Source organism: Aotus nancymaae, unplaced genomic scaffold (genome assembly GCF_030222135.1).
Source record: "Aotus nancymaae isolate 86718 unplaced genomic scaffold, 86718_ANA_hifiasm-v0.15.2.pri h1tg000040l, whole genome shotgun sequence".
Taxonomy (NCBI): Eukaryota; Metazoa; Chordata; class Mammalia; order Primates; family Aotidae; genus Aotus; species Aotus nancymaae.
In genome coordinates this window covers 44,945,914-45,007,656 of record NW_026988454.1, presented here as the reverse complement: position 1 = coordinate 45,007,656, position 61,743 = coordinate 44,945,914, and the positions used below count along the sequence as shown (strand labels likewise).

At 36.9% G+C, this 61,743-nt stretch overlaps 1 protein-coding gene across 1 annotated transcript; it reads right to left on the bottom strand.

The window, feature by feature from the left end:
• Positions 1-1,434: 1,434 nt before the first annotated feature.
• Positions 1,435-28,209, bottom strand: SERINC1 (serine incorporator 1). The gene is made up of 10 exons (XM_012450059.3): positions 28,085-28,209; positions 16,418-16,579; positions 14,399-14,568; positions 12,103-12,182; positions 11,372-11,509; positions 9,494-9,663; positions 9,262-9,352; positions 4,976-5,120; positions 4,636-4,866; positions 1,435-3,268 (listed from the first exon to the last, which is right to left on the bottom strand). Exons 1-10 carry the CDS (start codon positions 28,121-28,123, stop codon positions 3,133-3,135), a joined length of 1,362 nt encoding a protein of 453 aa, XP_012305482.1. The 5' UTR covers positions 28,124-28,209; the 3' UTR covers positions 1,435-3,132.
• Between the last annotated feature and the right edge of the window lie 33,534 nt (positions 28,210-61,743).

The window sequence follows — 61,743 nt, the reverse complement described above, 5'->3', positions numbered from 1 at the left end:
ATTGTCAAGATGTCAGTTCTTCTCAACCTGAGCTATAGATTCAATATAATCCCAACCCAAATCCCAGCAATATGTTGTGGACATTTGATAAACTGACTTTAAAGTTTATATGTAGAGGCAAACAACCTAGAATAGCAAACACAATATTGAAGGAGAAAACCAACACTGAAGGAGAAATGATGCTACTCATCCTCCAGATTTAATATAAAGCTTTAATAATCAAGATAGTGTGGTACTGGCAAAAGAATAGACAAATAATAAAACAGAACAGAGTTCAGAAACAGAGTCATATTTAGTCAACTGATGTCTAGCAAAAGGACAAGGCAATATAATATGATGGGGTAAAAATACTTTTTCAACAAATGATGCTGGAACTGGACATCCACATGTGAAAAAATGAATCTAGACACAGACTTTACATCCTTCGACAAAAATTAACTCAAATGGGTCACAGAACTAAATGTAAAATTAAACAACTCCTAGAAGAAAACACAGAAGAAAATTTAGATGGTCTGGTGCTTTACAGTGGCATTTCAGATACAACACCAACACAATCCATAATCCACAAAGATCTCTCGCTCCCCTCCCATCTCTGACCCCAAACCACCATTCATCTGTTCTCCATTTCTATAATTTTATCATTACACAAATGCTATAGAAATGGAATTATATCATATGTGATCTCTGGGGATTGGATTTTTTTTTAAACCAGCATTCAAGTTGTTGCATGTACTAATATTTCATTCCTTTTTAAAGTAGTATTCTATGATATAGGTTTACCACAGTGTGCTTATTCATTCATCCATTGAAGGACATCTGGGTTTCTAGTTTTGTCTGTTACAAATAGAGGTGCTATGAACATTTATATACAGGTTTTTATGTGAACCTAAGATTTTATCTGGGATAAATGCTCAAGACTTTTATGGGCATTGTGCTGCTTATAATGTTGTAAGAAAGACCATTTCACAAGAATTATGGAATAAAATATCCTAAAGCTTAGTAACTAACATGAGTTGGAGTATTTTATCAGTAAAAGTAGGTATGAACCTAAAAAACATTCTGTTTTTTAGTAAGGGAAGTTTTTATACTAAAGTATCAGCGAAAGAAGACAGCATCAAAACTGACAACTAGAAAAAACAGCTGGAAGACAGTAGATGTAGAACAGCCACTCAATGTATTAATATTCTTCAAAGTAAACTGGTCCATGTACTGAAGGCTCTGAGGGAAAGAATGCCACTTTACCTTTGAGATCCTACTTCTGGGGTCACTTATAGACAACCAAAGGGTAATAACTACCTTCTAAACAATTATCAGGACAGAAAACAGGCAGTCACTTTCTAGTGCCAGGTTCTTCTTTATATAGGAAAAAAGGAGCTCTAAATGTTATTATGGCCACCTAAAGTAAAGTTGCTCAATAACCAGTACGCTACACACTTCCTCTGAATTCATTTATTTAGAGGTAAAACACAGCCATTCAAAATTGTGGAATACAATACACACAGAATAAGGTTGGGGAATTAAGCTAAATTGTTATATTCCATTCACATTAATAAATACTTTTAAAGAAGGAAATGTAGATTTTAAAAGCTTCATTAGACACTAGTGACACATACAAATAACTAAACTGTCATACTGCTTGATTTTCAGGTTGAAAGGTTACAATAATCTATATATTTCAATTACATAGCAGTAAATACAAAAGCATTTTAAACATCTTTTGAACTGTGTAGTATACGATAATCAGAAGTTTATTCTAAAACATTCCATCATTCTTCTGACCTGTCTATGGGTCATGCTGGACACCAGCAATCCACATCACTTAAATTATTCACCAGTAAAATCAATTAAGCATGTATTTTGGATAGAAATTATTTTTAAATGTCAGAGAGAATACTATTATTGGCGGACTTGAAATTTCCCAGCTTTGCCACTAATTAGCTATTTGAGCTATTTAAGCCTGGACTTCAGTGTCTTCAGTTTTTAAAATGAGAGAACTGGACTAGATTTTGTGTAAGTACCTACTAAAGCCTGGTATTTTGCAGTTACTTACTACTCTGTTAAAAATTTTACCACCTTTGATTTTCAATACTTTTTTTTGAGACAGGGTCTCACTCTGTTGCCCAGGCCGGAATGCAATGGCGTGACTTTGGCTCACTGCAACCTCTGGCCTCCTGGGCTCAAGCAATACCCCACCTCAGCCTCCTCAGTAGCTGGGACCACAGGCACATGCTACCAACCCCAGCTTGTTTTTTGGTATTTTTTGTAGAAACGGGGTTTCGCCATGTTGCCCAGGCTGGTGTTGAATTCCTAGGCTCAAGTAATCCACCTACCTCAGCCACCCAAAGTGCTGGGATTACAGGGGTGAGCTACCTTGCTGGCCTAGAACTGACTTTTGAACACTTTCTTATAACCCATGATTATCCTTCTCAAAACCTTGTCTAAATCCTTCAGAGTCCCAAACATCTCCACTTAACCCATACTTTTGCATGAGTTTAAAACAACCAAAACAGTTTACTTTGTTGGCAAAGGCCATCTCTACCCAACAAAGATTATTTACTCATTATTCAATTTAGTACCCACACCTCCATCCATAACCTACAGTTGTCTACTGAACACTCCCTACCTGTATATGTTCCATAGCAAGGGGAAAACCTGACAAGATTTTTTAGACAACTGGCATTTGAGTGACTCATTTATACAATTTTAAAATAAGCCATGTTCTTTGCAGTCTCCTGCCAGGCAACACATCAAATATTTCAAAAGGCAGCCAAACATTTGTTTTAATGCTTCCTAAAACAGCTTAAGATCTAACATAATTTTAAAATAGTCAAGCAATTTTGTTTTTACTCTTCATTTCACTGGTACAGAGCAGAGAATAAGCTCAATAATGTTCACTTTTACTAACTCATCACCATATCCATAACACTTTCCCTTTCCAATGCATTCTACTTCACATATCAATGTACTTGACAAGAAAATAACAAATACAATGACAAGCAGTAAAATCTAATTCATGCCAGAACACTGGAGAAGTTACATGGGAAGCACAAACATAAACAACTTTACAAAAGTTGGGAATACTGTTTCAAACAAGCAGTAATCAAAGTGAGACTTTCATGCTAGAAGACCCACTCAGTCAAAATCACGATTTGTAAGAACAAGTGGTGCCACAAGTGTCCAAACATACAGCACGATGCCAATCCAACTGGAAGAGATTTTCACCCAGACAGCTGTCCACTGACTTTTCATCTCACGAGAAGGTTCATACCTAAAATTTCAGGGAAAATTATTAAAAAGGGGCAAGGGAGTTGAATTATTAGCCAACACGTGAAGAAACTTCATTAATTCAGAAGTGTTCTTTGAATACAGTTATTTGAGATAATACTGTTGCTGCATCTAATCTGTTCCCTTTCTTTCCATACTGCTGATGTGAAGGTAAAAACGTGTAATTTCCTTTAATGGAGTAAAGTACATAGGTCTCTGAAATAGTTATTTTGCATTATCTCAGAGGCACTTTATACATCTCTGCCATGTTTTTAGAGAAACTGAATGTGACCTCTGGATGAGATGTCACTATTTCATAAGACTGTTCAAGGTGTATATGGAACTCCTCACCTGATTTCCCACCACCCCTGCCTTCTCAGAATTAAGAGATTGGTATGACTCAGAGACATTACCTTAGAAAAAGAAAGAAGAGACTGGGAAGGAACTATATCTCAATATCAGCTGATTTTTCAGTTAATAAAATATGCCAAAATCCTTCTGGTATAAAGCTTTAACATCTACTATTATCTGACAGCCAAGGATCTGAATTAAGAACCAGCTGGATTCTTATAGCTTAATACATTACAGTGTAGGAATTAAATGTATATATTTAATTTTCAATAATAAAAATCAGTAAAGGCTGAACTCAAAGAAATACAACAAAGAATAAATTTCTTCCTCCATGTTTTGCTGATACTGAAAGCCTGCTTACAAATTGTTTATGAGTATTATGCATTAAAATGTTATTAAAAACAGAACTTGCCAAACCACATAGTTCAATTTGAATCCTTGACCAAATCTTTCAGTAATCATTTGGACAAAACCAAACTTTCAAAAATGAAATACTATAAATTGCTATCCTCCTCTTAATAGAAAAAGATTTATGGATTAAGTTTGAAGTGATAAAAAAAATTATAAATTGTAGCTTGTAAGAATTCTAAGAATCTATCTGCATTAATGAATTCACACCTAAATTAAAAAATTTTCAGAGCTTTTAATGACAGTTCAAACAAAACAGAAAAAAAGGATGTATCGTTTACTTCACTATGTTGGGAACAAGTTTACAGGATAAAAAAAATAAATATGTTAGATCCACTATCAACACACATTTCTGTAAAAAAATGTATTAGTTTCATGAAAACTTTTATTTTAATCTCTCCAAGATTTGGAACTATTTCAATGATTGTGTTATTGTTAATGCAAGGAAGTAAAGATTGCATTTCTCATGCTGATCTCACTATTCATTTAGCTGTACATTTTGAAACATATCAGAGGATAAAAAGTATTTCATATCACATCACGGTTTCACAAGAGAATCATAAAAACGCCATCAGAATTCACACATCCAGAGTTTTCATGAACTATAAATACCTGTACCAGTTGGTAAGGGTCATCATGATATAAAGTGAAGCCAGGAAAAGCATGAAGTGAAAGAAGGAGTAACTGTAAGTGACACCATCCCTTTCATTATCTATAGCTCGATGAACATCATCACCATCCTCCAGTGATCCATCACTTCTAGCTCCACCATCTTCTATTAATGTAGATTCATCACTTGTTAGAGTCAGTTTATTAACCTGACTATTGTTTGAAGTACGGATGCTTCAAGAAAGAGAGTTTAGGAGGAGAGAAGGAAAAGAACATTTTTAAAAGAAATGATTCGTAAATAAACAGACTTCTTGTTTAAAAAAAAATCCATAGTTTTTCCTACCTGGAATAAAATACACACAACAAAAAGAGGATGAGTCCTATAATTCCTTGGGCATGCCACCACTGGACTGACTGCCCTTCCTTTGGAACAGTGCTCGTTGTATTGTAGCCAATTATGCTTAGTAGACTTGGGTTGCAATTCGTTTCTGCAGCATAAAGCCAAATTAAAATGTTAGAATATATTGAAAAACGTTTTTGAGAGCAAAAAAAAGGTTATTTTTAACTCTCTATACTCCTGCAAATTCAAAATAATTTGCTGGAAAAGGCATCAGTATAACAAAAGTAATTGAAGGCAACTTGTACTTATTAATAATAATACCGCTGAAGTTGTTCTGATTTTATAGAAGCACCTGAAAAAGTTAAATTATTTAATTTTCAACAACGTGATAGCTGAGCAATAAACTACCTCTACATTAATCACAGGAAAGAGGTGAAATATAGATGACCTTTCTAAGGTTAGCATAATTCTAGCAGATTCAGAAAGAAAATTCAGAGATTCTAAAGCATAATGCACTGGCTTTTCTCTCATATGGTGAGATTATGATACTGATTTATGAAGCTTATCAATTTGATAAAGCACATTGTTAAAAAAGCAAGATAGCTTACACAAAAACCAGTTATAAGGACTCCAGCAAATGCCTTGTGGGAATTACCAAATAAAATATAATGACCTACTGCTTATTCAGTTTTATTCTTTTATAATAAAGAAAGCAGGGTTGGTAAAATATTCATTAAAGTGTCCAAAATACATCTTTTTCTCCCACAAAGCCAGATCTGTCAAACTTATAAAGCCTAATTGGATGAAATAAATCAATTAAAATAATTTTTATTTATTTATTTACTTTTTTTGAGACAGAGTCTCACTCTGTCACCAGGCGCCAGGCTGGAGTGCAGTGGTGTGACCTCAGCTCACTGCAACCTCCGCCTCCTGGGTTCAAGCAATTCTCCTGCCTCAGCCTCCCGAGTAAACAAACCATCTTTCACCAAGTTATAAAGTACCTATGATAAAATATCTACACTTTGTAAACTCAATGAGAGTCATATAACATCTGATAACTTTTTTAGGAAAAGAGATCATTTTCTTCCTTTAAATAATAATTTTTATATGTCTATTCTAATTTGTCTCCTTTCAACATGTGTTGGTTTCTATTCCCATGGTATGCAATGTAACTAGCCTATAATAAGATGCATTACAAAGTTCAATTATCAAATCAACTGTAAGGTAGTCACAGACTAAAAGAGTAATTTAATAATGTGAAAAAATTACACTGTTGACAATTGAAGCAACAGGAATTTGAAGACCTTTTATTTATTTCTACATATAACTATCTTATGCTCTATGCAAATTAGATACCTTTCTTATAATTTCACCCCATTTCTTATACAGACATACCTTGTTTTATTGTGCATTTAAGTACTTCACAGATATTGTTCTTTCTACAAATTGAAGGTTTGTGGCAACTCTGCATAAAACAATCTATTAGTTCCGTTTTTTCTAACAGTATGTGCTCACTTTGTATCTGTTTCACATTTTGGTAATTCTCATGATATTTCACAATTTTTCATTATTATTAATTACATCTGTTATGGTGATCTCTCATCAGTGACCCATTATGTTACTACTGTAATTCTTTGGGGCACCACAAATCGCATCCATATAAGATGGTGAAATAATCGACAAACATTGTGTGTGTTCTGGCTGCTCTTCACCATCCATTTTCTTGTCTCTATCCCTCTCCTTGGGCCCATTTCATGATACAACCATACTGAAATTAGGCCAGTTAATAACCCTGCATTGGGCTGTAACTGTTCAAGTCAAAGACTCTCCCCTCTCTCACTTTAAATCAAAAGCTAGAAATGATTAAGCTAAGTAAGGAAACTATGTCAAAAACTAAAACAGGTCAAAAGCTAGGCCTTCTGTGCCAGCAGATCGGTTGTGAATGCAAAGAAAAGGAAAAGTTCTTAAAGGATATTAAAATTGCTACTCCAGTGAACATGAACACACAAATGATAGGTAAGAAAGCAAAGCAGTTTTATTGCTGATGTGGAGGAGAAAGTTTTAGTGACCTGTATAGAAGATCAAACCAACCACAGCATTCCCTTAAGCCAAAGCTTAATCCAGAGCAAGGCCCTATCTCTTGCTTCAAGTCTACTGAGGCTGAGAGAGATAAAAGAAGCTGCAGAAAGAAGTCTGAAACTAGATGGGGTTGGTTCTGGAGGTTTAAGGAAAGAAACTGTTTCCATAACATAAAAGTATAAGGTGAACCAGTAAGTGCCGATGTAGAAGCTGCAGAACATTATCCTGAAGATCTAACCAACAAAAATGAAAGTAGTTACACCGGCTGGGCATTTTGGTTCACGCCTGTAATCTCAGCATTTTGGGAGGCCAAGGCGGGTGGATCACCTGAAGTCAGAAGTTTGAGACCATCCTGACTAACATGGTGAAACCCCGTCTCTACTAAAAATACAAAATCAACTGGGCATGGTGGCACAGGCCTGTAATCCCAGCTACTGAGGAGGCCGAGGCAGGAGAATCGCTTGAACTCAGGAGGCGGAAGTTGCAGTGAGTGGGGATTGTGCCAATGTACTCCAGCCTAGGCAACAAGAGCGAAACTCTATCTCAAAAAAAAAAAAAAAAAAAAGACTACCTACACCAAACAACAGATTTTCAATAAAGACAAAATAGACTTCTATTGGAAGAAGATATCATCTAGGACTTTCATAGCTATAGAGAAGACAGTCAATGCATAGCTTCAAAGCTTAAAAGGACAGGCTGACTATCTTGTTAGGGGTTAATGCAGACAGTGATTTTAAGAGAAAGCCAATGTTCATTTACCATCCAAAAATCCTAGGGCCCTTAAAGAATTAGGCTAAGTCTATTCAGCCTCTCTGTGAATAGAAAATAGCTTAGATGACAGCACATCTGTTCAAAGTATGGGTTATGGAATATTTTAAGCCCACTGCTGGGACTTACTGCCAAAAGAAAGATCCTTTCAAAATATTACTACTCACTGACAATGCACCTGGGTCACCCAAAAGCTCTGATAGAGATGTATAGGGAGATTAATATTTTCATGTCTGCTAACGTATTTATTTTGCAGCCCATGGAAAAAGAAGTAATTTCAACATTTAAATCTTATTATTTCAGAAATATATTTTGTAAGGCTATAGGCTATAGCTGCCATAGAGAGTAATTCCTCTGATGGATCTGGGTGGGCAAAGTAAACTGAAAACCTTCAGGAAAGGATTCATCATTCTAGATGCTATTAAGCACATTCATGATTCATAGGAAATGTCAAAATATCAACATTAGCAGGAGTTTGAAAGAAGTTGATTCTAACCCTCATGGATGACTTTGAGGAGTTAAGACTTTAGTGGAGGAAGTAGCTACCGATATGGTGGAAAGAGCAAGAAAACTAGAATTAGTAGTGGAACCTGAAGATGTGACTGAATTGCTACACTTTCATTATCAAACCTGAATGATGAGGAGTTGCTTCTTATAGATGTGCAAAGTAGTTTCTTGAGATGGAATCTACTCCTGATGAAGATGCTATGAATATTATTGAAATGACAATAAAGGAGTTAGAATATTACACAAACTTATTAAAGCAGCAGCAGGGTTGAAGAGGATTGACTTCAATTTGGAAGAAAATTCTATTCTAGGTAAAATGCTATCAAACAGCATCATATGCTACAAAGAAATATTTTGTGAAAGGAAGAGTCAATCGATGTGGCAAACTTCACTGTTATCTTCGTTTAAGGATATTAAAACAGTCACCCCAACCTGCAGCAACCAATACTCTGTTCAGTCAGCAGCCATCAACACGGAGGCAAGATCCCCTACCAGCAAACAGATTACAACTTGCTAAAGCCTCAGATTACTGTTAGCATTTTTTGAAAATAAAGTACTTTCAAATTAAGGGATGTACATTGTTTTTCTAGACATAATGCTGTGGCACACTTACTACAGTATGAGATAAGCAAAAGTTTTATATGCATTGGGAAACCAAAAAATTCCTATGACTTGCTTTACTGTGATGCTTGTTTTACTGTGGTGTTCTGAAACTGAACTCACAATTTCTCTTAGCTATATGTGTAAACTTATAATTTTGTTATTGATGAAAGAAACTAAGTGAAAAAATAGTAATACATCAAAGATGAACTTTTCATACTTTATTCCTCTAGGAGCCTAATTTTTATGTAGCTTAATCTCACAAAAAGATAATTTCTGGAAAAACAACACCTGCAGAACCTTTAGAAACATACAATACAAACAACAAAACACACCTGGTTCATTGGTCATGGCCGACCATGTCAAATACATTGTGTAAACTGTAATTACTGAAGACTGTAACAAACCAGATCTTGGTTGTGATTCCTACAAAAAATAAAATGAATAAATAAATAAATATATATATATATATAAAGCAACACAGGTAAATATTCTGATATCATTCTAGATTTTTTAAAACTTAAAAAGGTATAAGCTTCATAAAACCTAATGCTATGAAGGGCATACTTGGATTTTTGGCAGTATAGACATCACAGAAGCACCAATGCAGAGGAGCATGTTGACACTGATGAATGCCTTGTTTTCTGAACAACTGGCTGGATGAGTATAGTAGACAAAGAACAGGACGATAGCGACTAAAGACAGCAGATAATTCAGAGCTGTAGCTGATAACAAGGCTGTGAAAGAAATATAATTGGATAATTAGCTTTTTATCAGAAATATTAGGAACTAAAAGTGGGACCTGTTTTATAAACAATCTCATTTTATCAAAAAATATATTTTAAGCAACTAACATTGTCAGCATTATACTGGCTATAAAAGCAGGAAAGAAAATTAATTCTGACCTTTATTGCTGAAGAATTCTAGTTTTTACACATAGCTCACTATTATACATTTGCAAGGACAGCAAGTTAATAAGAAACGAATATGATTTAATACTAATATCTATATTAGAGTTTACAAACTATGTTTACATGTTAGCCATTATTTTCAAAATAAAGAAAAATAACTATAAGTCTATAAGAGAAATATTACTTAAGCCTTTTAAAGAACCATTATCACTCAGTCGTAAACAAGAGTATTAAGAAAATTATTTTCATTGTTAATGTTAAGCCCTCAAAACAATGATGCTTTTCCTCATCAACTAAAATCTTAAAAGATACATATTATGCAAGGGTAAGTAATTATTATTTAATAAGTCAACCTATGCTTTTTCTATGTAAATTTCAACATACACAAGTTGTTTAGCCTTTATGCTAATATGTGCTTAATATACAAGTATTTATGTAGATTTGCCTTGCTGACAGGGAATCCATCCAACAAATATATATTGAATGCCTACGTTCCAGGCCCTGGGGATACAGCAGGGAACAAAAGAGACAGAAACCCTTGCATTAGACTTTGCATTTTGAGAACAAGGTATTCTACGTAAGTGAAATTTCCAAAATGACTAAAGCTCATTTCTTTGAACACCAATTTTTTTTAACTTGAACCACTGAGATCTAACACCACAAATTAGTTATGTGAAAGGAATGTTAGGCCAACAGACACACTGGATTTGCCTTGCACTCCAATTTAAATTTTTTTTAGCTGAAACGCAGGTCATTTAGCATAAAAATCCAGATTTATGACTTCTTTTGAAAAAAATTAGAAAAATCAAGCAATACTGAGTTGACATTCCCAGAAAGCAACTAATAAATGGAGCTGAGCGCTAGCAATGCACTTTAGATGAGGCATTCATACTCTCCAATTCATTGTAGTCCCTACTATTTGCACAAAGCTTATCCACTTAAACTTAGTCTTCCCGTTCCCTCATTTTTGTTTGGCCCTGTAAGCATCTGAATTGTGATCTCTGTTTCAAAGTATAACCCTATAGGATTCAACCTTGTCATTATAAATAATCATTAATTACATTACTATAGGAATTCCTTTGTTATTGATGCACATAAAAGCATCCTTTATACTTGCATAAAATGTGTCCCTGAGTTGCTTTACTTGCTGTTTATGAAACGTATTACCATGTTTATCTATTACTAGCAGTCCTCTTCCTTTTAATATTTTACTTTTAACCCACTGCAGATTAGAAAATTAGGCTATGAAGTGCACATGCTTCCAGTAATATGCTTTGGAACATTTATTTTAGCTATTCAGGTTCTTTTGGATACTTTCCTGGTTCTTTGGGTTATGTTCCCACTTAATCTGCTAAAAGATCTAGTCACCAAGTTGCTGATACAATGTGATATATTGACACTCACAAAGTTTAAATTAAAAACCACTACATAGGAAATCAGACCATAAAAATCCTAAGTGATTTCCCTAGTCTACCTATCTATTCTCGACTTCAAAGTGCAACTCTACTGAAGTTGTTCTGCGATGAAAGCTTACCTGCATACCAACATCTCGAGTTCCCTTCTTCCATTTTTTCAACCCATGATTCATTCCACGAATGTGCAAAATCAATAAGTAAGACTAGTTGTATGAGGATGAAACAAAAGGCACCTGCCATGCCTACATAAAACCACACTGAAAAGGGAAAAAAAGCATATGTAAGTGATTGGTTAGTTTGATTTTTATCGTTTCCTTTTACAATCACAGTAAACAAAAAGGAAAATAAAATTTTATATGAACATCTTGATTTTGCCAACTGGGGAAACACACACACACACACACACACACACACCCCCCTACCCACCCCAAAAGACAAACAACTAGAGTTATAGTTCCAGGTAATTATTTCAGATTCCTTTATAAAATATCTAAAACAGGCCAGGCGTGGTGGCTCACACCTGTAATCCCAGTACTTTGGGAGGCTGAGGCGGATCATGAGGTCAAGAGATGGAGACCATCCTGGCAAATATGGTGAAACCCCATCTCTACAAAAAAACAGAAAAATTAGCTGGGTGTGGGGACGCACACCTGTAGTCCCAGCTCTTCGGGAAGCTGAGGCCAGAGAATCACTTGAACCTGGGAGGCAGAGGTTGCAGTAAGCCAGGATCGTGCCACTGCACTCCAGTCTGGGCAACAGAGCAAGACTCTTGTCTCAAAAAAAATAAAAAAATAAAATAAAATAAAATAAATAAATAAATATCAACATCAACTTAAAAAAGATTTCTTACCAGTTGTAAAAGTTCCTTCTGGAATGAAGAATGCCCCAATAATAATTGCAATTGCTGCAGCAAATTTAAAGAACCAAAATCTAAAACAGAAAGAAATATAATTTTTTACTAATGAACATTCATCAAATATTTTCATATATGAAATCATTTAACTGCATCTTAACAAATAGCTACACATCACGTGAATGTTCTACTTCTTTCCAAGGATATTATGATCTGGAGTGTAGTCATATTTATAACTACAAAATGAGGTCATCATCCTATTTAGATAACTTAGTTTGGAGAGAGAGTGAAATTAACCATTACTATGAATCCAAGCTTATATAATCTTTCCAACCAGAAAGAACAAAGCAAAGCAAAGTATGATAACAAAGGCAAGTCAAAATATGAAAGGAATGGATTGGTTAAAGCCCAGATAGTACTAGGTTAAGCATCATAGCAAATGGCTGGAAAAAAACGGGAAATGATCAGATACTTCAGGGACTACTGGACACTGGCTCTGAGCTGACGTTAAATGCAGGGGACCCAAAACATCACTGTGGTCCTCCAGTTAAAGTAGGGGCTCATGGAGGTCATTGGGTCACTCCACCAGGAAAAAAACCATGACTGGCTGAGGTGCTTGCTCAAGGCAAAGAAAACACAGAATGGGTAGCAGAAGAAGGCAGTCATCAATACCAGCTACAAACATGTGATCAGCTGCAGAAACAAGGACTGTAATTGTCCTATTTCCTCCTTTTGTCAAAAATATGTTCATGCCTGTATGTAGTATACACTTGTACTCAGAAAATATCTTCATTTCCTTTCTCCTTTATCATAGGACATAAGATTTATTGACTTGATATCAGCATTTAAATACTGTTAACTTTATGTAATAGTATTTGGGTTGGGGACTGGTGTGTTTCTCGTTGTACTAAAGTTAGTTGTATGACATTATTATTGTCTTTATATGCAGATTATGTATGATCTCAGGAGATGTGTATGGGTTCAAGTTGACAAGGGATAGACTTGGGATAGTTAATACTGAGTGTCAACTTGATTGAAGGAGGTAAAGTACTGATGCTGGGTGTGCCTATGAGGATATTTGCCAAAAGAGATTAACATTTCAGTCACTGGGCTAGGAAAGGTAGACCCACCCTTAATCTGGCACCATCTAATGAGCTGCCAGCAGGGCTCAAATATAAAGCAAGCAAAAAAAAAAAAAAAAAAGTGAAAAGACTAGACTTGGCCTAGCCTCCCAGCCTACATCTTTCTCCCATGCTGAATGCTTCCTGCCCTTGAACATCGGACTCCAAGTTCTTCAGTTTTGGGACTCAGACTGGCTCTCCTTGCTCCTCAGCTTGCAGATGGCCTACTGTGGGACCTTGTGATCATATGAGTTAATATTTAATAAACTCCCATATATATACACACATACACACACACACACACATATATATATCTCCTAATAATTCTGTCCCTCTAGAGAACCCTAATACACTTGATTACCAGAAAAGACAACTATTACATAAACTGCTTTTAAGACAGTTTTGAGAAAGATGTATTTCTCACTAATTCATTATGAAAAAATGAGAATATTAGTTTCATTTCACAGGCTTATTTTACATAAGTGGGATACTGTATCTAAGTATAAGGTGAACTGCAAAAACAAACAGTTCTTATAAACACATGATAAATGCCTCCATCTAAAACTCTAATTTAATAATCAATGACTAAAGGAACAAAATAAAAGAAAATCAATCTGTCACATTATATTATCTCATTAATATTTATATTCTACTTGTTTATTCCTTTTGCCTTTGGTAGCACATGTTACTAGATAAGCAATAGGAGATATTAAAAAAGTCAAATAAGGGTACCAGAAGTAGTGCTCTATATGAAGGAAGATTGATAAAAGAAACCCTGTTGTCCAATACAACCCTGTTGTCCAATACAACCAACCTAGAAAATTACTCTCTGGGTCTAGGCAACTGAGAGTTCTACGTAAGTGGACTGGTCCACCAAAAGGAGAAGGAGAAATAGCTATTCCCTTAGTAGTCACAAATATAATAGAGCCTCTTCTTTTTAGGATGAAAATATAAAACACTGAGGATCAGAGGTTATTAAGGCCATTATTTAATATCCAAAGTCTGACATTCTCCAGTAGAAACAAGGTTTTCTTACCCTGTCATTCATGAATAGACAAAGTAATTCTGCAGATTGTGTAAGTTTATTTTACTGAAGGTTTCCTTAGATAAACTGGAAATCACCAAGAAGTGGCTACCGAGGCTTTTATATTGAAGTTTATTTGAAAACTTACCCATTATGCACTGCAGCTCTAGGATCACTGCTACTCTTCACTTTGATCATTAGTAAAGAGAGAAGAAGATAGAACATAGCCAAACCAAAGCACAAACGATATACAGCTTTATAGCCAACCAAAATATTACAAGGGACAACACCTTTCTCATTCTCACAAAATCCAGGAATCTAGAAAAACAAAAGAGTTTATAATCCATAATTTTTTCATTAAGTAAAACTAAAAATTCTATGTAATTGAATAGTTTAAGTAAAGGTTTAGAAAACTGGAATTTGCTTTACAATTTATGATGAATATGTACTCAAGATGAGTCTGACACATATTAACTGGATATAGTGGGGGAAAAAAGAGTTAAATCCCCATGTGATCAAATAATAAACTACAATACCAACTCTATGCTGGATGTGTATTTTGAGTTATAGATTTATTCTACATTTTTAAAACTTGCATTCTACTTGAATAGCATGATATACTTGTTTTAGTCGTGTAAATGCTATTTCTGAGACAACTGTTCAGAACTATTAATACATCTATTATTCATATACAAAAATAAATTATTTCCTCCTACTCCTTCCAGTCCCAGCACTCTAAAAAAACTGCTTTTTCAGGACAGTAGTCATGCACTGGTTTTCAAATACAAAGGCTATTGCTTAATCACATTCCTTAATCCCACTTTTATACAGACACTAACCCTGTCATTCTTAAAATTTTCTTCCTAGAACCTGTATATTTTCTTTGTTCTTTTCTAGTATCCCTTCCTCCCAGTGTTCTAGGATCAGAACCAGGTTTTCCTTTCTCCACCAGCTCCCTTAATTAACAGATTTTGGCAAAGTTCTAGGTCTGCTCACTCTGAATGATCTTCAGCCATACGCTGTCACGGTTTCAACATTCTATTTTTATCCTCGAGGCAGTTTCTAGCTCTGGTTTCTCTTTTAAATTCATTCATGTTTTCTACTTACTGCTCTACATTATTACGAACTTCATGTTTGTGTCTACCAAAAATTAAATGCTGAAACCCTAACTTTCAATGGGAGGATAGTGGGAGATAAAGCCTTTAGGTAGTAATTAAATAATGAGGGTAGAGCCCTCAGGATGGGATTAATGCCTTTATAAGAACAGACAGAAGAAAGCTGCTGCTGCTTTCTCTCAGCAATGTGAGAAGATGGCCACGTGTAAATCGGGAATAAGACTCTGACCAGAACTGACCATACTGGCACCCTGATCTTGGACTTTCAGCTTCCAAAACTGAGAAATTTTTGTTGTCTTAAGCTACCCAGCCTATGATATTCTTGTTATAGCTGCCTGAACTGAGACATACATATATATACATGTGCATGATGCAATATCTCCAAGTCAACATGTTAGAAACTAAATTTATTTTATGTTCCCCATCTCTTTCCACAACCTAATACTCTTTAAAAATTTTTCTTTCTGGGTTAATGGCAATACTTTCCTCCCAGTTTTCTAGGATCAGAACCTGGTTGATTTATGATTCCATTACTGCCAATATTTCAGTACCAGACTCAGTTAATTCTACATCCAGAAAATCTTATTTCAGGTCCTCTATTCTCTTCTTTATTATACCACTGCAGTAGCTGCCATATTTAACTGCTTAACTTTTATACTTTATTAATTGTAAAATTAATCTTCCTAAAGTACAGATACTTTGCTTGAAAAGCTCTTTTATACCCATTACGCTTCCTATTTTTCAATCTCTGTATATGCTAGTTCTAATCATTCTTAGAACATCCTTTTTTCCATGAGACTCACTGAGATTCTGACACCTGGTTAGAATTATACTTCCTTCTGTATATTACCACAGTATATTTTCTATATCACCATCATAGAACTTAACAAGTTAACTTATCTTTGTCTTTCTTAAAAGATTATGAACTACTACAACTAGGATTACATATTATCTTATTCTATATTATTCTGTTTACAATATCCCCAAATCAGTTTTATACATATACATATATACACTATAGCTTCAGTTAATAAATAAGAAACAAGGCTAACCTTATTCAGTTGTTCCTCCATTCCTGGTATCAACATTACACAAGCTACACATACTCCAACAAGCAAGAAAAGTGCATAGATCAATCTAGTTACAGTGGAGTTGTTTCCACTAGGACAGCATCGGCATAGCAAACACGGAGCACTTCCACACAAACATGGTATCTGGGAAAAAGAATATTATTAAAAATCAGTGTATCTTAAAATAATACAATGAAAATTGATGTTCTATCTGTTCAAAAAAGAAAAAAGACTAAAAATAATTACACCAAGAGACATAAAGTATTTGGTTTATATAAATTATCTACATACCACAGAACTTAGCAACTTCTAAGAAGGCGTAAAGACAAACAAGCCCTTGGACTCTATGCCAAGTAAAACAAATAAATCAACTAAAACAAAAAGGGGGGAATATCATCAGCAGTAACCAAAATTCAGAGAAGAAAAAGAAATGGAATACTGATAGCACAGCTTTTGCTAAGCCCACCTCCAGCCCCTGCCCTTTAGCCCCCAGATACTATACTAATGAATTCTGAGGATTCTCAAAATTCTGAGGATTCTCAAAACATCCAGAGAGGGGAAAAAAGTTAACTGATAGCCCTATCTTTTCCTTCTTTTAACCTGGTGATAGCAATAATAATGAAAACCACAACCAGAGTCAGGCAAAAACGATAATAATACAACTGGGGCTAGCTAACTTTCTCCAGTGACCACCATGCTGAACTAGCATTATGCCCCCAAGGGAATGGCATATCTTCCTGTCCAGGAGAGAGGAGCACTGGTACAGAGTATTTAACAATATCTCAGAAAGCCACAGAGTAAGTATTTTCAAAATACCATAACCTGGGCTAAGATGTCAGACTTTTAAAAGCTGGATGAACCAGGATATGCAGCCCTAGAATTATAGCTCTAGGGAAAAGAGAGTTAGATACCACAGTGAGGGAATGTTGTAGAAGCTAGACCACTACAGCAACCAATACACAGTAAGAACAAAGTTGCTTTATCTTAAACTTCCACAAGACAGAAATAAATGTCATGGCAACTATGTAAACATACTTTAGCAAAAATTAAACATAAACATCTCCTCTCCAAAAAAAAAAAAAAAAGGAATGAAGAAAATATAAGGCATATGAATAATTCAGTCTGAAATAAATATAATCCAGTAAGAAAAGGAAATTCCCTAACAGTATTTCACTTGAGCTATAGAAAAATAACAAAAAGATTTAAAAAATAAAAAAAGAGACCTCAAAAATGAAATAAGAACAGAACACAATGGAAAGTGGAAACTAAAGAGCTAAAGAAATGAGAAGGGAAAAAACAGAATTAACTAATCACTATCAAGAAACAAAACAAACATAGGTAAAAACAAAATTACTGATGAAAAAAGGCTTGGGATAATTACTTTACATTCAGGTCAAGATGCAGAAACTGTGACCAGACTTATCCTCCTGCCTTAAATCATGGAAAAAATAAGTTTTTCAGAAAATGAACAACAGGGCAAGGTAAGGCAGTAATTTCTGTGAAGAGACAATGGGATCCCTATGACTGGCTCTTGTTTCTGCCTGGGGAGAATGTCCACCGCAGGGAGGGTCTGGAAATTTTACCACTCAGAGGTGAAAAACTTTGTAATCTATGAGGCATTCGGTAGAGACATCAGGAGGCCATTAAGACCCAAGAAAAATCAGCCAGCAAATGAAAGGTTGCACTAGTTGCACTTAACGAAACCTCAAGGCAAACAACAAAAAGATCACACTGTCTCTAAGTAAAATCACCCATGTCAAAGAAAAAAAGCCCACGAATATTTTCTTGAAAATAAAAGTATATCCAGCACTGATCAAGGAAAAATTAACACTGGGTAGCTAACAAAAAATTAGCAGGCATGCAAAAAACCAGAAAAATACAACCTACAATGAGGATCAGTCAGTCACTACCAACCTAGAAATGATACAGATAGCTGAGTTCATTGATAAATAGGGCACTGTAGTATTATTGTGAATATATTTCACATGCTCAAGGAGGCAGAGGAAAACTCGATCATGTTATGGACAGACATAGAAGATGATTTAAAATTAAGACCCATAATATACTTCTCCAGATGACAAAATAAGCCCTAAATATAGACAAGACAGAAGAAAAGATTAATAATGAATCTGAAGACCTAAGAATGGAAATGATCCAAAATGAAAGACAGATAAAAATAAGAAAAGGATCAGAACATCGTGAGACAACTTTAAGTAGCCCAATATAAGTGAAGTTAGAATCCCTGAAATGGACTTCAATTGGTGAGAAGTGAATTGGAGAGAAGAGACACAAGAGTGCTTTTGAGGAAGTAATTGCCAAAATTTTTCCAAATTTATGAAAACTATAAACTCACAGATCCAGGAAACTCAACAAAGCCCTAGCAAAATAAACATGATGAAAACCACACCAAATCACATCATAATCAAATTACTTTTAAAAAGTAATAATCAGGAAAATAAAATGTACATTATATATTGAGGAACAAAGAAATAAATCACACTTCTAGTAAGAAACAGTTCAAGTCTAAAATCGGTACTGAAAGAAAAAAATATATAAACAAAATTCTGTACTCAGTGAAAATATCTTCCAAAAATTAAGATAAAATAAAGACATTTTCAGGAATAGAAAAGACAAAATCCAAACGAACAGACTTAAACTACCAGAAATGTTGAAGGAAAACCTCCAAGAAAGAAAATTATACCAGACAGAAATCTGCATCTGCATACAAAGGAATAAAGACCAACAGAAATAGTAAGTAGATATATTCTTCTTGTCTAAAAAAATGGGTCAGAATGACTGAAACTAAATCCAAAGACATCATAAGAAAACAATAGACCAATATCCCTCATAAACAAACAAATTCTTAATGATATTTTAGCAAGTCAAAAACAGCAATATGAAAGTATATAAAAAGGATAATACATAGCACTTTGGGAGGTTGAGGCAGGTAGATCACCTGAGGTCAGGTGTTTGAGACCAGCCTGGCCAACATAGGGAAACCCCGTCTCTACTAAAAATACAAAAAATTAGCCGAGCGTGGTGGTGGGTGCCTGTAATCCCAGCTACTCCGGAGGCTGAGGCAGGAAAATTGCTTGAACCTGGGAGGCAGAGGTTGCAGTGAGCCAAGACTGTGCCACTGCACTCCAGCCTGGGTGACAGAGCAGATTCTGTCTCAAGAAAAAAAAAAAAGGGATCATATATTGTGACCAGGTAGGATTTAGCCTGGAAAAGCAAGGCTGGTTCCACTTTTAGAAATCAACCAATGAACTCCACCATATAAACAGACTAAAGACAAAGCATTGTGCTCATCTTAATAGATGTAGAAAACCCATCTGACAAAATTCAATACCTATTTATGAAATAAACTGTCAGCAAACAAGGAATAGAAAATAACATCCTTAACTTGATAAGTGGCAGTTATAAATATCTACATCTCTTATCCATAATTAATGATGAAAAAGTCTGAATGCTTTCCCCATAAGATTTCAAACAAGGAAAAATACCTCTCTCACCATTTGAATTCAACTTAACACTAGAAGTCCCAGCCAACAGAATGAGGCAAGAAAAAAAAAAAAACATAAAAATTGGACTGGAAGATACAAAACTGCCCTCTTCACATATACCACAGCTGTCTACATAGAAAATCCCAAAGAGGGCCATGCACGATGGCTCACATCTGTAATCTCAGCAATTTGGGAAGCCGAGGCAGGAGGACCATTTGAGCCTAGGAGTTGAAAGATACAGTGAGCTATCATAGTGCCACTGCACTCCAGCCTGGATGACAACAAAACAAAACAAAAAAATAATAAAAATACCCCACAAAGAACCTACAAAAATGCAACTAGAACTAACTCATCAGTTTAATAAGGTCACATGATAAAAGGTCAATATACACAAATCAATCACGTTTCTGTGTATTAATAACAATGGAAAACAAAAAGAAAGAAAATAGTTATAAATCTAACAAAACATATACAAGATATCAAACAATACCAAATATGGGTGAAAGAAATGAAAGACCTCAATGAATGGCAAAATATACAGAGCTCATGGATTGGAAGACAATTATTTTCAAGGTATCAGTTCTTTCTAAACTTATCTATAGATTCAACCCAATTCCAATCACAATCCCAGCATCAGATTTATAGAAATAAGCTAGCTGCTTCAAAAATTTATATAAAAAGGCAAAAACACTAGAATAGCTCAAACAAGTCTGAAAGAAGAGCAAAGCTGGAAGACACACTGCCTGATTTTAAGACTAGCCATAAAGTGACAGTAATTAAAACAGAGTGATGTAGGGAAAAGGTGGACACACTATGGAGAACATAACAAAGTTCAGAAATAGACTCATGCAAATATGATCAAAGGATTTTTGACAAAGATGCCAAAGTAATTCAATATGGAAAGGATAATCATTTTAATAAATGGTGCTGAAAAAATGGATATTCATACTTTTTTCTATAAGTTAACCTTAAGCCACAATCAAACTATATATAAAAATTAAGATTTTCTAGATACCATATAAAAGAAAAGACTCACAAAGAAAAAAAAGTGAATTGGACCTCATCAAAATTAGGAACTTTTGCTCTTAAACACACTGCTGAGAGAATCTGAAAAAGCAAGCCATAAACTTGAAAATATTTGCAAGTCAGGTATGTGATAAATCATTTGCATCCAGAATATAAAAGGAATTCTCAAAACTCAGTAATAAGAAAACAAACAACTCAATTAAAAAATGGGCAAAATATTTAAACAGATACTTTAATCAAAGACATATAGATAGCAAATAAGCCAAGAAAAAGTGCTCAATATGATTAACCATTAGGGAAATATACATTAAAATCAGAGATACTATTATATGCACATTAGAATAGCTAAAATGAAATAAACTGATGATACCAACTACTGACAAGAATGCAGAGCAATTAGAACTCTCTTTAGTGGTGGGAATGAAAAATGGTACGACCATTTGGAAACCAGTTTGTTTATTATTTTTAAATCAAACATGCACTTACTGTATGAATAAGCAAATCCACATTCAGATATTTATTCAAGTGAAATAAGAACTTATACGCACACAAAAAACCTTTATGAGAATGCTTATAGCTACTTTATTTGTAATCACCAAAACCTGTAAATGTTCCTCAACTGGTGAATGGATAAACTGTGGTGAATCCAAACAATAACAATACTCAACAATAAGAACATATAAATGAAAAATGAAACTCAAATTTATTATGCTAAGTAAAAGAAGCCAGACTCAAAAGGCTATATATTGTATGATTCCATTAATATGACATTCTAGAAAGGCAAAATCCTAAAGACATAAAACAGAGGTTGCCAAGGACAGAACAGTGCAATTTGTTAGGATGACGACTGTTCCAAAATGGTTACATGCCCAGATGCATTTGTCAAAAGTCATGGAACAGTATACTACAGAGAGTAAATTCTATTGTATGTAAATTATACCTTAACTTTAAAAAGTCCTTAAAATAGAGAATCCTCTAAATAAATGAATTAAAGGATAGTCACAGATCGAATATAAGAAAAATTCCTTAGATGGGAAAATAAATCTATGAATCAGAAAAGCACAATACTTTTTGAGAAGGGAAAAAAGTGATAAAAGATTTAAACTCAGACTTACCTGGCTATTTAATTTCTAAGATAAAGAAAAACTCTTCAGCTACTCAGGCAGAAGAAACAAATCTGTGCAGAGGTGTTTTGGGAGGGTATAGACAACAGTCTGATGTAAGACAGAACACAATGGAGAAATAACTACCAAGTTCTGAAGGAAATTGTATACTATATTATACCAGTTTAAAATGTCTGTCAAGAATTTAGCAGGCACTTTCAAATATGAAAGAACATAGGGATTCCAGAACCCCTAGTATCATTTTTTGAAAAATCTAATAATGACAAAAATGTGGTCAATCAGAAGATGACATTAAAATAAAAAATCAGAGCAAAGCAATGGTAAGCCAAGGAGTGGTAGAGAGCTTTGCATTCACTTAAGTTTAGAGCATTGGTTCTCAAACTGTAACAACTGCTAGAGAAGGGCTTATTAAAACATAGAATGTCCCCAGTCAATGTTTCTAGGGTGTAACATAATGGCAACATGAAAATAATAGTAGAAAGTGATTCTGGTTAAGGATGGCAGACTGAATATATTAATTTACCTATATTTCCTTTAGAAACCCCAATAAAATAAAAAATAAAGGTTTGGGTTTTTTTTTTCTTTAAAAAAGAAGGAATAAAATGTAAAAGTCAAAAAGAACTAAAAGAATAAATGTGGAAAGTACAAAGTAGTAACAGCCTTAACAGAGAAAGATGAATTCTAAGTTACCAAAGGAAAAAGTTAACGAGCAACACAATTCATTCGGCAGAATCCCCAAATAGTTCAGGAACTGGTGGCATCAGGTGACTCTGTTAAGTGATGCTAAAGGTAGAGTAGAAATAGAAGATTGGTTCAGTGTCTTTCCAAAGAGCAGTTAAGACTCCTAGATTTCATTCCATTTCTTATACTAGCCAACTGAAAAGGATAAAGTAAAACATAAGGCTTGACAGGTGAACACCAAGTAGAGTTGACAAAAGGGGTTCCATACTGAAAACATAAAATTAAATCGAACTTAATGTACTGAATGTAAAGAACCTCATCATTCTTTCCTCACTTGCCTTCCAGAATGCAGGTATTTTCTCCAGGTAGGAGATCAGAAGTGTACCCTGCATCTATCAATAGCCCTAGATAAATATCTGCATTAGGCTTGCACAATAAAATAGTTCAGCCAGATCACTTCACTGTAGTCACAGCTGACAAGTCCTACACCAGCTTCTTTAGCGTCCCACTCTTAAATATGAACAAATAGCTACTGACCACTGAAAACCGAGGAAAACACTAAGATCAATGAAAACTAAGTGGGAGGAGTGGATAGGAGAAACTTGCAAAGAAAAGAAATTATGTGCAAACATAAAAATATTTGGTATTTCTAATACACTTACAGAGTACATTATATAAATTACATAGTATAGGGTACATCATAAAGATAAAAATAAAGATTTTTTTAAACAGGAGAAAGAGTACGTCCATGAAACAAACACAGGATGCCATAAAAATGGAACAAGACCAGGAAGGGTGGCTCACACCTGTAATGCTAACACTTTGGGAGGCCGAAGTTGGCAGATCACTTGAGGTCAGGAGTTCACGACCGGCTTGGCCAACATGGTGAAAACAGTCTCTATTAAAAATATAAAAATTAGCCAGGCATGGTGGTGTACACCTGTAGTACCAGCTACTCAGAAAGCTGAGGCACAAGAATTGCTTGAACTTGGGAGGCGGAAGTTTCAGTGAGCTGAGATCATGCTACTATGCTCCATCCTGGGCAACAAAGCGAGACTACATATTGAAATAAAATAAAATGAAACAGAGAAAAAAAAAAACTCTTGGTAATTAAAAATGTATAGCAGAGGTTTTTGCTGTTGTTGGTTTTTTGAGACAGAGTCTAACTCTGTCACCCAGGGTGGAATGCAGCCTTTACTGGAGTGCAGTGGCATGATCACAGCTCACTGCAACCTCAACCTCCCTGAGCTTAGGTGATCCTCCCACCTCAGCCTCCATAGTAGCTGGGATCATAGATGTGCTGGGTGTAGCTGGGACCACCACAAGCATGCACTACCATGCCTGGCTAATTTTTTTCTGTATTTTTTTGTAGAGACAGGGTTTTGCATGTTGCTAAGGCTGGTCTCCCAACTCCTGAGCTTAAGTGATCTGCCCACCTTGGCCTCCCAAAGTGCTAAGACTATAGGCATGAGCACCCTGCCCCTATAGCAGAGGTTTAAAAATTCAACAGAAGTCCAATCAATCAATTAAAAAATTTAAAAAAGTAAAATTCAATGGAAGCCCTGAAAACAATCAAGGAAATATCTCAGAAAGTAGTACAAAAAGCCAATGAGATGGAAGGCAGGAAGGAAGAAACCTGGAGTTTCAGTCCAGGAAGCATGCTATTTGAGTAACAGAAAGACAATGCAGAAAATACAGGCAACAAAATTAAAGGACTCAAGAAATGTAATTAACTGGTGGAGAAGGGAAGGAGGGAGAGGTCACATAGAAAAAGTTTCCAAGATGACTTCAGAATACCCAGCAGCAACACTGCAAGTCTACAAAGGAGCATCCAAATTCTGAGGGAAAATGACTTCCAATGTAGAATTCTATGACCAAAGTGTACCTCCTATGTGCTTCTGTCAAGGAACACTATACCAAAACATGGTTGTCAACCACAAAAGAAAACAAGCAATGCAGAAAAGGTTTCAACCTAAGAGAAAATGAACATACTCATTTGAGGATAAAGTGAGATCCAGTGACTACCAGTATAGACTAGCGCAGGTCAGAAGATTCTGGTAGGGATAACTTCCAAGGTTCGATCAATCATTACATGTATCTGAACTTACCGAGAGATGCACACAGCTAGAGAAAAGTCTTGACCTTGTGATCTACCCGCCTCGGCCTTCCAAAGTGCTGGGATTACAGGCATGAGCTACCGTGTCAGGCCTAATTTTTATTTTTCTTTTGTTAAATTCAAGAAAAATTAAATTCAATGCTTTGCTTAAAAATATGTTTAAAATGCTGCCATGCCTAAGAATATATATTTGTCTATTCATCCACCTATTTGCATATATGCATTGTGAGAGAAGGAAGATTTTGGGGCAACATTTTTACTTAATTTTTACTCTGCATTGCTTAACCATTCATAGCAACTATAAATCATTTCTATAAAACAAGTCATTGTATCAACAAAAATGTGGAAGAGGTTGGCACAAAATAGTCACCCAGTAATCACTAGTTCTTTCTTAACGACTTAACTATATTAAATATCTTGATAGGTATTGTTCTGTCTACTCACTAATACCAATGTTGAGACTGGGATGGGGAAAGCATGTAAGTAGGTATTACTGGCTGGTAATGCTGTAGTTATAGGATTAGTTGGTATGATGTTTATAATGTTTAAAGTAATTACCAATAAAAAAAAAGAGACAAACATGCATGAATAAAAAATTATACTGCCATGAACCAAGGATTTTGATCAATCTAATTCTAGGCCTCTTAGCAGCAAACAAAAAGTGAACAATTTAACACTCCAATTTCTGCTCTTTCTGCTCAGTGGTATTACACATAATTTGTCTCTTTATAGTTCAGAAATTTTCTACGATTATTTTGCAAATAAGAAAGAAGCTTTTACTAAATTTGATTAAGCCTTAACTTGTACTAAGAAAGAATGAGGTTGGTTTGTTTTTAATTCTGGCTTACCTGATCTAATTTAATGATCTGAATGTTACTTTTTTTTTTGGTCTGTTTTTTATTTTGTTTTGTTTTTGAGATGGAATCTCACTCTGTTGCCCAGGCTAGAGTGCAGTGGCGTGATCTTGGCTCACTGCAGCCTCTGCCTCCTGGGTTCAAGCGATTCTCCTGCCTCAGCCACCCAAGTAGCTGGATTACAGGTGTATGCCACCACACCCAGCTAATTTTTTTTTTCTTTCTGAGACGGAGCCTTGCTCTGTTGCCCAGGCTGGAGTGCACCTCCATCTCCCAGTTCAATCAATTCTCCTGCCTCAGCCTCCCAAGTAGCTGAGACTACAGGCATGAGTCATCATGCCCAGCTAATTTTTTTTGTATTTTTAGTAGAGACGGAGTTTCACCATATTGACCAGTCTGGTCTCCAACTCCTGACATCAAGTGATCCACCCACCTCGGCCTCCCAAAGTGCTGGGATTACAGGCATGAGACACCATGGCCGGCCCTGAATGTGACTTCTGAAAAGTTAAATAAATTTTCATTTCATCAAAACCTCTAAGTAAATGAACATATTAACTGTTAAGAACGTGGAAGAGGTGGTCCCCTTCAATGACTACTGGCCTGCATTAAAATCAAATAATTAATGAATAGAGACAGAGGCACAGGAAGAAAAGTGAAAAAGATTACTGAAACTGTAAACAATAAAATAAATTCCAAACTGGGCATGGGAGCACCTTCCTGTAGTCCCAGCTACCTGAGGCTGAGGCAGTAAGTCTTGAGCCCAGGAGTTCCAGGCTGCAGTTCACTACGACTAGCCACTGTACTCCAGCCCGGGCAACATACTTGAGACCCTGTCTCTAAAACACTGCCTCACTGCTGCTACCTTTCTAATGTATTTCGCTATTAACACAGTAATTAAAAGGTAGTGTCAATTTTATCACAGACATTCTTCTAATCAAAAAAGGTAATCTATGTTGTAAAATGGAAAACATGTATCTCACCTTTTAAATATTATGTACAAAAAACTACAGCATGCCCACTTCATAACTGGACGAGATATGACATTACAAATTAAATTGCATAACATCATTCAATTTAAACTGATGAAAACAATCTTACATAATCACTTATGTTTTCAACAGTGTTTATTATACTATGCCTCTTTTGTACAAATGTCAATAATTACAGTAAACTGTCTAATATTTTATTGAAATAAAATACCAGGTTTCCATGCAAGAAGCAATAACGCGTAATCAAGAGAAGAGCCTGGATGGAGTAACAACCTCTACATTATTATTTGATTAAAATTCAACATTTTTAGTTCAAGACATATCAAACCTTTTTGAAAAGAGGTATGTAAAACAATCAATATGTTGGTTAAAGTATATATAACGGAATCATTTGGGAAGTCAGAAAAGCAATTTTTAGAAACAGAATTAACAAATTCCAGACTAAAGAAAAGTGATTTGAATCCAAAAACCTCTCCTAAAATTACAAATATCTTTATTAACTGCACTGCCAATGTTTTGCCTACTCTTTTGGAGGGGGCAGAGGCTATCTTAAGTAAACTGAAATTTGTGCCACATGGACCAAAAAGTCTTGCCACTATACTGAAAATGGTTTTACTCTAACAACACTTCAATGAAAATGCAATGTACAGCTAAGTAAGCATGAAATTTCAGATGACACACGCATGCCTTTTGCCTGATGACAATTTTGTCTTTAGGCACAAAACATGCGTGTGTCAATTGAAAAATTTCAAGTTGCAATTTGAAATGGACACTTCAAATAGTCATAGCTCTGCTACGACTATTTGTTTCAAAAACAGTATTACTACATTTAACATTACTGCCAGGCGGTCCCAAATGACGACAGGCACTTTTAAATCATAACCTGCGCCAAAGAACAAAGAGGGCGACTCCCGGAACGACAGTGCGACAGTCTAAGGTCGCCAGGAAAGAGATGAAAGACAACAGAGTGGGTACCCCACAGAAGGAAAGGGCCAAAGCCGTTTGTAGAGACGGCCTAGGCAGACACAAACAAAACAACCAAAAGGGACCTGAAAGAATGGGAGACAGGGCTCACAAGCGGGGTGGGGGAGGGGCACTACTCTAGTTCTCTTCCTGCACTTGGGTCATCTTCCCATCGCCACTACACCTTACGGCCAGTAATCAGTTCTTCGCAAGACCTAAAGCCCTGAAGCTGAATCAGAGTGACGAGAGGAGAGGGGAAGAAAACGGGGACAGAGGAGTCATCCCTGTTGGGTGGGGCACCACGTTCCAGACGGGCTCACCCAGCCCCGGCTCGGGTCGCCTTCTCTTTAGTCTCTCACATTAGTACCCCAGAGGCCGCAAAAATCACCTTACCCAGCTCGCCATGGAGCACAGTCCCAGGACGCTCCCCATCTCCACAACGTCACAAGAGCAGCGGGTGCAGACAAGATGGAGACAGACTCCCTCGCCTCTCCGAGATTATTTACTATCTGCGAGACACTTCCGGCGAAGAGCCCAACCCGCCCCTCAGCTTCGCGTCACTTCCTTCCAGGCATGGGTTGGTTAAGGCAAGGAGCGCGCTGCGCTCGGGTTGCGCATGCGCGTCCTAAGAGCGCGCGGCTGTCATTTTTTCCGAGAGAATTTTCCGAAGAATGCTGGCTGGAAGCTTATGGCTAATGTGGAGACCGTAGTTTGCCAAATTAAGAAAACGGTGTGAGCAAAACCCGCCTTTAATTACCATTCACTTGAATTTGGGCACCAGTAGAGCATAGACCTGAGGTGGGGGTTGACGTTTTGCCCTCTCTCTGAGGAACCTCTCTGCGTTTTAGGGGATTGCTTCCTCCTTCTCAGTGTTTGTCCGTCCTAACTCCACTTATTTCCCATTTTTCCCACGTTTACATCCTGTTTTTCACTTAAGTTCGCAACGTATTCTTGTAGCCCGCTGCCCGAACAAGTTTTATTGGGATATTTATATTAATCTGCGTGCTTCAGTTTCTCTTTATCATTTCTGTTTGCTGTTGACTTATATTTTAATTTCTTGTCCTATTAAGATGTTAAAAGAAATTTGCACATTAAAATTATTTTTAATTAGTTAGATAAGGCTTACTAATTGTAAAACCTCAAACATTGATTTCAAAAGTCAGGAGCTGTTGAGACGTGTGGAACCGTTGCATATTAGGTGGTGATGCACATCTTCAGGGAATGCATTCATATAAAGGTTCCAGTTATTTTTTTAGAATTATTGGTTCTTGAAAATATTCTGGGAAACAGCTCAAACTTGAAATGGTCATTCCCATAACTAATAATAAGAAAATGTAAAATCTATAAAAATTGCATGGGTGGAGGTGGGGTAAACACTTAGGAATCTGGAAGAATGTTAGAATCCCTACTCCTAATTATTGCAACCACTAAGGGACAATCTTGCCTTTTTCTTCTTTGCCCTATCAGTGGTTTTGTAGACCACTCCTAAAGCAAAGTATTAGTTATAATAGAGTGTCCATAAAGTTTAAAGAATTGTGAAAATGCCTGTCATCCCAGCACTTTGGGAGGCTGAGGCGAGCGGATCACAAGGTCAGAAGTTCGAGACCATACAAGCATGGTGAAACCCTGTTTCTACTAAAAATACAAAAAATTAGCTGGGCATGGTAGTACACACCTGTAATCCCAGCTACTCAGGGAGGCTGAGGTAGGACAATTGCTTGAACCCAGGAGGCAGAGGTGGCAGTGAGCCGAGATCGTGCCATTGCACTCCAGCCTGGGTGACAGAGTGAGACCTCGTCTCAAAAAAAAGAATTGTGAAAGTGGAAATTAGAAACCTACAGTATTTTTAATTATGCTAAACTTAGTGTATTTATGGGAGAAAAGAATCCTATTAAGTCCTTAAAATGTTCAAAGTACCAGAGAAAAAGACAAAAAACACTTACATGCAAGTAACTTTAAGGTCATGAAAAGTGTGTTGATTAGACAAATGGAGAATGGGTCTTTTAAATTTGCACAGAATCTTGTTTCTTGCTACATTCAAGAGGGTTTCTGAGATATTCATAAGTTCTTACCCTATTCAACAGAGTTTTTTCCCCTGAGATAGTCAGTGTTAAATACAAAAGTCCGTATTAATCTTTCTGGAATGTAACACTTAGCCTTTAAATACCTTTAAAAATTTTCTTTAACTTATAGGCTATGTGGAGTGGAATTTGCTCACTTAAATTGTTATATATACAACATTTAATTGGACACAACAGTATATAAATTATAGACTATTTTATTAGTTAGAAAAGTCTTAGACACCAGTCTTGTTTTTCTCTTTGCCAACTATGAAAAAAATTAAAATGATGACTTTTTCAAATTTGAACCCAAACACAACTCAAAGCATAGTTTTCTCAGTATATACCAGTATTTCGGTAGGAACAACCATTTCTCCAGGTGACTTCCTGTAACACACTTATAATGCCAAAATACAAATTAGTCTAAGTAAGTAAATTAGTACAAAACATGCTATCTGGCCGGGCATGGTGGCTCACACCTATAATCCGAGCACTTTGGGAAGCCAAAGTGGGCAGATCACCTGAGGTCAGGAGTTCGAGACCAGCCTGGTCAACAAGGCAAAAACCTATCTTTACTAAAAATACAAAAATTAGTGGGGCATGGTGATGCACCTCTTTAATCCCAGCTACTTGGGAGGCTGAGACTGGAGAATTGCTTCAACCCGGGAGGGAGAGGTTGTAGTGAGCCCAGATCTTGTCACTGCACATGGCCTGGGTGACAAGAGCAAAACTCCATCTCAAAACAAACAAACAAATAAAAAACCATACTATCTAATAACTCAGTTCTCTGACTTGATTGAGGGCTAGTGGACCAAAAAAAAATGGAATAATGATTTTTTTGAGAATGTTACTAAGTAGCCATACCAGAAAAAATTTTCAGATAAGTTTGGAAGGTACTGCCTGTTACATTCTTCTTTTGTGACTGAAGCTGCTTATTAGCATGTTGAATTCCTTCACTCCTAATGTGTTCTAAACTTGACCTTGAAAAATCTTTTTTTCTTATGAAATATGTATTAATATGCACTATAATTATGTGGAATATAGTTTAAGAAATACTGATGGAGGGAAGGATGGACTTCATAGCCTTCTGGCAGTCCTCCTAGAATATCATTTTTCATAACTAGACTTTTGATTCATATGTAGCATCAGAGAGCTCAAGGTTGTGTTCTTTGTCAAGAATCAGAGCATGAATGCCCTGTGTTGTCAATTAAGGACAAGATATAAACTTTAACATTCAAATAAATGGTATGTAAAATTAATAGTCTCTTAGGGAAATTCAGGAAAAAGACCAAAATACTTGTCAGAATAGACATGCACAGGAATGGGCTGAGAGAACTGTGGAATACTATAGTCAGGCTTAAGGTTTGCCTTAGAAGATAGTCCACGTTCATTCTTACATATGGGTAAATAAAGAATCTTCCAGATATACTATAGCTGTGGTCATTGTACCCTAAGAAAAATGTAAAGCAGGATTACCAAACTTATCCTAGTCATAGTAAAAATTTCAATAATGGATTCACAAAAATCGATGTTAACCAATGAAATTTCAGAGTGATTTAGGTATAAAATTTAAGTTTATGTAAGTTATTCTCAAATATAGACTTGTAGGTTATCATTTAGATTTGTTGTTGTTGCTGTTTTAAGAGGTAGGTTTGCTGTGTCGCCCAGGCTGGAGTTCAGTGGCATCTCGGCTTACTGCAACCTCCACCTCCCAGGTTCAAGGGATTCTCCTGCAACCTCAGCCTGGAGTGCAGTGGCCTGATCTCAGCTCAATGCAACCTCAGCTTCCTGAGTAGCTGGGATTACAGGCACGTGCCAAAATGCCTGACCCATTTAATTTTTGAGATAATACTAAAAATAATAATTTTATTTTCAGAATTCACCAGCATGACAATAAAACCATGTCTTCAGCATAAACGAAAATAAATGTCTGTAACCTTTCACCACTTCTTGTAATCCCTATTGAAATCCATAAGAATATGCTGGGTGCAGTGACTCAGATCTTAATTCTAACACTCTGGAGACTCAGGCAGGAGGATAGCTTGATCCCAGGCGTTAGAGACCAACCTAGGCAACATAGCAAGACTTAATCTCTATAAAGGTAAAAATAGGCTGGGTGCGGTCGTTCACACCTGAAATCCCAGCACTTCGGGAGGCCGAGGCGGGTGGACCACCTGAGGAGTTCAAGACCAGCCTGGCCACCATGGTGAAACCCCATCTCTACTTAAAATAAAAGAATTAGCCGGGTGTGGTGGTGGGCTTCTGTAGTCCCAGGTACTCAGGAGGCGGAGGCAGGAGAATCACTTGAATCTGGGAGGTGGAGGTTGCAGTAAGATTGTGTCACTACACTCTAGCCTGGGTCACAGAGTAAGACTCCATTTCATTAAAAAAAAAAAAAAAGTAAAAATAAATAAATAATCAATCCATAAGAGTATGGTTTAGAATCCTGTATATCACATTAAAAATTCCCAGTATAACCTAGAATCAATGTCTCTCCATCAAGGTTGACTGAAATTATACTTATCTTTGGTGCCATAATCCTTCCTGCCTTTACACAAATCTCTGTATAAACTTTAACTTTTATCCAATAAATGGTCTATATCTATGAAATACTGTGAGAGTTGAATAGATATTAAGGAAAATAATCAGGTCATATTTTTCTGGAAATTAGAAATTATACTACTTAGTTCTCTTGTCCTTAGTACATTGATACTAAATATAATGAGGACTGAAACATCTTGGCCCCACTCAATAAAGGGTGAATACAATTTGTGCATAGTTTGTTATATAATCCAAGGAGACAAAAATATAAAAAGCATTTTATGGCTTTCATCCTAAATTAATTATATCCTAAATACAAACATGTTTAAGTGTTATACCAGATATTCTGAAAGGATAAGCCAAAAATAGATTAGGGCACAATAACCCATAGGGGTCAGTATAAGCTTAGAATTGGAAGAGACCATATTCTAATTGAGGACATGCTTTTATCTGTTAAGACAGACATTGATATTTTTGAAAAATAATTCAAAAACTAAGATACAATGTCAAATGTATAAAAACTCTCCTCAGTTATGGTCTTAATGTTAAGATAGCAAATGAATAAATTCTTTCCACACAGGTTTTCTTCTTTTGCTGAAGTCTAAGCCTTTAATTCCATAACAAGCAGATATGTTTATACCAGTGAAATAGATGTCTACAAAAATAAGTTTATTTCAGGCAGAACATACATAAAGGAAAGATTCACTGTGTAAATAATAAAGTGGATAGTGAATTCAAATATATGTCTAATATTTAATGTACTGTTTTATAATCATTGAGAACGGAGTGACTTCTTGAAAAAGTGCTAATGGCATTTCTAAAACATTTTACATCTCAAGGGCAGATGTATCGACCTCACATAGGAGTTGATAAAATACAACGAAATTGTATACTGAAGAACTTCTTTATATTCATTCACTCAAAATGTTATTTAGTGTGCTACAGCAAGGAATCAACTACTATTTGGCACTCATCAGATTTTTGAATTCTTGTTAAATATGTTATTAAGACAATGTCTAAATCAGCACCTTCCAATAGAAATGAAATGTGAGTCACATTTGTAATTTAAAGTATTTTTGTAGCCATATGAAAAGAAACAGATGAAATTGATTTTAATGATGCATTTAATTGAACTCAGTACATCCAAAATATCATTTCAACATGACATTTACATAAAAATTATTAATGGGTTGTTTTCTATTATTTTTCATATTAAGTCTTCAGAATATGGTTGTGTTATATAATTAATCATACATCTTGATTTAGACCAGCACATTTCAAGTGTCCAGTAGTCCGCATATTGGACAATGCAGGTCTATAAGCTGAAGGAGAAAGTTGAAGCAATTACTCAGATGATATAAGCTAAACAAGCAAGCAAACATATTTTTCTTTGTATAAGTTATTTAGCTATTCAGATAAAGTGGTTTTAAGCCTATGCATTTCCTTTAGGTATTGAACCTAAATTTATTTCTTGTATAAAAATCAAATATGAGAGATTTTTTAAAAGGATGTTATGTTCTCATAATCATTTAGGTTATGAAAGTACTATACTATATGTATGAAATTTACCAGATTTGACTTTATTTTCTGGCAATCCAAATATTCCATGATGTTATTTTAGCCAATTTATCCTGATCTCTTTTTTATTTACCTGAGTTTCTATGACCTTAACTGCTTTCTTTCCTCCAGAATTAATTGTAAGAACAGAGTGATATCCAGAGGCCCTGACATTTTAAGCAGCCTGATCTCAAGTGACTTCAGACAGTGATTTTTTTATTCTTACCCAGTTCTCTTCACCTCATTCCACTGATCGTATTGTCCATTACTGCATATAACATTTTGGCAAATTCTTATGTAAAACTCTTTCTGCTGAGTGATCAAGAACTTTGGGTACTTTCTCCTCACAGTTTTTACCTTGTTGAAGATTTACTTTAACTTCAAAAGTGATTAAAATAAAGTATGGAGACTCCTCCAGGTTTTACCTAACCCAGTAAGTCACTGGTAAGGTCTTAATTTCTCCATAAAGCTTCCTACTATTTACTAGGTATTAAGATCTTAATATCCTGTAACCCGTTTTGCATCACCTGCAGAAATCCTAGGCTTAGCTGTTTGGTAGCACCCTGCTGTATCGTTTATTCTATTATTTTTCCCAGGCTTTCATTCAGAGTTCTAGTGTAGTGAAGGCTGGCTTCCACTAGTTTCCATTATTGCTTATGAGTCAGTCCCTTTTCACCAGAAAAGCCTTATCTATTTAAAGATGTAATGTCAGATGTAGCTTATGTATGAACCAACCACAAGCCATTTTCCATTGACATCTCCTGAAGGAAATTTTCTGCCTCAGTTGGCTTGACTTACTTGTATTTTGCAGCAGAATCCAGTCTTTTTAGGAATCATCCAGTTTTTAAAATCCTCTCAGTGGCTGTAGAGCTGAGAGCAGAGTTCTCTCTACTTATTTTCTCTGCCATGGAGAGAGCATTCCCAGCATCATTTATACAAATGCTATGCACATTTCCACTTCCCAGCAACATTCATCCAGCAGTTTAGATGCTATGGGAGGGTATTCCATAGTTCAATTATATGGTATACTGTGATCAGGCATGGCTGGTCACTGCATATCATTCAGCAATTCCAAATGGTAGTCTTTAGTAAGAGAAAAAAACATAATCAGAGTCACTTGACATAATAATATATTGGGGGGAGAATTATGCTTTAAGAAGTAGCTTTCAGATACAAATGGAGTCCAAAATAATGAACTTTTCCCATTGGATCTTTTTAAAATCTTTTTATTATCATACTTTAAATTCTGGGGTATATGTGTGGAACGTGCAGTTTTGTTACATAGGTATACACATTCCTTGGTGGTTTGCTGCACGCATCAACCCATCATCTACATTACGTATTTCTCCTAATGCTATCCCTCCCCTAGACCCCCATTCCCACAACAGCCCCCAGTGTGTGATGTTCCCCTCCCTGTGTCCATGTATTCTCATTGTTCAACTCCCATTTATGAGTGAGAATATGTGGTGTTTGGTTTTCTGTTCTTTGTTAGTTTTTTCTGTGGTGTTAGTTTGCTGAGAATGATGGTCTTCAGCTTCATCCGTGTCCCTGCAAAGAACACATGAACTCATCTTTTTTTATGGCTGCATAGTATTCTATGGTGTATATGTGCCACATTTTCTTTATCCAGTCTATCATTGATGGGAATTTGGGTCAGTTACAAGTCTTTGCTATTGTGAACAGTGCTGCAATAAATATACATGTGCATGGGTCTTCATAATGGAATGATTTATAATTCTTTGGGTATATACCCAGTAATGGGATTGCTGTATCAAATGGTATTTCTAGTTCTAGATCCTTGAGGAATCACCACACTGTATTCCACAATGGTTGAACTAATTTACACTCCCACCAACAGTATAAAAGTGTTCCTCTTTCCCCACATCCTCTCCAACATCTGTTATTTCCTGACTTTTTAATGATCACCATTCTAACTGGCATGAGATGGTATCTCATTGTGGTTTTGATTTGCATTTCTCTAATGACCAATGTCGATAAGCTTTTTTTCATATGTTTGTTAGCTGCATAAATGTCTCCTTTTGAGAACTGTCTGTTCATATCCTTCACCTGCTTTTTGATGGGATTGTTTTTTTCTTGTAAATTTAAGTTCTTTGTAGATTCTAGAGATTAGCCCTTTGTCCAATGCATAGATTGTGAAAATTTTCTCCCATTCTGTAGGTTAACTATTCACTCCCATGATAGTTTCTTTTGCTGTGCAGAATTTCTTTAGTTTAATTAGATCTCATTTATCAATTTGGCTTTTGTTGCCATTGCTTTTAGTGTTTTAGTCATGAAGTCTTTGCCCATACCTATGTCCTGAATGGCATTGCCTAGGTTTTCTTCTAGAGTTTTTATGGTTTTAGGTCTTACATTTAAACTCAAGATTAATCCATCTTCAGTTAATTTTTGTATAAGGTGTAAGGAAGTGATCTAGTTTCAGCTTTCTGCATATGGCTAGACAGTTTTCTCAACACCATTTATTAAATAGGGAATCCTTTCCTCATTGTTTGTTTTTGTCAGGTTTGTCAAAGATCAGATGGTTGTAGATGTGTGGCATTCTTTCTGAGGCCTCTGTTCTGTTCCATTTGCCTATATATCTGTTTTGGTGCCAGTACCATGCTGTTTTGATTACTGTAGCCTTGTAGTATTGTTTGAAGTCAGGTAGTGTTATGCCTCCAGCTTTGTTCTTTTTGCTTAGGTTTGTCTTGGCTATGCAGGCTCTTTTTTGGTTGCATGTGAAATTTAAAGTAATGTTTTCCTATTCTGTGAAGAAAGTCAATTGTAGCTTGATGGGGATAGCATTCAATCTATAAATTACTTTAGACAGTATGGCCATTTTCACGATATTGATTCTTCCTAACCATGAACACGGAATGTTTTTTCATTTGTTTATGTCCTCTCTTATTTCCTTGAGCAGTGGTTTGTTGTCCTTGAAGAGGTCCTTCACATCCCTTGTTAGTTGTATTCCTAGGTATTTTATTATCTTTGTAGTAATTGTGAATGGGAATTCTCTTATGATTTGGCTCTCTGTTTGTCTGTTATTGGTATATAGGAATGCTTGTGAGTTTTGCACATTGATTTTGTATCCTGAGACTTTGCTGAAGTTGTCTATCAGCTTAAGGAGATTTTGGGCTGAGACCATTGGGTCTTCTAAATATACAATCATGTCATCTGCAAGTAGAGACAATTTGACTTCCTCTTTTCCTATTTGAATATCCTTTATTTATTTCTCTTGCCTGATTGCCCTGGCCAGAACTTCTAATTGTATGTTGAATAGGAGTGGTGAGATAGGGCATCCTTGTCTTGTGCCAGTTTTCTTTTTTTTTTTTAATTGTACTTTAGGTTCTGGGGTACATGTACCGATCATGCAGGATTATTGCATAGGTACATACATGGCAATGTGGTTTGCTGCCTCCATCCCCCCATCACCTATATCTGGCATTTCTCCCAGTGTTATCCCTCCCCAACCTCCCTACCCCCACTGTCCCTCCCCTAGTCCCCCGCAACAGACCCTGGTGTGTGATGCTCCCCTCCCTGTGTTCATGTGTTCTCATTGTTCACCTGCCTATGAGTGAGAACATGCAGTGTTTGATTTTCTGTTCTTTTGTCAGTTTACTGAGAATGACAGTTTCCAGATTTATCCATGTCCCTACAAAGGACACAAACTCACCCAGTTTTCGGAGGGAATGTTTCCAGCTTTTGCGCATTCAGTATGATATTTGCTGTGGGTTTTTCATAAATAGCTATCATTATTTTGAGATACATTCCATCAGTTCCTAGTTGATTGAGTACCATCAGTGCTTAGTTTTTAGCATGAAAGGCTGTTGAATTTTGTCAAAGGCCTTCTCTGAGTCTAATGAAATAATCATGTGGTTTTTGTCTTTGGTTCTGTTTATGTGATGGATTACATTTATTTATTTGTGTATGTTGAACCAGCCTTGTATCCCTGGGATGAAGCCAACTTGATTGTGATGGATAAGCTTTTTGATGTGCTGTTGGATTTGGTTTGACAGAATTTTATTGACGATTTTTACATCAGTGTTCATCAGGGATATTGTCCTGAAATTTTCTTTTTTTTGTGTGTATCTCTGACAGGTTTTGATATTAGGATGATGCCAAATTCCTCATAAAATGAATTAGGGAGGATTCCCTCTTTTTCTATTGTTTGGAATAGTTTCAGAAGTAATGGTACCAGCTCCTTTGTACCTCTGGTAGAATTTGGCCATGAAACCATCTGGTCCTGGATTTTTTTAGCTGGTAAGCTATTAATTGCTGCCTCAATTTCAGAACTTGTTATTGGTTTATTCAGGGATTTGACTTCTTCCTGGTTTAGTATTGGGAGGGTGTAAGTGTCCAGGAATTTATTCATTTCTTCTAGATTTTCTGGTTTACTTGCACAGAGGCCTTTATAGTATACTCTGATGGTAGTTTGTATTTCTGTAGGAACTGTGGTAATATCCTCTTTATCATTTTTTATTGCATCTGTTTGATTCCTCTATCTTTTCTTATTTATTAGTCTTACTAGCAGTCTATCTATTTTGTTGATCTTTTCAAAAACCAGCTCCTGGATTCATTGATTTTTTTGAATGGATTTTCATGTCTCTATCTCCTCAGTTCTGCTCTGATCTTAGTTATTTATTGTTTTTTGCTAGCTTTGAATTTGTTCGCTCTTACTTCTCTAGCTCTTTTAATTGTGACATTAGGGTGTCAATTTTAGATTTTTCCTGCTTTCTCTTGTGCACATTTAGTGCTATAAATTTCCCTCTACACACTGCTTTCAGTGTGTCCCAGAGATTCTGGTGTGTCTTCATTCTCATTGGTTTCAAAGAACATCTTTATTTCTGCCTTCATTTTGTTATTTATCCAGTAGTCATTCAGGAGCAGATTGTTCAATTTCCATGTAGTTGTGTGGTTTTGAGTGAGTTTCTTAATCCTGAGTTCTAATTTGATTGCACTGTGGTCTGAAAGACTGTTATGATTTCTGTTCGTCTGCATTTGCTGAGGAGTGTTTTACTTCCAATTATGTGGTCAATTTTAGAATAAGTGTGATGTGGTGCTGAGAAGAATGTATCTTCTGTGGATTTGGAGTGGAGAGTTCTGTGGATGTCTATTAGGTCCGCTTGGTCCAGAGCTAAGTTCAAGTCCTGGATATCCTTGTTAATTTTCTGTCTCGTTGATCTAATATTGACAGTGGGGTGTTAAAGTGCCCCACTATTATTGTATGGGAGTCTAAGTATCTTTGTAGGTCTCTCAGAATTTGCTTTATGAATCTGCATGCTCCTGTATTGGATGCATATATATTTAGGATAGTTATCTTTTCTCATTGTATTAATTTCTTTACCATTATGTAATGCCCTTCATTGCCTCTTTTGATCTTTGTTGGTTTAAAGTATGTTTTACCAGAGACTAGGATTGCAACCCCTCCTATTTTTTGCTTTTTATTTGCTTGGTAAATAGTCCTCCATCCATTTATTTTGAGCCTATGTGTGTCTTTGCATGTGAAATGTGTCTCCTGAATACCAGCACACCAATGGGTCTTGACCCTATCCAATTTGCTGGTCTGTGTCTTTTAATTGGGGCATTTAGTTCATTTACATTTAAGGTTAATATTGTTATACGTGAATTTGATATTGTCATTATGACACTAGCTGGTTGTTTTGCCTGTTAGTTGATGCAGTTTCTTCCTGGTGTCAATTGTCTTTACAATTTGGTATGTTTTTGCAGTGACTGGTACTGGTTGTTCCTTTCCATGTTTACTGCTTCCTTCAGGAGTGCTTGTAAGAGAGGCCCAGTGGTGACAAAATCTGTCAGCATTTGCTTATCTGTAAAGGAGTTTATTTCTCCTTCTCCTATGAAGCTTAGTTTGGCTGGATATAAAATTCTGGGTTGAAAATTCTTCTCTTTAAGAATGTGAACATTGACCCCCACTGTCTTCTGGTTGGTAGGGTTTCTGCCAAGAGATCTACTGTTAGTCTAATGGGCTTCCCTTTGTGAGTATCTTGAACTTTGTCTCTGGCTGCCCTTAACATTTTTTTCTTCTTTTCAACCTTTGGTGAATCTATTATGTATCTCGAGGTTATTCTTCTCAAGGAGTGTCTTTGTGGTGTTCTCTGTATTTCCTGAATTTGAATGTTGGCCTACCTTGCTAGATTGGGGAAGTTCTCCTGGATAATATCCTGAAAAGTGTTTTCCAACTTGGTTTCATTCTCCCCATCACTTTCAGGAACATGGATCAAATGAAGATTTGGTCTTTTCATATAATCCCATATTTCTTGGAGACTTTGTTTGTTTTTTTTTCACTCTTTTTTCTCTAATCTTGCATTCTCACTTTATTTCATTGAGTTGATCTTCAATCTCTGATATCCTTTCTTCCACTTGATCGATTTATCTCTTGAAACTTGTGTATGCTTCATGAAGTTCTCATGCTCTGTTTTTAAGTTCCATCAGGTCGTTTATGTTTTTCTCTAAACTGGTTATTCTAGTTAGCAATTCTTCTAACCTTTTTTCAAGATTCTTAGCTTCCTTGCATTGGGCTAGAACATGCTCCTTTAGCTCAGAGGAGTTTATTATTACCCACTTTCTGAAGTCTATGTCTGTCAATTCATCAAACTCATTCTCCATTCAGTTTTGTTCCCCTGCTGCTGAGGAGTTGTGTGATTCCTTGGAGAAGAAGAGGCTTTCTGATTTTTGGAATTTTCAACCTTTTTGTGCTGATTTCGTCCCATCTTCATGGATTTATCTACCTTTCGTCTTTGAAGTTGATGACCTTTGGATGGGGTCTCTGAGTGGAGGTCCTTTTTGTTGATGTTGATACTATTCCTTTCTGTTTGTTAATTTTCCTTTTAACAGTAAGGCCCCTCTGCTGCAGGTCTGCTGGAATTTGCTGGAGGTCTACTCCAGACCCTGCTTGGCTGGGTATCACCAGTGGAGGCTGCAGAGCAACAAAGATTGCTGCCTCGATCTTCCTGTAGTAACTTTGTCCCAGAGGGGTACTGGCCAGATGCCAGCCAGAGCTCTCCTATATGAGGTGTCTGTCAGCGTCTACTGGGAGGTGTCTCCCAGTCAGGATACATGGGGGTTGGGGAGCACTTGAAGAGTCAGTCTGTCCCTTATCAGCACTCAAATGCTGTGCTGGGTGATCTGTTGCTCTCTTCAGAGCTGCCAGGCAAGGATGTTTAAGTGTGCTGAAGATGTGTTCACAACTGCCCCTTTTCCCTGGTGCTCTGTCTCAGGAAGGTGAGGGCTTTATAAGTCCCTGACTGGGGTTGCTGCCTTTTTTCAGAGATGCCCTGCCCATCAAGGAGAGAATCTAGTGATACAACCTGCCTGCAGTGGCCTTGCTGAGCTGTGGTAGGCTATGCCCAGTTCAAACGTCCTGGCGGCTTTGTTTACACTGTGAGTTCAAAACCACCTTCTTGAGCCTCAACCATAGCAGGTGCCTCTCCCCCCACCTAGAACCAGCATCCCAGGTTGAGCTCAGGCTGTTGTGCTGGCTGTGAGCATTTCACACCCATGGATCTTAGCTTGCTGGTTTTCATGGGTGTGGGACCCGCTGAGCCAGACCACTTGGCTCCCTGGCTTCAGCCCTCTTTCCAGGGGAGTGAGCAGTTGTGTCTTGCTGGGGTTCCAGGTGCCACTGGGGTATGAAAAAAAGCTGCTGAGGCTAGCTCAGTGTCTTCCCAAATGGCCACCCAGTTTTGTGCTGGAAACCCAGGGACCTGGCAGTGTAGGTACTGGAGGGAATCTCCTGGTCTGCAGGTTGTGGATACTGTGGAAAAACACAGTATCTGGGCCAGGTACAGGGTACAGTCCCTAATGGCTTTCTTTGGCTAGGAGAAGGAACTTCCTGACCCCTTGCACTTCCCAGGTGAGGTGACGCCCTACCCTGCCTCCTTGAGCTATACCATCAGCTCGTTGTTGGCTCACTCCCCTTGGGCTGCACTCATTATCCAACTAGTCCCAATGAGATAAACCAGGTACCTCAGTTGGAAATGCAGAAGTCACCTGCCTTCTGCGTCAGTCTTACTGGGAGCAGCATGCTGGAGCTGTTCCTATTCGGCCATTTTGGAAACTCTCCCATTGGATCTTTATACAGCTACAACCATGGACTAAATGCCAATAGAAGAAAGTGTTTTAAGAACATGCTTAAAATCTGGAGTAAGGCTGTCAGTTCTTAGATGCTAGCTTCATCCCAAATTAGTTGTGTAATCTTGGGCAAATTCTGTTATGTTATCTGTGCTTCAGATTATTCAATTTAAAAATGGGAAGTGTAATAGCATCTTCTTAATGTCACCCTGAAGATGAAAACAAAGTGCATAGAATAGTGTGTGACTCATGTTAAGCGCTTAATAAATACTAGCTACTACTTCTGCATATCATGGACTTTCTTCTCTTTGGTATCCTTTTTCTTTAATTCCCTCAAATTTTCTTAAAAGTTTTAAATTCTGTGTTCAGATCTCAGTGAAATATTTCTATGTAGTTTTCTCCTTAATAAAACTGAAAGTAGACTAGGATAGGGGCTTCAGACTCCTCTAAGTGAAACAGCTATAGACAAGCCCTTTTCTTATTCATATTAATTTATCAGAACATAAATTCCATGCATTGTTTGTTAAGAAAATGTTTCTGTTTTTGTTTTTTCAGTTTTACCAAAGACCCCATCTCAGGAGAAGGTGAGGATGGAGGTATGGAGGTATGTAGAATCTGTCTTGGAGGGAGGGCAGTTCCAGGAATGGTAAATTGAAGAGAGAAATAATTTTGAGAGAAAGAAGACAGGCTGTTTTCTCTTAAATGTCTCTTTTCCATAATGAGGAAATAACCTGCTTTTCCCTCCAGCTATCAGACTCTTCTTCAGCCTCATTGCCAGAATTGTGTTCTCTGTCTTTGCTTACAACAACCCCTAGGAAAGGGAGACCATGGTAGACTTACTCAGCAGTATTTTCATATGGGCCCTTGAAGGACACAGCCTTGGTTCATACCCTAATCAAATTCAAGTTCTGTTACTGGGCTACCTGTAGTCTAGAAGTCACTCCTTCCTCAACAAGATTTAAAATTTGGTGTATTATTTATTTCTCAATAATAAAAATTACAACAAAATGTCATTTTATATAAATTATACAAAGAAAACTACTAACAATAAATAGAAAATTTGATTTTTTATTTACAAGGATTAGGAACTCAGGTCATGAGAATTTATTACATTGTTATAAAATAACTACTTTTCTAGGAAATAAAATTCATTTGAGTGTCAAAGCTTACTTGCTTTAATTTTTCATTTTCTATAAAAATTTTTGCTAGATTTCATTGTCTTCCTGTGACATTGTACACCTTAGCTAATAAACAGTTTTTAATTTTGAGATGTTACTTTCTCATCTGGCAAATAATATTGGGAAAAGCAAATATATTCTGAAAGCTATAAAAGTCTTTGGAACTAGCCTGTAATCCCAGCACTTTGGGAGGCCGAGGCGGGTGGATCACGAGGTCAAGAGATTGAGACCATCCTGGTCAACACGGTGAAACCCCGTCTCTACTAAAAATACAAAAAGTTAGTATTAAGTAACCACTCTGGATGGCAATGAATGGTTACTTAAGGTCCTTTTCCCATTTTCTTGATCTGCAATGAAAATATTTCTTTAGGAGACTCAAAATTTCTGAGGTCCTTCAAAGTTATTTTCTTGGAAATAATCTAAGAACTCAAACTCTGGAAATCATATTTATTTGTTCTAAATTGTTTTTTATTTTCTATGAAAATAATCCCAAACAGTAATGTTGTTAGTCCTAAATAAAGTAAATAGCTGTTACCGAACCTTATAACATTAACAAGTCTAGAGAAAAGCCATCTATGATGTCTATTGAGAAAAGCTCTGAGGGCTTCCTTTCTACCTCCTATTCCATCCCCCAAATTTCAGGAAAATAGAAGACTTTAATGCAAAGCAATATTAAATTTAACCCTAGCTCACAAAGTTTCATTTTCTATTTTGATCCTCCTCAGCAGTAGTGAGGGTAAGATAAGGATGGTACCAACAAGCATGGTAGGTAGCTACTGCTTCTCTCTCTCTCTCTCTCACACACACACACGTATACACACACAAACACACACATCTACTTATAGATTTCTGTTTATTTAATGGGTTTATAATCCATTGTTATAATTATTTATCTTGTTGCTTAGTTTGCTACATATTTGGCAAATGGGGAAACCCCCTACCCAGAAGCTGAATCCTATCTTTTACTTTTTCCCATCGTATTCCTTTGTTTGATCTCTTTCCTTATTTCTGACACAAGATCTTCCATGGTCTCACTGTGTTTCCCAGGCTGGAGTACAGTGGTGCCATCATGGTTTACTGTAGCCTCTACCTCCCTGGGCTCAGGTGATCCTTTCGCCTTAGCCTCCCAAGTAGCTGGGACTATAGGCATGCCACCATAATCAACTAATTTTTGTGTTTTTTTTTTTTTTTTGTAGAAATAGGGTTTTGCCATGTTGCTCAGGCTGTTCTCAAACCAGATCATATTATTCTTTCCTTTCTCTAAGAAGGTCTTGTTCTACATTAGAGAAGAATGATACTTAGAAACCAATATCTGAGCACTACATCTGCTCACTGCTCCTGGGATTAATTGCTTCTAGGCTTTCCCACTAGGCAGAAGTAGAAAATGTCTGTCACTCACATACACGAACATTTGTATTTACTTCTATAACTATCTGTCTATCTATCTGTCTATTTAAGAAATTGTGTGTTCCTAGTGATAACTCCAATTGAAACTTAATACCACAGGGATGATTCTGGCAATTTTTAACTCCTTTATCCAATAATGAGGAACTTGTTTCTCATTATTCTCAATTTATTCACTTATTTGCTTTTTCCTCCTGTATGTAATCCAACTCCTGACCCAGTAAGTTGCCTTCTAGGCCCTACCCACCTCAACAGCACCAAGAGTTTCCTTAGCCCTACAGAGTCCACTTGTGTTAACTGCCTTAAAGGATAGGAAGTAAAAGGAATTAATAGATTTCTTTTGAAGAAAGGAAGTGGAAAGGGGAAAAAAAGAGACTTTTAAAACTAGTATTTTATTTATTATTATTATTATTTTTGAGACAAGTCTCACTCTGTTGCACAGGCTGGAGTGCAGTAGTGCAGTCTTGGCTCACTTCAACCTCCGCCTCCCAGGTTCAATTGATTCTCTCTCCTCCGCCTCCTTAGTAGCTGGGATTACAGGTACCCACCACCACATCTGGCTAATTTTTGTATTTTTAGTAGAAATGGGGTTTTGCCATGCTGGCCAGGCTGGTTTTGAACTCCTGACCTCGAGTGAGTCACTTGCCTCGGCCTCCCAAAGTGCTGTGATTACAGGGATGAGCCTGGCCAAAATAGTAATTTAAAAATGGACTCTCTCCTTTTAAAATATTACTTATCATTGAATGAGTTAGGCTTTCCTGGACTGGCCATTTGTAAGAGGTTTCTTTGGGGATAGGAAGCAAAGATACAGTTTCTGGCTAATTTTTATAGAGCAAAAGCTTTCTCCTTTTCTGTTACAGAGTCATGTTACTTCCTGTAAATATGATTTTTCTGTATAATTCTTTTTATAGCCCCAGGCCTTTTTAGGAAGAAAGACATGTCAACTCAATCTATCCAGTCTTTGTACTAACGGTCACAAAAAAAGAATATTACTTTTTCACTTCACAGTGTACTCACACTTTCAGAAAGTATATTTTGCTGGTGTTTTTTGAGATCTATTTTTCATTGGGTCTCTGCTCTTGAGATTTATCAACAGGGATTCTTTTTCTCACTGCCTTATTTGTGTATCTAAAAATAGTAATTTGCTTTTGATAGTGTTTGATATAAAATGGAGTCTGGAAGTTAAATATGCATCCAAATTCTTCAAAAATAGTTTGCAAACTTATGAAAGGTTCTTCTTGAAGCTTTTGAATAATTTCCAAGAAAAAGGGAAAATGCTGATTTATAGAGTCATTCAATTGTGTCTAAGTCCTCCAAAAATGGTTTGCAAACTTATAAAAGCTTCTTCTTGTAGCTTTTGAATAATTTCCAGGAAAAAGAAAAAGTGCTGCTTTATAGAGTTATGTTTGTAGTTGTCACATGTTGGGCTCTTCAGGAAGGAGACTTTGAGATGAAGTTTAGCAAGAGATGTTTATTAAGGTGTGCCCTTACAAAAGATATCAATACAAGTAGCAGGAAGGGAAAGAAAACAGGAGTAGTAGTATGGTTTGGATGTTTGTCTCTTCCAAATCTTATATTGAAATATGATTGCCAATGTTGGGGGTGGGGACTGGTGGGGTGATTGGACCATGGAGAAAGATCCCTCATGAGTGGTTTCCACTCAAACTGGTGATGAGTGAGTTTCCTCTCAGTTCACGCAGAGATCTGGTTGTTTTGAATCTGGGACCGCTCCCTTCTCTCTTTCTTGCTCCCATTCTCATAATGTGACAGACTTATTGGGTCCCCTTTGTTTTCCACCACAATTGTAAGCTTTCCGAGGCCCTCACCAGAAGATGCCAGCACTATGCTTCATGTACAGCCTGCAGAACCATAACCAAATTTAACTTCTTTTCTTTAAATTCCTCAAACTCAGCTATTTCTTTATAGCTAGCAAAAATGGCCTAATACAAGTAGGCAGAGGAAGAGGTTGTGGTGTGATACAGACCCAGCTGTAGCCTCAGCTGACTCCATGGGGAAGCTCTAGAACTAGAATGACCCTTTATAGTTGCCTGAATGGGGCTAAGATCACCCAGCAGTGATTATGTTAGTGGCAGTGAATCTATACTGGTCTGCAGCAACTTCAATTTTTGCCTCCTCAGAAGAAAAAATTTGAGGGGCATAAGGCAGAAGAAGAGACTGAGACAAGTTTTAGAGCAGGAGTGAAAGTTTATTTAAAAACTAAATCAGGAAGAAAAGTACACTTGGAAGAGTCCCAAGCAGGCAACTTGAAGGACAAGTGTGGGGTTTGACCTTTTGACTTGGGGTTTTATATCTTGACATACTTCCACGAACTTGCGTCCTTTTCATTTTATTATTCCCTTGGGGCTGCCTGTCCTCCTGCACAGAGTGTTACTGGAATTGTATGCATTCTCACTTGAGGCATTCTTCTCTTTACCAGTGGAATGCTCCTGGAAGGTCATATACCAGTTAAACTCCACCATTTTGCCTCTTATTGTTTATGCTTGAGCTCACTCACCAAATTCCTGAGTTTATTGGGAAGCACCTATTATTATTTTACAGAGGCAGTGTAACAATTGCCTGACTATCACCTGATGGTCACCTGACATTTCTGTTGGAGTTGGGGGAGCCCTCTCCTGCCCAGCTCATGCCTGGCGAGCTACCTACTGTAACAATTATTCATTAATGTAGGCCTCTAAAAGGGACATGTGGCCTTGAGAAAACCAAGTCTTCCCGAAGATGTGGACAGCTGAAAGATGTCTGCAGATAGCACACCCCACTACTGGTGCAACAAGTCTTTCCTTGAAAATAGATTGTGGAAGCACATTTCAGTGTCCTGGTGCATGGCCTTTGAATACACACTCTTCTGAGTTATGGTTTTCATCTGATTTTGTAGCCATTTATGACTCAAAATATCAAGAATCACTGAATTATTGGGAACATTCATTATTTCTGTACCTTATTTTTATCTAGAAAACTAAAGTTAATCTGGAAAGATATGAACTGAGTTTCTGAAGCTACTAGGTAAAAATAAATATGCTGTTTTTACAATTGGCAAATTTTCTTTATTTATATGTTAGAATTATAAGTACTGAAAACCTTTATAATTTTATTATATCACTAAAAGCTAAGACTCACCAACTCTGCATTGGTTACGCAGGTATTTCAAAAACAATTGGAGGTTTTATTCAGAGGCTTAAACCACACATCACAGCACTTGAAAAAGTACCCTAGACCCAAGACGGGGCAGCAGAGGGCCACCAGAACAGTGAGGGAGACGTATGAGAACATGTCAGAAGGATACTGATTTTAGCTTGGATTCAGAGATCCAGATAGAGAAATAGATTTATCTATTCATGTTAAACACAGGGATAGTAGTTATGGCTTAAGAAAAATTGATTATAAGCATATTGAGAGAATCTCTGGTTGTTCATGGATAGTGTTCATGGGACAAAAACTGAGCAGAGGAAAAGCAAGTAGAATTCAGGTTATAAGGAAGTCATGAGCTTGTGAGGGGGTGGGTGCCTTTTGGATCTATGACCTATGGTTACTTCAGGCTCTAAATCAGTGATAACATTGAGTACTCAGGGAACAATATGGGACCAAAGATAGCATCAGTAACATTTCCAGAAATATATTTATGTTTCCTTTCCACTAATTCTTAGACCAGAGTAAGGGTTTAAGAGGTATTCTTTCAAAAAAATTTTCCCCAAAGAACAAGTTTTTGCTTGTAGTGATCAAACTACATTTTCCTCTCAGTTTCTAGTTTGACTTAGTATTTTTGTAACTCTAACATTTTACATTTTATTTTGTTGAAGCACTTGTTCTTTTTATATTTATCTGTAAAGTAATTTAAGCATAAGAGGTTATGAGTTTGCCCCAGTATAGCTTTGTGACATCTTATATATATTTTAAGATAAAGGTTTTTTATTTTTTCAAATTTTCTCAATATTTTTTACCGGAAGCTTTGATTTCTTTTTAATCCAATAATTATTTAAGACCTGTTTTCCATTTTTCACAAAGGCAAGCCTTTTTGTTTAAGAATTATCATTAAATTACAGTTTTATTACATTTTAGTCAGAAGATATGACTTCTATCACTTCTACTCTGGCATAAAGTTTTGTGTCCCAGTAGATAATTAATTTCTGTTTCATGAATTGTTGAAAAGAATATTTTTCTATTACATGTTATCTATTGTCTATCGAAACTAAACTTTATTAGTTAGGTTAATTTTAGACTTTCCAATATTTTCTGAGTTTTTAAAGAGAAAGCCCTTTGAATTGTCAAAGCGTGATGCTATGGTCTGAATATTTGTGTCCCCCCTACAAATCTATATGTTGAAACTTAATCACCAATATTATCGTGTTAGGAGTTAGGACCTTTGGGAGGTGAACGAGATCGGTGCTCTTATAAATTGGCTTCAGAGAGCTCCTTTGTCCCTTCCACCATGTGAAGACACAGCTAGAAGGCACCATCTGTGAACGAGAAAGTGAGTCCTTATCAGACATCAAATATGCTGGCAACTTGATCTTAGACTTCTCAGTCCCTAGAAATGTGAGAATTAAATTTCTGTTGTTTATAAGCTACATAGTTTATGATATTTTGTAATAACAGCCCAAACATGTATGATGTATTGAAATCTTCTATGAAAAATTGTGTGATTTTCCTCAGTTTCTTTGTGTTTCTAACAGATTTTATTATGCATATTTGAAGCTGTGCTTTTCAGCATATAAATATTTATTGTTCTATAACTTTGATACAGGTAGTGCCTCATAAGTAGTACCTTTTGTCTGAGAGTCTATTTTAACTTCTTCCATGAGACTGTGAACTCCAAGGAGTTTTCTGAAATATTTTCTGCTTTGGTACTATGCAAAATTCGTGGACTTGTCCTTTCTCTGAGTCTTCAGGTTTATGTTTTCTTTTCCTTGTCCTTCAGTTTCTTTTCCGATGCCTGAATATTCATTAATTATCTTTACATGAGGGGTGGTCTAACTAGTCCAGTCTTTACCGACTTAACCTTGGTCTTCCTCTCTGTACCTTCACTCTGGTTATATTGAATTCTCCTTTTGGATCCACGGCCAGGTAGCACGTTGTTCCCACTAATCCAGTTCTTGCAGTCATTTATCTACTGTGACTCTGCTGGAAAGAAATGGGATCTTTTGACCAGGCGTAGTGGCTCATGCCTGCAATCCCAGCACGTTGGGAAGCTGAGGCGGGTGGATCACAAAGTCAGGAGATCGAGACAATCCTGGCCAACACAGTGAAACCCCATCTCTGCTAAAATACAAAAAATTAGCTGGGTGTGGTGGTGTGTGCCTGTAGTCCCAGCTACTCTGGAGGCTGAGGCTGGGGAACTGCTTGAACCCAGGAGGCAGAGATTACAGTGAGCCAAGATTACACCACTGCACTCCAGCCTGGCAACAGAGCGAGACTCTCTCTAATAAGAAAAGAAAAGAAAAGGGACCTTTTCCCATCCTCTCTGCCTGCCTTATTGCTTGCTTTAAATATTTAACTATTTTATCAAGTTGTCCTTAAGAGTCATGAGGCATATATGCTCATATTAATATAAAATTAAGAATTTTGAAAAACCTATTAGTAATTTAAAATCAGTTACTAAATCCATCTTTATATATGGCCAACTTAATTCCACATAGACCTTGAACTTTCTTGTTTGAGAACATGCTTGATTAATTCAAATTAAATCCAAACACCAAAAGCTCAGAAAACTTGAAAGGAATGCTATGGCATTAAAAAACTTTCACTGTATCTTTAGAATAGTAAGAAAAGTCTACTAGCTAGTTTGAAAGTTGCTAGCTCTGGGACCTTAATTGAGCCATCTAACTTTTCTGGACTTCTGTTTACCCTTTTGTAAAAAATAGGCATTGGACCAATGGTACAATATGGCACCTCTTCCCAGCAGCTGTTTGGAAGTATGTAGAGCTGTTTTGTTGTCACAATAGCTGAAGAGTGCTATGGGGCAAGGGTTTAAAACATGAGACCGTTTTATACTAAAGAGAATTGTCTTAATAAAATGCCAAAAATACCACTTTGGAAAAACTGGAAGATGATCAGCAAGCTTCACTAATTTTGTGGTTCCAGAACATATGTTGAAAAACAATGGGAAAAAAATTGCCCTTAAGAAAATATTGAAGATGTCTGACATAGAAGCAGCTAATGTGCTTAGGTTAATTCACTCTTACACAGAGAAACAAGATAGAGAGTAAATACTTGCTCTTCAAGTGAGTCATCAAAGGTGTCATTTCTGATTCACCAGAGAAGTGGCAGGAACAACAAAGAACAAACAGAGAAGTGAAGCCAGGCAGCTTCCTATCCGGAACTGGTGTGGAGCCAGCGGAAGCCCCCTAATGTGGAGAAATGATGAGTGAGTGAGTGTCCCCAGGGTTTCCACACTTCTGCTGTGAACCTTGCGATCCTGGGCGTGGGAGAACCTCCCTGACACCTCTACCCTCCAGGCCAATACAGAGAGCCACCTGGAGTCTTTGCACAGGCACTGTTTAAGCCCATGTGAATCCCCACAGGCCTTGGATCCCTGAGAAGCCTGGTGTCAACAGCTGTCCCCTAGATAGAGGATGCAGCCACGGTGCTGAGGAGTGGCCAGGCTGCCCTGCTGTTTCTTGCCAGGCAGGTCTCTACAGCTTGGGCTCACAGTACAGTGGCCCTGCCCTCAATTCAAACTTTGCGGTTGGTCACAACTCCATATTCCTCTGGGGCAAAACTCTCAGAGGTAATAGATGAGGTTCGGTACCTTTGCATGCCACTAACAGCAAAATCTAGCACCCTCTTGGGTGGGAGGGAAGTGCAGCTGCCAGTCTTCATTGCTCCAGCTGAGGGGTCCTGCCTTCCCCAGTGGAAAGCCCATAGCACAGCTGCACTGCCAGCACCTGAACATTTCACCTGTGGCCTAGAGCCATTCTGAAAACCCAATCCCCACAGACCTGTAATATCTCCTCATATCCTCTACCACTTAAGTGTTTCATCTGCCCCTGACTGAGAGTTTGGTTGGTGATCTGGGGACTAGGCCACCCCTCCCCATCACAGCCAGCACTTGACTTCTGGGCTAACCTGACTCTGCTCCAGGCCCTTCAGGAGTCATACATGCTGTCTAGTGGACCGTCTGGGGCCTGGGAACTGGGGATCTACTTCATTCCAATTCAGCTGGTGTCTGGCCAATTCCCCCAGTGTCTGAGGTCAAGTTGACCAAACCAGCTGATACTTCTACAACCAACAACCACTTGCACTGGTCCAAAGGTGGAGCTAACCCTTTACAAGAAGTACTGTCACATTGGAGAAAAGGAGAGCCATGAAGCTATATGTATCAAATTGGGTGACAAGATTATGCCCTGAAACCAATTGCACAGAGAGTGGTGAAACAGGTGTTTCTTATGGCTTTCAACCACATTGTAGTCCAGAGTTAGACTGCAGTTTGCATTTGAACTAGGATCATAAGCTTTGGAACAGAAGTTTTATAGGGAAACAGATCAAGTTCCTGCCTGTCTAGGATGGGGAGCTGCTGCAACTTCTCCCCCACACAGAGACATCAGCACATTTCACCAGAAGATCTTCCTAGCCACCCTTGTCAGAGCTGGTGTTTACGCTTGCCATCTGTGTATTCATACACAAGCTCGGGACGACAGCTCAACCCAGCTGTGTCCCCTAACCCCCATGGAACAGGAGGCTCATGGCACCAGGTACTTCACTGTCCAGCCCTTCACCCGAGATAACAGAAAGCACCTCATGGTAAAGAAAGAATAATTACATGACTACCTGCTTGTGCTACAGTGGCTATTACTTGCTAGTGCTGTCTACTGACCTGTAAGTCAAACCATACAGCACAATATAAAATCTGCTGACGGAAGCACAAAGGGCTGTAGAAGTAAAGCTAAAAGACCCTACCCAACACATTTTTCTCCAGATTTGAAGGAACTAGGATAAAATTCTGGCACTATGAAAAATCTGAATGTTGCAACACCACCAAAGGATCAAACTAGCTTTCCAGAAATGGTCCCTAACAAAAATGGAAACTCAGAAATGACAGTTAAAGAATTCAAAGCATAGATTTCAAGGAAACTTGATGAAATCCAACAGAAGACTTAAAATCAACACAAAGAAACATCTAAAGTAAACCAGGAAACTAAGGAAGAAATAAATCTCTTAAAAAGAAATCAACCAGAGCTTCTGGAATTAAAAATTTGCTTAAGAAATTTAAAAATACAATTCAAAGTTTTATTAATAGACTAAACCAAGAAGAAAGAATTTCAGAGCTTAAAAACTATTATTCTAAACTAATTCAGTCAGACAAAAATTAAAATCATTTCAAAAAATGAACAAAGTTTCCAAGAAATAGGAGATTATGTAAAATGACCAAATCTATAAACCATTAGCATTCCTGAAAGAAAAGGATACAAAGTTAACCTGAAAAATATATTTGAAGGAATAATTCAAAAAATTTTCCTAATCTTGCTAAAGATTTCTTGTATCCAGATGCAAGAAATTCAGTGAATATTTGCTAGATATTATACAAAATAAACATCATCAAAGCATATAATCACCAGACTGACTAAGGTCAATGCTGAAGAAAAACCTGAAAGATAGCTAGAGAAAAAGGTTAGATTACATGCAAAGGAAGCTCCATCACGCAAAAAGCAGATCTCTCAGGAGAAACCTTACAAGCTTGAAGAGATTGGGAGCCTATTTTCAGCATTCTCAAAGAAAAGAAATTCCAATCAAGATTTTCATATCCTGCCAAACTAAGCTTCGTAAGTGAAGAAAGCATAAAATCTTGTTCAGACAGTAAATCACTAGGGGAATTTGTTACCTGTAGATCAGCCTTACAAGAGATTATTGAGGGAGTTTAAACATAGAAACAAAAGAACAGTATCTACTACCACACAATCACACTTAAGTATATAGCTCACAGACCTATAAAACAATTACACAATAGCAACTACAAAGCAACCAGTTAACAACTTTATGATAGAATCAAAACCTCACAATATAATATTAGCCATAAATGTAAACGGTCTTCACACCTCACTAAGAAGGCAAAGAGCAGCAAGTTGGATAAAAAAGCATGACCCATTCATCTGTTGTCTTCAAGAGACTCATCCCACATGTAACAACACCCATAGTCTTAAAATAAAGGGTTGGAGAAAGATCTATCATTTAGGTGGAAAACAAAAACAGATCAGGGGTTACTATTCTTAGACAAAATAAACTTTAAAACATCAACAGTAAAAAAAAGACAAAGAAGGGCACTCCATAATGATAAAGTTTTCAATTCAACAAGAAGACTTAACTATCCTAAATATATACATACTCAACAATGAAGCAACCAGATTCATACAACAAGTATTTCTAGAGCTATAAAAAGACTTAGACAACCGCACAATTATAGTGGGGCACTTTATGACTCCACTGATGGCATTAGACAGATCATCAAGGAAGAAAACTAACAAAGAAAGTTCAACACTTGACCAATTGGACATAATAGACATCTACAGTACACTCTACCCATCAACCAGAGAATATACATTCTTATCTGCACATGAAACATACTCTCAGATTGACCACATGTGCAGCCATAAAGCAAATCTTAATCAATTAAAAACATCAAAATAATACCAACCATACTTTTGGGCCACAGTGGAATAAAAGTAGAAATCAGTACTAAGAAGTTCTCTCAAAACCACCCAATTACATGGAAGCTAAAAAATGTGCTCTTGAATGCTGTATTAGTTCATTTTATACTGCTGATAAAGAAATACCTGAGACTGGACAATTTACAAAAGAAAGAGGTTTATTGGACTTACAGTTCTATGTCGCTGGGGAGGCCTCACAATCATGGTGCAAGGTGAATGGCACACCATACATGGTGGTGGACAAGAGAAGAGAGCTTGCATAGGTGAAGTCCCATTTTTAAAACCATCAGATCTCATGAGACTCATTCAGTATCACCAAAACAGCACAGGAAAGATCCACCCCCATAATTCAATCACATCCTACCAGGTTCTCACACAACATGTGGGAATTGTGGGAGTTACAATCAAGATGAGGTTTGGATGCGGACACCGCCAAACCATATCAAATGGCTTTTCGGTAAACAACAAAATTAAGACAGGAATAAAACATTTTTAAAAAATGAAACAGACACAGCACACCAGAATCTCTGGGATGCAGCAAAAGCAATGTTAAGAGGAAACTTTATAGTATTAAATGCCTGCATCGAGACATTAGAAATATTTCAAAGTAATAAGCTAACATCACATCTAGAGGAATTAGAAAAACAAGAACAAACTAATTCCAAAGCCAGTAGAGTAAGAGAAATAACTAACATCAGAGGAGAACTGAATGAAACGGAGGCAAAAATTCATACAGGGATCAATGAAATTAAAAGTGGGTTATTTGAATGAATAAACAAGATTGATGACCACTAGCTAGATTAAGAAAGAAATCAGAGAAGATTCAAATATGCTGAATCAGAATGCCAAAGGCAACGTTATAACTGATCCTATGGAAATAGAAAATATCCTCAGAGACCATTATATACACCTCTATGTATACAAACCATAACATCTAGAGGAAATCTAGAGAAAATCTAAATGCCTAGAAACACGCAATCTCCCAAGACTGAATCAGGAAGAAGTTGAAAACCTGAATTGACCAATGTCAAAAAGCCAAAAACAATCCTAAGCAAAAAGAATAAAGCTGGTGGCATCACATTACACAACTTCAAATTGTACTACAAGGTTGCAGTAACCAAAACAGCATGATACTGGTACAAAAACAGACACAAATACAATGGGAACAGAATAGAGGACCCAGAAATAAAGCCACACACCTACAACCATCTGATCTTTGACAAACTTGACAAAAACAAGCAATGAGGAAAGAACTATTCAATGAATGGTGCTGGGATAACTGGCTAACCAGAATGAAACTGGAGTCTACCTTTCACCATATGCAAAAATTAACTTAAGATGGCTTAATGACTTAAATACAAACCCTCAAACTATGAAAATCCAACAAGAAAACCTAGGAAATACTATTCTGTACATTGGCTTTGACAAAGATTTTATGGCTAAGTCCTCAAAAGCAACTGCAACAGAAGCACAAATTGACAAGCAAGACCTACTTAAGTTAAAGAGCTTATTCCCAGGAAAATAAACTATCAATAGAGTAAACAGACAAACTACAGAATGGGAGAAAATGTTTGCAAACTATGCATCTGATAAAGGTCTAATACTCAGAATCTATAAGGAACATAAGCAGTATAACAAGTAGAAACCAACCTCACTAAAAAGTGGACATGAACAGACACTTCTCAAAAGAAGACATATATGACATACATGGAGGCAAGAAATATATGAAAAAAATGCTTAATGTGACTAATCATTAGAAAAATGCAAATCAAAACCACAGTAAGATACCATCTCACACTGGTCATGATGGCTATTATTAAAAAGTAATAACATTGATGTTGGCAAGGTTGTGGAGAAAAGGGAATACTTACATACTATTCTTGGGCATGTAAATTAGCTCAACCACTGTGGAAACCAGGTTGGAGATTTCTCAAAGAACCTAAAATAGAACTACAATCTGACCCAGCAATCTAATTACTTGGTATGTACCCAAAGGGAAATAAATTATTTGATCAAAAAGATGCATGCACCTGTATGTTTATTGCAGTACTTTTTACAGGAGCAAAGACATGATCAACCTAGATGCCCATCAGTGGTGGACTGGATAAAGAAAACGTGGTACATATTCACCATGGAATACCGTTCAGCCATAAAAAAGAATAAAGTCATGTCCTTTTTGGCAGCATGGCTACAGATGGAGGACACTATCCTAAGCAAATTAACACAGAAACAGAAAACCAAATACTGCATGTCCTCACTTATGAGAGCTAAGCATTGTGTACATAGACATACAGATAGGAACAATAAACACTGGAGACTACTAAGAGGGAGAAGAAGGGAGGGAGGAAGGGCTGAAAGACCACCTATTGGATACTATGCTCACCACCTGGGTCACAGGATAATTTGTACCCCAAACCCCAGTATCTCACTATGTATACTCATGTAACAAACCTACATATGTATTCCTTGAACCTAAAATAAAATTTGAGATAAAAAAGAAAATCTAATTTCTGTTTTTATCTGAGGAAAATACAGAAGATACATTTTATGTTGGTTTTCAGTGTTTGAAGATTCTTGGACTAGGTAATTGCTGGAAAAATGTTTTGAAAATGCCTGCATAAAAACTCATTATATAAATATCTAGGGTTTTAAAAATAAATTTTATAATAGTTTTAGATTTTCAGAAAAGCTTCAAAGATAGTATGAGGAATTTATGAATCCTCTCCACCCAGTTTCCAAAATTTTTGGAATACTTTCATCAGGTGATGGTGGCAACAGTGGATAAGTGGAATGAACTATTACAACAAAGAGAATGAGACACAGCCTTGTACACAGCAGTAACTCTACACAAAACCAATCCTACAGATAAATCAATTTTATGAAGTATTTATTGGGACAGTGCCTGGATGGCTCCACTAGAGAAAGCGCTTTTCTTAATAATCTATTCAGCATTGATGTCATTGGCTACTCAGTGAGATATTAGGAATAGTGGGAAAAGAAGTCTCAATAGGCTTTAAATTTCTAAGTGGCAGAGATTATATTATATTAATTTTTTATATTAAGTATCCAGGATATACTTAATGCTCCATAGATATTAATAAAATGAAATTGTAACACTTAGGAAGGGAAGATTACCTTTACATTCTAACACTTTTTTTTTTTTTTGAGACACGAGTTTTGCTCTTATTCCCTAGGCTGGAGTGCAATGGTGCGATCTCAGCTCACTGCAACCTCCACCTCCCAGGTTACAAGTGATTCTCCTGCCTCAGTCTCCCAAGTAGCTGGGGTTATAGGCACCTACCACCACGCCTGGCTAATTTTTGTGTTTTTAGTAGAGACGGGGTTTCACCATGTTGGCCAGGCTGGTCTTGAACTCCTGACCTCATGATCTGCCCACCTTGGCTTCCCAAAGTACTGGGATTACAGGCATGAGCCACTGCACCTGGCCACATTCTAACACTTTTCTATAGATAAATTTCTGATTGCATTACATTTACACAGTTATCACAAAAAATTTCCTTTGAGTCATTTCCAATAATGCCGAATATAACCTTTATTCTGTGCAGCTGGGAGTTTACACACACAAAAAAAATGCTGTCCAGGATTGTCTCTAGAATTTTTCTGGCTGCTCCAGAGGATTAAGTGTTTACCACTACTCAGAAGCATAGAAGCATAGATATGGCCAATTCCTAGAAAACAACTAGGGATTGCATTTTCTTAGATATGGAGAAATGTATTTTGTCATGAGTTACATGTTGTATTAGTTTGTTCTCACACTGCTATAAAGACATTCCTGAGACCAGATAATTTGGAGAAAAGAGGCTTAATTGATTCACAGTTCTACAAGCTACACAGAGGGCATAGCTGGGGAAGACTCAGGAAACTTACAATCATGGCAGAAGTTGAAGGGGAAGCAGGCAGTCTTCACATAGTAGAGTAGGAGAGAGAGAGCAAAGCGGGAAGCACTACATGCTTTTAAATAACCAGATCTTGTGAGAACTCATTCTTTACTGCAAGAATAGCAAGGGGAAGTCTTCCCCATGATTTAATCACCTTCCACGAGGGCCCTCTCCTAACACATGGGGATTACAATTTGTCATGAGATTTAAGTGGGGACCCAGAGCCAAACCATATTATTCTGCCCCCAGCTTCTTCCACATCACATGTCCTTCTCACATTCCAAAACACAATCATGCCTTCCCAGCAGTCCCCCAAAGTCTTAACTCATTCCAACATTAACTTAAAAATCCAAGTCCAAAGTCTCATTTGAGACAAGGCAAATCCCTTCTGCCTCTGAGCCTGGAAAATCAAAATCAAGTTAGTTACTTCCAAGATACAGTTGGGGCACAAGCATTGGGTAAATGCTCTCATTCCGAAAGGGAGAAATTGGCCAAAACAAAGGGGCTACAGGCCATAGTAGAGGTTCTCCATCATGGTTCTGCTACTGCAGCAGACTTCTACCTGGACATCTACGTGTTTCCATACATCCTCTGATATATAGAAAGAGGCTTTCAAATCTCAACTTTTGCCTTCTGTGTATCCTCAGGCCATCACCAAATGGAGGCCACCAAGGCTTGGGGCTTACACTCTTTGAAGCAATGGCTTGACCATTACTTTGGTCCCTTTTAGCCATGGCTGGAGCTGGAATGCCTGGGATGTAGGGTGCCATGTCCTGAGGCTACATAGAGCATGGGGCCCTGTGCCTGGCCCATGAAACCATTTTTCTCTCTTAGGCCTCCAGGCTTGTGATAGGAGGGGCTGCTGTGAAGGTCTCTGAAGTGCCCTGAAGGCATTTTTCCCACTGTCTTGACTATTAACATTCAACTCTTCTGCTGCCTTGAATTCCTCCTCAAAAAATGGATTTTTCCCCTCTACTGCACAGTCAGGCTGCAAATTTTCCATATTTTTGTGATAAGTTCTAGTTTCAGTTCATTTCTTTGTTCATGCAAATAAGCATAGGCTTTTACAAGAAGCCAGACCACATATTTTTTTTTTAATTAAATTTTATTTTTTGGGGATGCAGTTTTGCTCTTGTTTCCCAGGCTGAAGTGCAATGACGCAATCTTGGCTCACTGCAACCATCACCTCTCAGGTTCAAACAATTCTCCTGCCTCAGCCTCCCAAGTAGCTGGGATTATAGACCTGCGCCACCACACCCAGCTAATTTACATCTTGAATATCTATGTCATGTTCAGCATTTTGGTCAGAAAAAATTAACAAGTCTCTAGGAAGTTCCAAACTTTTCCTCATCTTTCTGTCTTCTTCTGAGCTCTCCAAACTGTTCCAACCTCTGCCCATTATGTAGTTACAAAGTTGCTTCCACATTTTCAGGTATCTTTATAGCAATGCCTCACTTCTCTGGTACCAAGTTTCTGTATTAGTCTGTTTTTATGCTGCTATAAAGACATACCTGAGACTGGGTAGTTTATGGAGAAAAGGGGTTTAATTAACACACAGTTCTGCAGGCTGTACAAGAGGCATGTCTGGGGAGGCCTCAGGAAATTTACAATCATAGAAGAAGGCAAAGGGGAAGCAGGTGCAGTCTTCATTTGGCAGAACAGAAGAGAGAGAGTGAAGGGGGAAGTGCTACACACTTAAACAGTCAGATCTTGTGAGACTCATTCACTATCACAATAACAGAAAGGGGAAAGTCTGCTCCCATGATTCAGTAACCTCCCACCAGTCCCCTCCCCCAACATATGGGGATTACAATTCTACATGACATTTGGTTGCAGCCACAGAGCTCAACCACATCATGTGTCAAAAATATTTTATTTATACACATACTGAATATAGGAAATTCTAGATATTTTGGAGATGAATTCTGCAGCTCATGAATTATATAGATCTTGGTTTTTTTCTTTCAATCTCAATAATTTTTCATTGCTAAATACATATTTTCCTTGAAAGAGTCAGGCAAGGATAGTGTCTTAGTTAGCTTAGGCTGCTATAATTATATACTGTAAACTGGGTGGTTTAAACCACAAGCATTTATTTCTCACAGTTCTGGAAACTGGTAAGTCCAAGATCAAAGCATGGGCAGATTCAGTGTCTGGTGATGGCCTGATTCCTCCTTCATATGTGGTCTTCTCTCTGTGTCTTCGTGTGATGAAAGAGGAAACTCTCTTTCAAGACTCTTTTAAGGACACTAATTCTATTCATGAGGGCTCCACCTTCATGGCCTCATCTAATTCTGATTACCCACAAAAGACCCCACTTCCGAATGCCATCACATTCGGAGGTAAGATTTCAGTATATGAATTTTGCAGGGACGCAAACATTCAGTACATAACAAGTAGTGAGTATTTGAAATGTTCGTGTAGCAATTCTTGTAGAGATTCAAAAGTCACTGAAGAAGTAGAAATTATGCCTCATAACTGGCTTATGGGTTGCTTGTAAATTTATCCAAATGCCGTTATTATTATGGAGAGTTGTTATTAAATGTTAAAAATTTATGTAAATATTTCTCTTTATTAAAATTTAATTCAAATTGGGAAAATAATAGCATTTATTTTATATTTTAGGGAGACTAGATCCAGGGATTTAAATGAGCTCTTCAGGATTATCTCCTTCTTCATCATTTATCTTCTTTTATAATTATAGTTCATTCTCTACCATGACCACAAGCTTCCTTCAGGAAGGGCTTATCTCAGCCTAATTTGTTTCCCAAGAGAAAGAGAGGACTGGTTTATTTTGTGGTATTACAAGGCAAAGTGGATACCCTAGCACTGGTCCTGTTCATTCCTCTCCTGTTTCCCAGGACCAGAGCTAGGATGATCCTGGCTTGTGAGACACTGTGATTTTTAACACCCCACCCTCCAGGCTAGGGTAAGAAACAATTTTCCAAAGAAATTGAGGACTCTGATACCAAATAAAATATAGGGGAGAGGAAAATAATACAGGTACATCAAAACAAACAAAACTCAAAGTGGTTTCTGTTATATTTAGCCAAACATGATCAACTACATTATAGTTTCTGGTAATGATAACTAATTGATTCTAATGCACTTTATGAAAGTTTTTCCAAGGATTTGCTAGGGTTTAAAAACAGATAACAATATACATTCTTCAGAAATATGCTAATGAGAGATATAAGCATTTTTTTTCATTTCTGGCTCAGTGTTACGGACCAATGTTTTTTGCCTTTTGTGGTTAACTTTGCAGTAATGGGTAAATATTTCTTTTTTAAGCCTTTATTACTATTACTGTTGCCAAGTCTTTTGATCATAGGGATTATGGCTGAGAAACTTTAGTAATCTGAATTATTCCTTAAATAAATTTTCTGCTTCTTTCTCTTTCTGCTTCTTCCTTATTTCAGAATCTTTATAATCAACTAAATGCATCTTACTTTTGATAAAATAACTCATTTAACTATAAAGTTCACCATGTCTTTGTGACTATGGACCTTGACTACTTGGAATAAATATGCATTTAATGAGGCATGTTTTATTTACTGTGGTCCAAATGGTATTTACACCATTAGGTGATCAGTGTTCAGCAGCTGAGTACAGTTGCTCAGAAAATGCTACCCTCCATTTAACATTCCTTGAAAGTTGATGTCAGTCTCTCTG

Excerpts from the sequence above, each read along its gene's own strand:
- SERINC1 (XM_012450059.3), bottom strand. The coding sequence starts at position 28,123 with ATGGGGAGCGTCCTGGGACTGTGCTCCATGGCGAGCTGG. Across the intron at positions 12,183-14,398 it reads AGAGCTGCAGTGCATAATGG|ATTTTGGTTCTTTAAATTTG; the intron begins GTAAGTTTTCAA and ends TTTCTGTTTTAG. Across the intron at positions 9,664-11,371 it reads CTCGAGATGTTGGTATGCAG|CCTTGTTATCAGCTACAGCT; the intron begins GTAAGCTTTCAT and ends TTTCTTTCACAG.